The sequence below is a fragment of the Nannobrachium achirus genome (genome assembly GCF_963921795.1).
Source record: "Nannobrachium achirus genome assembly, chromosome: 10".
NCBI lineage: Eukaryota > Metazoa > Chordata > Actinopteri > Myctophiformes > Myctophidae > Nannobrachium > Nannobrachium achirus.
This window is the reverse complement of record NC_137819.1, coordinates 49,861,623-49,933,711: the sequence shown is the minus strand read 5'-3', so window position 1 is coordinate 49,933,711 and position 72,089 is coordinate 49,861,623. Positions and strand designations below refer to the sequence as shown.

Below are 72,089 nucleotides of genomic sequence, written 5' to 3'. Positions count from 1 at the left end.
CGCCAGCGGCCTTTAATGGACATTCTACATCTTCTGGCTGATATGGACCCAAAGCCAAAAACTGCTTGGCTTTATCCGGGCCATGGCAAGGGTCTCTTTCATGAACAAAGTTGGCTTCATTTGGCTCCTCTGGGTCTGGGCCTGGGGTAACAACAGTTGAGTCTGGAGTGGGGCTTGCTTGCTGTGGAGGAACCGGGGCCTCGGTCTCCGGCAACGGCGAGCCTTCCACAGTGATGTCGGTGGCTGGATCACTGCTGCTGCAAGCTCCGTCCACCTCCTCTGGTTCACGTTCATTAGCATTACTGTCAGTGTCGAGTGAACTACTACTATACTTGCCCCTCCACCTCTCTTTTTGCGCACATTTTACAAATCACGATCACTGTTTTATTTAATAATTATAAAATAAAGTTACATTACAAAAAAAAAAAAAATGAAAATGGCCGCCTGGCGGCCAGGGGGTGCAGGGGGTGCACCCTAGGACACCCCTTAAAATCGCCTATGACTATGACTAAAACTGACCTTAAAACCACTCCCACCTGGGCGCTTTTGATCAAACAGAACGTGATAACTCCTCCACACAACGTGTGTGTGTGTGTGTGTGTGTGTGTGTGTGTGTGTGTGTGTGTGTGTGTGTGTGTGTGTGTGTGTGTGTGTGTGTGTGTGTGTGTGTGTAACTGAAAGACACTTCAGTCCTGTGTGGAGGAGGGCGTGGCGTGTCCGGACACAGAAAACGAGTGCTACGTGACTGTTGTTGTGTCAGGATGTCATGGAGATTGATGTTGGTGCCACATCTTGACGACACCCACAGCCCCTTCCAGGGGGTGGGGACTCAACAAACACAACAACCCCCATGTCTTTGTTGAGATTGATATCCACAAGTTTCCGCGGGAGTTTACTGGAGACTATCAGGACCAAACTTCCGGGTTTAACAGCAGACATACAAGCTCACGTCGCGTCGCAGATGCAACCCGTTGTGAGCTTGTAAATCGGCGGCGGAACCTCGGTGCAGACGTTTGCGCAATGCACTATGGGGCGTAGGAAACTCGTGGATAGGAAGTTGTATATTCAAATGATTTCCTCTTCTAACAACTGAAAGCTGCTCAAACTTTGAACCTTTGTAATTCATAGGGCAGTATTATACAGACTGACTGCGTGAATTCTGCCCTGATGTTTCACTGGAAATGGTTATATATTTTATTAAATAATACATTTTATAATATAGTATTTTGTATGTACAGTACATGTCTGCAATATGTATGTACAGTATGTATGCGTATATGTTGTCACAACCAGGCATATTAAACTATGAGGTGTGTCAGTCTGTCTGTTATCATGGCTGTGTGTGATGTGTGCAAGGTGTTGGGAAATGCTAAACAAATCAGACAGGGCTGAAGCTAATAAGAAACCAATCAAATGACTATACATGAGGTTTACGTGAATGACGTGACGAGTTGACCACACATTTTTGGACGCCCGTTGTCGCCACTCTTTTGTCTCTTACGCCGTAATTAGCGTCCATCTGTAGTGTAAATAAACAGCATATATTTTAAAAATATATTTTTATGAATGGAAATGAGGCATAAATGACAGCTTCCTGCCTCGGATTTTGGGAGGTGTAGTTCCAGACTCAACCCTGTGTTCCAGACTCAACGCGACACAACCATGTGATTAACCTTTCTGTGTCCTGTTTGCCCCCAGCCTATCCTTTAGTGTCTTTTGAGTTCACCTGTGTCTAGTTTGTTTCCTGTCCATATAGGCTACTGTATACTTATCTGTTTCTGTCTGCTTGTCTGTCTGTAATCATAGAGTGTCAGGTGAGCGCTTGGCCCCACGTTTCATGCCACATTTTGAGCTTGTAGATCTGCTACTTTTAATACTTTGGTGTGACACTGCAGTATGATCAAGTAGAGCGTTAATTTACGAAAAACTAATCTAAAAAAGTTAAAATATGGACGTAAGAGGTTTCTGCCTGACAGCAACAACATGTCTGTAGGCCTAGCTAACCAGGATCTTGAGACACGCAACAAAAAGGTGTACAACGTTTATGGCCAACATAAACTAATCAAAACATATTAAAGCTGAGTCAGACAGTACGTGTTATCAGTGTGCCAGCGGATATTTGCATGGTTGTGTGATTAATGCAAGGTGTTGTAAAATGTGAAACTAAACAGGGCCTAAACTAAACCAACAACCAAAGTGCTGCTGGTGAAACTGAGAGAGAGGGACGACGATGACACAGGTCTTAAACACCCATGGGAGTCCACAGGTGTTTTCCAGTTGTACAACATCAACCGACAACAGACAAAGGGAAAATACCATAACACACTCAAAAGACCTTGTCAAAGCAGGAGGTCCAGACCTGTACAGTTGGCTTTGGTTGTGGTTGTGATGTGTCTTTTGGGCTCTGGACAAAAGGTTTGAAAATCACTGGTTTAATTGTAGATCCATTATTACAATACCAACCTATTAGTTCTGTTCAGCTAGTGTGCAGAGAGAGAAAGGCCTCGGCACAGGGTTGAGAGGGCTGAATGAGTGAGCCCATTGGAAGATGAGACTATGACAAAACAGACAAAGACAAATGAAAGAGCAGAGAGTGTCTTGTTGTGGCTGATCGGCTGGTCACATGCTCAGGGGTCTTGACCAACTGCCAGGCTGCTATAGGCTCTGTTTCTGTGGCCTAATCTGCTGACCAGTCAGCGCACGCAGGGGGGAGAGAGAGGGAGGAAAGGTTGCAGGGGCCCTCCCTCACAATCAGGGTTCCTAATGGACCCTTACAGGTCTGTAACTCTGAGAGTGTGCACATTGTTGTTTTTTTAAGATTTATTTTGGGCTTTTCTGCCTTTATTGATAGTGGAGATGGACAGGAAACAGGGGGAGAGAGACGGGGAGTGACATGCAGCAAAGGCCGTCGGGATCGGGATTCCAACCCACGGCACGCCTATGTGGTATGTGCCTGGACCCCTAGGCCAGCGGGCACCCCAAGTGTGCACAATATTGTTGGTTCCATTTGGACACTCTCAGAGTTATGGGGATCCTGGTAATTATGAGTTATGAGTGGGAGGGAGCTGTCAGTCAAAGCTTCTAGTCTGTGCATGCCCAGTGCCCACACACCCACACACAGCCCTGAGAATCAGCCAACTGAAAATACCTGTATGAGTGTTAGTAGTAGTAGGCTGGTAATGTAGTCAGCTATGTGTTGAGTGACTGAATAACTCACTTCACTAATGTGCGCACGTGCATGTTTGTGTGTGTATGTATGTGGTTGCAAGCGAGTATATCGACGCTGTCGGGCAGAAACCTCCTAAAAGTAACTTTTTGGACATACAAGTTTTCCACCTGTCAGAGAAGGATATGTGTTAGTCTTTCTACCGATCTCTTTGCATCTGTGGCTGTGCATTATTGTATGGTTCAGTATTGTATTAGTCCTACTATGTTTTGCTTACTAGCTTTACTATAAATGTATTGCTGACCATGCACTTTTATTTCCCTATACGCTTCTTATCCTGTGCTGCTGTACATCCTGAATTCTCAACCACTGGGAATTAATAAAAGTTATAAAGTTATAGTCTATAACTGTGTTGTCCTTTGTGTCAGTGGTTCTAAAAGTGGGGTCCGAGGGACCTCCAGGGGTCCTTCCCTGCTAGAAAAACCAGCACAAGACCAGCAGTAAGACCAGCACCAGCACAAACCAGCGCATGTTGTGTTTTACTGCTGGTCTGTGCTGGTGCTGGTCTGTGCTGGTCCCACCATCTAAACCAGCATGAACCAGCATAGACCAGCACCAGCACAAACTAGCGCATGTTGTGTTTTACTGCTGGTCTGTGCTGGTGCTGGTCTGTGCTGGTCTGTGCTGGTGTGGTCAGGGACCCCCGGGGGACCCCCCTGAGAAGTGGACCAGGTCTTTGCTGGTTTTATTTGCTCTTTGCTCTGGTGCTTGAATCCTGTTCTGATGCTCTGCTCCATGGATATTTGACCATATTAGATTGTGACATTATTTTTGACATTGTGAGTGGGATTCGAACTTACTACCTCTGGCGCTTCAGTCCTGCACTCATCCTCGGCGCCACTGGAACCTGTTAATTAAAATGGGTGTTTGTCCCTATTTGTATATGACCAGCTTAGACCAGCACAGACCAGCACCAGCACAGACCAGCACCAGCACAGACCAGCAGTAAAACACACCATGTGCTGGTTTGTGCTGGTGCTGGTCTGTGCTGGTCAATGCTGGTTTATGCTGGTTCATGCTGGTCTGTGCTGGTGCTGGTGCTGGTCTATGCTGGACCAGCACCAGCACCAGCACAGACCAGCAGTAAAACACAACATGTGCTGGTTTGTGCTGGTGCTGGTCTGTACTGGTCTGTGCTGGTCTATGCTGGTTTATGCTGGTTCATGCTGGTCTGTGCTGGTGCTGGTCTATGCTGGTCTGTGCTGGTGGACCAGCATGGGACCAGCACAGACCAGCATAGACCAGCACCAGCACCAGCACAGACCAGCATGAACCAGCATAAACCAGCATTGACCAGCACAGACCAGCATGAAAATTGTGCTGGTCTGTGCTGGTTTTTCTAGCAGGGCTATTGGTGGGGTTTCAGGGGGTCCCTGCAGCAAAATAGTTAACATAGTATCACTTAGGCTACTACTAGCAATCATTTTAACCACTTTTTTTTTTACTTGTCTGAAACAAATATCAAAAATATTTGGGATAATCTCAAATAAAGTCTTCTCTTCTGGGGGTCCCTGTTACAACATTTGTATAGACAATGGGTCACACACAGCGGCAATAGTTACCGTATTTTCCGGACTATAAGGCGCATTTAAAAGCCTTTAATTTTCTCAAAAAACTACAGTGCGCCTTATAGTCCAGTGCGCCTTATATATGGATCATTCATTGACATTGACATTCCCTTTAGCACAGCTCCATCTGTTTGATGCATAACGCAACGGTAGCGTCTATTATGTGTGCCTTATAGTCAGGTGCGCCTTATATATGAAAACAGTTTGAAAATAGACCATTCATTGACAGTGCGCCTTATAGTCAGGTGCGCCTTATAGTCCAGAAAATACTGTAATTTTTGGTCCCTGGCACAAAACATTTTCAGTTGGGGGTCCAACTGAAAATGTTGGACCCCAACATTCGGGGGTCCTTGACGTGGAAAAGCTTGAGAACCACTGAGTGGCCTCAGCCAGACATACATGCCATAAACCTACTGCCCCGGCTTCTTGGATATTTGTGAGTTAACAGCAGGATACTGTGGAAGGAAAGCAGGATGCTTAGTTATTCATTATAAATAGTGTGTGTGTGTGTGTGTGTGTGTGTGTGTGTGTGTGTGTGTGTGTGTGTGTGCGTGCGTGCGTGCGTGCGTGCGTGCGTGCGTGCGTGTGCACAACGTGGGTGCGTGCGTGTGTATTTGCCTTGGCATTATGACTAAAATCCTTTGTGCCTTCAGATACACAGTTGAAGGTACTGCGATCCTACAGGAATTTCTGAAGATTATGATCAGTTATTGTATATACTTCATTGATTGATTGATTGATTACTTCATTCAATCATGTGTCATACAGAAGAATACACTCGCAATTGCTTTGTTTCAATTCAATTCAATTCAATTCAATTTTATTAAAGTGTCAAATCATGACAAGTTATCTCAAGACACTTTACAAAGGCTAAAGAGCCGTGGGAGAGAGGGAGAGGGGGGGGGGGGAGGAGAGAGAGAACCCGAGCAGAACCTGTACCTGTGAGGTACCCCCTGTTTGAGGCTATAATACTGTAGGATGGTTTATGTAAGAAGAAAAAAGAAGCAAGACATTTAATTGTAGGTCGGCTATTTTCACAATGATCTGTGAAACAGTCAAACTAATGTTAGTCTCTCGATTATGCTACACGCAGACTTCCGCATTGCTGCAAAAGTGAAAAGGACTGATCTTTTCTTTGACTATGTGCTTTTCAGGGGCAGGGTGGGATGTCCCCAGTTCAAATATGTTTTTTTTGGGTGGGGGAGGGGGATCGTGGCCTGAAAAGGTTGAGAACCACTGCTCCACATGGAAGCACTGCCTAAGATGACTCTGTCTGCATGTGTTCGTGTACAGTAGGTCCTGTGTGTTCAGCTGATATGCGTTGCTTCAGCGGGGATCACTGGGTCAAGGTCTACTACACTGTGTACCCTGGTGTCTTAACATGGGCCGTCAATAGAAAAGCAAACACATTTCATACACATATTTGCTTACCTCAATCGCACCACAGTGGTCAGTCAACCTGGAGTTGTATCACAAGCCTCACAGCTAGAGCCACCAAGGAAATACACTGTATTGTAATATTTAATGGTGATTGGTGATAGGGGGGTGGGGAGTAGGGTTGCCACCTTTCAGAAATTGAAATAAGGAACACCTCTTCCGGGCACGCGGTGCGTGCGTTCCGTGCGCGTGGCACAGCTGCCGGACGGCGAAAAAATGCAGTCCCAAACCCATGAAATGCATAGAATAGTTATAACTATAACACACAACATGGTATAACCTATATTGTTTTGCGGTTTGAAGTGGCCAATTGTTTCTAACATATGAATAAGTTAATTTTGTATGAAATAAAGCAATGTATGAATGATTTGAACCTGGCTTTTGTATTGGGTCACTTGGTGGTCAGTAAAGAGAAGGTAGTCAAGAAACCATTAAGTCATATACTTAAAGTTTAAAGTGCTTTATTAGCAACGAAGATTAAACATGTTTTACTTTAGGCTGAATAGGCTTCACTAGCCTAAACCTGAGCAACTTTACAGAAATAAGAGCCCAAAATACTTATAATAGTCAGATTTGGCAACACTGCATGGTATTTCCATAGGGTATTTCATCCAACCTAGCCCAACATGGCTTATATTATCAGACCTGGCAACTGCATGTTATTTTTCTCCACACACTGTAGGCTAGGTTGCTTGGCAAGCAACCTTCACTGACGCTGTCAAGCCACAGGTTTGTTTCTTCCCACTCGCGTCTGTACCTTTGTAGGCTTCCGTCCTTTTTTGAGGCGGTGGAGTATTGTCTTCAGACGACATTTTTAAAGCACGCGCTGTGCACTGACTGTAACTCTAGGCAACGGTGATTGACAGCGACATGCAGTGCATAATGCAGACAGGGGCCGGGCTAGCAGAGAGGAGAGGAGAGGAGAGGAGACAGCGACTGCGAGCCGCCTCACAGGCAGTCCGTGCCTCTCCCTCCTTTTGCTGTCTTTTCCTGTGTTTTATTTCATTCATTATTGTTAAATTCTGTGTTGAGGTTTGTGTGACAGACCTTTATGGGGCATTTGGTTAAATACGGAACAAACCGCGTTCCGTATTGGTTCAATACGGAACGCATCTTTTAATTGTCCAATACGGAACGATTCCGTATTATACGGAACGGGTGGCAACCCTAGTGGGGAGCATGATGCACAGAAAATAGCAGATGTGAGTTTGTAAACAATCTATTTTTGGCTATATAAATCAGGCATGACTGTGTACAATGTATACTATATCTATATTGGATATGAACCAACGAGTTCATTTATGTAGTTAGATGTCACACAATGCATAGATACCAACTAGAGACTTTAAGCTCTGACAGCTATACGGCAACCGTTAATGGATCAGCGCTCAATCTATAAACCTGCTCGCCGTCGCAGCCGTCCCTACAACGGCAGAAGCTCCCTTTCCACATAGTGGCTACAACTTCTGCTGCATAGACGCGTCACCATGGGAACCAACAGAGTTCAGTAAAAGGAGTGCGACCCCGTCACCGACGGCTGTTTGCTTAACGATTTTAGCTGCTACGGCGATTGCGTCACAGCAGCTGTACTCCGCCTGGGGTTGCTGTCTGAAAATCATCTGAGCTTAAAGTCCCTACTATGACAGTGCCCGGCTCCTTGGCCCTGAGACTGGACATGGGAGGTCTAGTTTCGATACCTGTCCGGGTCATACCAAAGACTCAGCATCACAGGTCCATGAGCCTCAAGGCGAGCTCGATCAGCACAAATGTCAGCGAAGCCCCCCACAATAAGACAGTTTGGTCTATTGCTATGCTAGTTATTATGCCCCGGACCGGACAGACTGACTGAGACAGCAGAGATTTGGTGACTAATAGGTAGATTTATATTACTTATATCAGTGGTCTGGTTGTCAAGGCCTGAAAGGGGTTGAGAACCACTGGCATATCCATGACTGATTAAAGCTCACTTGTGAAACCAAACAGATTAACCAATGTAACAGGAGTAGTGATTTACATTACTACTAAATAATGACATTACTGTATCTGCATTCTGTAAAGGAATGATGGATTTAGCAACACCATCATTGATCAGTCCATTGTCTTTGCTGCCCCCTGCTGCGTACTTGGAGTAACTGTTAACTGCAGTTACAGTCACCTACAGCAGTAGACCCACATGACACCAGATGATAGAGAAGTGTCAATTCAAGGACTTTTAACACCTTTTTAATAACTCAAAAAGAAAGAAAAGAAAAGGACCATTATTGCATCCAAATACATCAACAAACTATACAATAAAAACTGGTCAAACATTGGCCAAATTGATAATCTAAGAAAGAGGCAAACATTTTGAAAATAGACCATACAGCTATATTTATACGTGGAACCGAAAATGTAATGAGGTGAAGAGTCCCAGTTGAACTTCATTCCAAATCCAACAGTGTCTTTCTTCAGGATGGATTCAATGGAGAGATCGAACTGCTTAACTTCACCTCATATCTACTGTTGTTAACCTTTGCAGAGTGGACAGTTGTGTAGTGGCCTGGTGGTGGTTTGGTCATCATCTCCTTTCTATCTATGGAGGTGAACTCAGGAAACATTCCAGAAGTGAAGATGCACCATCTTTTTTGTTATTTTACTATGATTGAGTTTCCAACAGTTCCTTCCTGGCACACTGGCATAACTGCAGTCTGAAAATAAAATAAACTAGAAGCAGTGCTCTTCCGAGCACAGGTCTCCACCAGGCCACACAAATCGGCCTGTTATAGCGCCACCATGAGGCTGATTTAAAAAATGTGGGGCAGAGGTTCTGAATTAGCATCCAGGGAGTGTGTGTGCTCAGTTTGGCAGCGATCGGGCCAACGGCGCCGGAGATTAGCTGGTAACAACCAGGCCACACAAATCGGCCTGTTATAGCGCCACCATGAGGCTGATTTGAAAAATGTGGGGCAGAGGTTCTAGATTGGCATCCAGGGAGTGTGTGTGCTCAGTTTGGCAGCGATCGGGCCAACGGTGACTGAGATTAGCTGCTCACAAACTGCGAGGACGCACGGACGCACGCACGCACGGACGGACGGACGGACGGAGGGGAAAACATACTCTCCCTCAGCCTTCGGCTGGTGGAGACAAAAAGCGTCTGTTAATGTAATAATTTGATTAAGCTTGATGACAGTTCAGATAAGCAAGTCATTTAAATATTCTTATTTGAAGAATTGATGTTTACCTTGACAAAACATTTGTTTGTTGACAAACATGCTCGGACCTTGTTCTCAAACAGTTGTGTCCACCCAACACCAAATGCTTCCAGTCTGCTCATCAACTGAAAAAAGTGGGAAAGTGTGAAATTACAAATGAGGACTAAAATTAGATTAGAAACAAGAAAATCTTTTAACTTTATATTGGAACAGTAACAGTTAAATGATTAGCAGGATTGTGTTTCTTACCTGAGAAACTGTGAGCATCTTTCCCAGTGAGTCAGAGAGTAAGATGAAGGCGATCTTTGCCTAGTCGGTTTTGCACTTGTTGAACCTTTCTTGTTGACTCATCAGAGGCATGCACATGATGCACATCCTCTTGGTGGATCTAGCAGTGAGTCCATGATCTGTGCTGCCCCCTGTTGTGCTGATGGAGTAACTGTCACCTGTGGTGTCAACAGGTGAAGAGTCCCAGGTGACCTTCCTCTTCAGTCCAACAGTTCTCTTTGTGGACCAGTTAGATTTCTGCTCCACTTTGATTGACAAACTGGACTTCTCTGACAGAGGAGAGGCTTTGCAGCATTTCTTGGGTAAACACAGCCTTACACAGGTGTCCTGATTAGACTATAGCATTAGTTCTATGCAATCAAACAATTGAAACAGCTGTGTTTTTACCCAAGAAATGGCCGCTAAGGACTACAATGACGTAGCCGCTGGCACACACTATAAATAAAGGAAGAGTACTGTTAGAAAGCCAAACTCTTGTTTGAAATCATAATATCATAATTGATCAGTGAAATTGTGTTCACTGGGGAATTTATATTTACCTTGACGAAACATTTGTCGTTGGACAAACATGCTCTGATAATGTTCCCAAATGATTTCCCTCTCCCAGGCATAAATGCTTCTAATCTTTCCATCAACTGAAAAAAAAAAAAAAAAAGTTTGAAAATTGACGTACTGTACAAATGTACGGTAGTATATTACTCATGTAAACGCTTTGCATGATTTGTCGGTTACTTACCTCTGTAACTGTGAGCATCTTGTCTGGAGAGTCTTGTAGAATGAAAGCTATTATTACCATGTAGGGTGTGCAATTCAACATTTCTCTGAGAGACAGCTGAGGTCCAATGTTTTCAGACATTTTGTATCTTTGTTAGATCTGTAGAATGAAGTCCAAAGCAGCAGGTAGTAGAGCCGATTTGAGTCAGTAGTTTGTGCTGAATTAGCAGATGTCTAGTTCTCAGAATATAAAACCTGTTGAACATAGGACATTAACAGATGTGAATTCCTGCTGAGGAAGAAGAGTCATGATTGACCATAGCAACAAGATAGATTTCCAACAGTTCTGGGTCTAATATTGATGTTGTGAACAGAATACATAAATATAACATTGTGATTTATTCTTACTTCAGTACAATTATTTAGCATTTTGGCTACTAATGACTACTAATACTAATAGTAACTAGAAAATATTGTTCCTTCGAAACAATTGTGGGCTCGCTTCAAGCCAGAAAACATTGGATATGAAAGTACAAAATGTCAAGATCGCAGGCAGTGCTCTCTTTGACGTTACTGACGTCAAAGATTGGTCCATTTTGTTCCAAAAATGTGTTATGCAAAAGTTGACCCGCTGGTGGCGCTATAACAGGCCAATGTGAGAAGGGTGGTATCTGTTCCTTGACCTATTGGGAATGTGCTTGCAACATTTCAGGCACATTGCAGGCTGTGTTCATGATTTGAGGTGTTTTTGGCTTTGGCCACTTTATCGCTGCTTCCAGCTATATTTATTATTATTTTATTTTTTTTGTGTGTGCGCACTTCATAGGCATATTAGATAAAGGTCCTTAGATTGTGTATAGAATGTGTCATGCAAATTGCAAAAAAAATCCTAACGGGTTTAATCGTTTCACAAACTGCTCAAAATGATATAGCGCCCCCCTTTGGCCAATTGGGGTAAGATTGGTTTTAGTGATATTTGGACTAACACTCCATCTTTGCCAAATGCCATGAACATGTTACTTTGCATGTATGATTTAGAGGCAGAAGAATAATTTGCATAAAACTGCAATATTCATTGAATTATTTAAAAAAGCATGTTTAAATCTTAAAGAAATCCGATCTGACAGATCTTTAGATATTGGTCCAAAGTTCACATAAAAAATGTTTTGTGCATGTGACGTGAAAATTCAAGAATAAAAGCGGGTTTACGCGTTTTACAAACTGCTCAAAATGGCGGAAAATCGAAGGGCGGAGCTTACTTAAAAACGACACAGATGTCTTCCGCTTGAGTCAAAGCATGCGTGTAACAAGTTGCATGTCTTAAAACGAAACGAGTCATGACTTTTGCCCGTTTGAAGTTTGAATTTTCAAACGCTTCGTATAGCGCCCCCCTTTGGCCGATTGGAATAAAATTGGTTTCAGTTTTACTTTGACTAACCCTCTACATCTTTGCCAAATGCCATGAACGTGTAACTTTGCATGTATGATTTAGAGGCCGAAGAATAATTTACATATAACCGCAATATTGATTTAATTATTAAAAAAATATATTTCACTTTAAAAAAAATCTGGTTGATCAATCCAAATTGACCAATGCTCTAGACGACGTGGCCCCCTTGCAAACCACCAGTGTTAAAGCCCGCCAAGAGCCATGGTATAACTCAGATATTTCCGAATCAGCTAAACTCAGAGACAAAAAGTACGTTGAAAAACGTAAGTGTTGCAAAAAGCTTAGGAAAAAATTCAACCCTGACCTCAACATCCAAATCAAACATCTTACTGCTCAGTGCAAGAAACTCAGAAACCAGACGATCGCCCTATGTACATCCGCCCAAAAAGACTACATCGACACCAAAATCGACGAATACAAAAATAAACCACGAGACCTATGGAAGTTGCTTAACAACCAATTAGGTTTAAAATCAAAAAACATATGCCACAGCATAAACATCAAAACGGACGCCGCTCTCATTTCTGACAAATGTGAAGTGGCTACCCATCTAAACAAAACCTTTACCACCATGGCCCATTCACTGGTTGAAAAACTGGTCGCCCCATCTGGGCGGTATGGTGTAAATTTTGTTAAGAAATACTACAATAAACTGGGTGTCAGAAAAGACAGTTTTAAACTTGTGTTTAAACAAGAATTGACAAAGTCAATATAAAATCTGGTTGAAATGGTGTGGGCAAAAGTCAGGGACTTTGAACAGTCTATCCATAACCCCAGGGCTCCACCAAAAAGACGGCGTCGACTATTGAACCTTTCTCTTAGCAAGTTACTAGCACACGATTCCCGAGTAAGCCGGTCGATTTGACATATGGCGCGAGTGTGACTAGTGGGACTAGTAGCGTGCCGAAGTGGGTTCAGGCTACACGGACGGACGGACGGACGGACGGAGACCCACACAAACGGCCACGTATAGGAGCGTTGGAGACCACCGCTCAAAAATGTGCTAGGATTTTTGGGACATCTAGTCACCATTGTGAATGACGTGAATGGATAGCCAACGGCAGAAAAGCACACACATACACACACACACACACACACACACACACACACACACACACACACACACACACACACACACACATATTAATTAGGGCTGTCAAATGATTAAAAATTTTAATCAGATTAATCACAGTTTAAAAAATTATTAATAATGATTCATCACGAATCGAACTATGTCCAAAATATGCCATTTCTGTCTGTATATTGTTGTGGAAATGGAAAGATAAAGGTGGAATAAGGCGGATACATTTATACAGTAGGCCTATGTACTGTATACATGTATGTATGTATGATAAGCGACCGCCAGGTCGCAGCGTGATTTTAGGTTGATACATTTGTTAAATCGACCTGATGGTGGCGCTATATGGGAAAGATCCATGTCGATGAGATAAGTGTAGACATACTGTGTAGCGATTTGTGTGATTTTAGGGCAAAAACTGTAGGAGCAGTATTCAAAAATGTGTTTTAAAAAATGTGGTGGGGGTCCCTGGAGCTGCGGGGGTCCCTGGAAGGGTGGAGGTTGTGGATTGGCAGACAAGGATTGTGTGTGGAAAATTTCACATGGATAGGGGCAAAAAAGTGTGATGTGACGTGACGTGACATGACATGACAGACAGACTGACAGACAGAGGTTTTCATAGTAACTGTGAACTGACGGTCGCAATTATAATCATTAGTTTTGTTTATTTTAATTATTATTATTAAGGAACTCTAGAAATCTCAGTTGGAACTGTTACCCCAGTGACCCGATGCTGGATAAGCGGTTGAAGATGGATGGATGGATTGTGCTGCTGGTGTGTGTGTGCGTGTGCGTGTGTGTGTGTGTGTGTGTGTGTGTGTGTGTGTTAGGGGTGACCCCGAATAGTCGACTAATCGATCGAAACGGCACCTAGTCGAATGGCAATATCTTAGTCGAATGGAAAAAAAAATAAAAAAAAATAAAAACTTTTTTTTTGTATTCTTTTTTTTTGTGGGGGGGGGGCTGTTGGGGTGCTTACTGTCCGATGATTTAACATATACTTTGGTTTCTCGCAATAAAACACGCATAGCCTAGGCTGGCTGCTTTCAATCAATCAATGATTATGAGGCACAGTCTGTGTGTGCGCATTGCGTAGAAGCCACAGAACCTGCCAGCTGTGCTGTGTTAACACTCAATCAGGCTCCGTCACTTTAAACAAGTAGAGGACAAAACAAAAGAAAGATGCATGATCTGGCTACCTATGACCTACCACTCCGCTCCACACCGAGCAACATCAAAGTAAGTTGGCTTAAGTCCCTTATGTAATGTCCATACTCCCAAAAGCGACGCGAACGCTCATGTTTTGAGCTTGCAGATCGGGGTCTGTTTTGTCAGGCTGACAGGGGCTTCAATTGGGTATGGCAGGGGTATGCAGCTGCCATACCTTGGCTACAGGGGGAAATAATAAAAAATTACTTTTCATCGTGCCTGTTGCTAAGGTATGGCAACATGACACCAGTCATGTTGCCATACCTTAGCTTGTTCTGAACTGACGCCACTGCAGGCTGAGCGCAGGCTGCATGTCGTGGATAGATGCATGTATGGATGTTACACAGATATTGATGTCCTATAGAAATGTGTGACCGGCGACACTGGTTGGCCCTTATATTATCCAATCATGAAACTAGCTCGGTTACCACGTGACACCGAGACAGCCAATGGACAAAAGGTCGTCAAGACGATCGCACTCAGACGCTCAAAATAAAGATCTGGTTTCCAACCAGATGAAAACTGAGCGCCCTACCTCAGCACAAGGCCACTGGCCTTGATAAAATTCCAGCTAGATTTCTCAGAGATTCAGCCGCCACCATTGCTCCAATCATTACCCACATAATTAACCTTTCCATCGAACAGGGTCATGTCCCACAAGACTTCAAACTAGCAAAAGTAACCCCCCTGCATAAAAAAGGTAGCAAACTAGACCCTGGAAACTACCGTCCCGTTTCCATTCTCAGCTCCATATCCAAAGTCATGGAGAAAATAGTCTACGAACAGATTGCAAGATATCTCGATGAGAATAATCTGATTTACGAGTTCCAATCTGGATTCAGAAAATCTCATTCCACCGACACATGCCTTCTCTATTTGACTGACCAAATCAAACGCGAAGCGGATGACGGCAAATATAGCGGCATGGTCATGATGGACCTCCAGAAGGCATTTGATACCGTAAATCATTCTATTCTGTTTGAGAAACTAAAAGCCATCGGTCTTGACAGCGCAGCAGTAAATTGGGAGGGAACAGGTGGTGGAGATTAACGGTACCCTGTCCCCCCCCCTCCCAGTAAGCTGTGGTGTTCCTCAAGGTAGCATACTGGGGCCTCTGTTGTTCCTAATATACGTGAACGACATGGCATCTGCTTGTGACTGCAACCTGTTCCTGTTCGCGGATGACTCGGCTCTCCTAGTCTCGGGCAAGGACCACTTGCAGGTTGAGAAGACACTTAACTCTGAACTAAGTAAGATCTGCACATGGCTTATACGACAACAAATTATCAATTCACCTGGGTAAAACGGAGTCCATCCTCTTTGGAACAAATCATAACCTCAAAAAAGTCGATAACTTCACAATCAAAGTGGGTGACAAGGTCATAACTCGAAAAAACGAAATCTCTTACTTAGGATGTATCCTTGAAGCTAATCTTTCCAGTGAAAAGATGACTTCTAAAGTAATAAATAAAATCAACCAACGAACTCGTTTCCTACAGAGGATCGCCCCGATGGTCAATTTCAACACACTGAAGACCATAGCTGGTGCAATAATCCAGCCCCTCTTTGACTACAGAGTCCACGTATGGTATCGTGACGCCCCACAAGCCCTGAAAACTAAACTCCAAACAGCCCAAAATAAACTAATTAGGGTTCTGCTTAGCCTTCCCTATCAGACTCACCTCACCGCTACTCACCAGTTAAGAGTGGGGTGGCTCAGAGTAGATGACAGAGTACAGCAGCTTGCAATGGGCCTGGTGTACAAGATACACTACACCACTATAGCCCATTTTCCACTGGCCCAACTCCACACCACTCCACACCACACCGCCCACTTGTGCCAGGTTTTCCACTACAAGGACCTGGGTAGAGTGGTGTGAAAGTGGTACTAAACAGGATACTAAAAAGTATCCACTCTAGAGTAGGTCTGAGCTAGGCCAAACAGGGCCAAACACTTCATAATGACTGATCACTCACTGACTTTTCATTTAGACCACCAGGATATAGTTGTAATACATGATAATAGATTCTATTGTGTTATAACCACTATTATAATCTATTATAGTGTATTTTAATTATCATAGTAATACATTAATACTTTAAAATGTATTATAATCACAGTTATAATCCATTACAGTGCATTATAATTAGGATAGTTGTAATACAAATTTATATTGTATTATAATCACAGTTAAAAGGGTCAATTTGTTTCTTACTGAGAGGGGTACTTTTTTGTAATGGAAAATGTAGATATTTTTATGTGGTGCGGTGTGGTGTGGTGTAGTGTGGTGTGGTGTGGTGCTAAAACTGCAGTCGAAAAGGGGCTTATGATACCCAAGTACCATATTTGTCCATAATTACAACACCAGAGGCAGCGCCACAGATCACTTTCAACCCAGAGTCAAAACCAACAAAGGGTCAAACTCGTTTTTCTGCTATACCACCAAAATGTGGAAAGCCTTACCGAAGGCCATAAAGGAGTGTGGATCACTTGCATCCTTTAAAATTGCCCTGAAAAACCACTTACAGGCAGCAGCCGTTCGCAACTGGTAAAAATGAACCTAGCCAACCCTACCCTCCCCTGCCCCTTCTTTGTATATACTGTTTGTTTAAGAATAACTGTCTTCTTTTTTGTTTTTCTTTACATATCTACTGCATAGTACTGTGTTCTATCTGTCTGTCATTCAATGTTATATGAGATACTTCAATGGTTTCCAGTGGAAATAAGCTTAGTCTTTTCATGGATCTCCTTTTAGTAGACCTTGTACCAGTGAACTGTACCATCATGAAACTGTACCTTTTCCTATGCAAACTTCTAATAAAGTCTTCAATCAATCAAAAATGTCCCACCGGCTTCAGATTCGGCACACGCGTTCCCTGCTGCGACGCGGAGTGCAGTGCCGGGCCTCGACCCGACCCGACGCGCGGTTTTCCCGAACCGGCGCAAAACGTTCGGAATCTCCTTATGCGGAGCTGATTGTTGACATCAGGCTGTTCCGGAGGAAATCGGCGCAAGCGCTGACTCATTGTTACATCACTTCATAAAAGGCTCTGACATCACATACGCCACATGAGTCAACAAAAAATGCCATTGTTACGTATTGAATGTCATCAGTATGACGTAACCGAACAACGGGTATGATGGGTATTGCCTAACAACCAGAGGGGGATCATTCCCCACGGGTGGCAAAGCAAACAGGCTGCGTATACTGCTCAAGATGAAGACAGACAGATACAGAGATATCCATATATAGGCAAAGAAATGGACGCAGACAAACAGATAAATGGGGTTTGCGTTAAAGGGTGGGGCATTCATTCCCTATTTACATCGTTCCCGAGTAGGCCGGTCCCCGACTAGACGATTAGCCGCCCGAAGGGAAGAGATCTCCATATATGGGCATAAAAGGGACGCAGATACCGGTATACAGATATCTCCATATATGGGCATGATATCTCCATATATGGGCATAAATGGACCCAGGCAAACATATGGTCAAAACGGGTCCTATGACAACAGTTATAATGGGGTTTGCATTAAGGTGGGGCATTCATTCAATATGTACATCGTTCCCGAGTAGGCCGGCACCCGACTAGACGCTTGGCCGCCCAAAGGGCAGAGATTCCACATGGGCATAAAAGGGACACAGACAGACAGATACAGAGATCTCCATATATGGGCATAACATGGACCCAGGCAAACAGATGGTCAAAACGGGTCCAATGACAACAGTTATAATGGGGTTTGCATTAAAGGATGGGGCATTCACTCCCATTTTACATCGTTCCCGAGTTAGCCAGGTCGCCGACTGCGAGCTTCTAGTAGCCTAATAAAAATAATAATAATAAAAGTAAAACTGGAGACTTCTCATAATTATATTGCTCTGTCATTTGTTTGTTTGTGGCTGGCTTGATCCTTCACCAGTATAATCATCTCAATTACGCAGACATTCTATTCAAAAACCATGGTAACTATCCATCAGAAAGAGAGAGAGAGAAATGGTCGAGTGAGCTTCACTTTGTATTGTGAGTAAGATGGGACCTGTTGTCAATGGTGTTGCATTGCCGATTAAAATATAATCTCTTTAGGCCTAAGCCTTTTTATTAAACCACAATCGAATGTTGTTTACTTGCATAACGGGGACACTTTTTTAATTGTATTTTATATTTAGTCACTGGAAAAAAATTCAACATCTGATCTCTCAGTACCTACTGTTGCCTCAAGTTGGAAATGAGAACATATTAATGCTTCAGTGCACTTGTTAAAGCACCAACAATGCAACTCTGTCCACCTATTACTAAATTAGAGTGACAGATACCCCAAGTTAGAGATAGGAGAGTGAAGAGTGATCTTAAAGCCACACACACTCGGCTCTCGTGGAAATCTCCAATTCTGGTCTTCTGTTGTCATTTTCTCCAGTCGCCCTGTTGCTCCGTTTTGTCTTTGGTTAATTGAATTAATTGTTTTGTATTAGATACCTGCTGTGGCCATCTGTTATTTGATTGATTGAATAAGCTATACTATTCAATCAGTCAGTACACATGTACACAAATGTACACAGCCAGAGAGCTGCAGCCTATCTTGACATTTTTAAAGGACAACTTTGGTTTTTTACAACAAGGGTTCATATTTTAGATTGTAATTAGAGAAAAGAAAAAGTGAGTGTTAAAATGTTTTCATTTGCTTCGTTCTATTGATTTAGCGTGTTTACCGTGCTAAAATGTGGGGCATGCGTACGAATCGGGGCATGCGTACAAGTGGCTAAATATGTCTTTTTAGACACAATAAGCCAGCAGTTTCTTTATTGCTATTTACACTTCTAGCCCCGTAAGTCACATCCAACCATGAAAGGTTGCGTTGTATCTTGGGAATGGGCTTATTCTGTGTAAAATGACATATTTAGCCACTTGTACGCATGCCCCCAACCACTGAAATAAGAATCTCTAAAACAATAGAAAGAAGTAAATGAAATACTTTTAACACTCATCTTTTATATTCTTTAAGTACAATCTAAAATATGAACCCTTGTTGTAAAAAACTAAAGTTGTCCTTTAACTCTTCCCACGCTTTGAACGTTCACGTTCGCCCGATTGCGCAAGACCTTACCGCCAATACGGCGCTCGTTCGGTTCGTTCGTCTGATGACTGTAAGCTGATGAGGGGTCGCGCGGCCGTCTACTGTAAACACATTTTCCGCGGTGATGGTGTAAAAAATCCATTATGCGTTAGATCAACGGAGAACAATTCACTTCCTTGTTGATTTCCTCTGGCTGTAAGGCTCTGGGGCCAGTGACTGGTCTTCTTCTTCTTCAACACATAACAGGCAAATTCACATTCATTCTCGCATGACGCCGCCCTCTGCTGCCTGGCAGACCAAAGTGCACTATTGCACAACCAAAAAAAATAAAAATAAAGAAATAAATGTCTGTCTGTCTATCTACTATAACGTCGCAAAGGTAAGCCGCTTTTTGATGGCGCCAGACCCAATAAATAAATAAATGATCTGGCAGTAGGAGAGTTAAGAACCACTTAAAGCATTTAAACAAGCATTTAAACAAGCATTTGTGGAATGTATTAAATGTTGTTGTTGTTAGTTGAATGGCTTGTGAGCCCGCTTGGGAAGCATAATGTTCAAAGTGGCCCTGAGCAAGATATTGAACCCCTAACTGCTCCTAAAAACAAAAAGTTATACAGTGTATTAGATTTTGCTTATGTTTTTAATCGATTGAATGCTTCATGCTAGGTCTTTATTTCCATTGTATGTAAAGCACTTTCTCTCTGTGAGAAGTGCCAACTAAAATGTACATATTACACTAGCTCCTTTTGGAACCACTCGCTCCACGGCTATGCCGCTCCGAGATGTGGTTCCTGCTCACAGCATGCCCAAATGAGGTTTCTCCTGGGGTAGTTCGCCAGGTTATCAAATAATAAAGTATTGTTTCAACACAACGTTTGGATTACCCTAAAAAGTAGAGATGCAAGAGACGGTAATAGGACCATTGCTTTTTGGATACACCGCTTAGTGACGGTAGCGAGGTTCGGATCACCTCCGTTACACACGCTCATAAGAGCTGTTGAACAAGCATAGCAGATTCCTCTGAAGTCTGAACTGGTTGGTCCACTGACCATTCCATGCTCCAGCTATGGGTGATGTGACGTCACATGTTGCCCCTAGAGAAAATACCTTTGGACATGTGAAGGTAGTTTTTCAGGTAGTTGAGGCCATACCATCAGATGGAGAAGGCAGTCATCTCTTGTTAAGGCTAGGGGCCCTGTTTTCATCCATGCTAAACCCTAAACCACTAAACTTCTTTGCCTTTTTATACTATTTTGAAAAACATTTTAAACTACTTCAAATAGCCGATCTACAGCGACACATTGTGAGCTTATAGATTAGCAATTTAAAAATGTAATGTAAATGTAAAAATAGTAAAAAAGGAAAAGAAGTTTAGGGGTTTAGGGTTTAGCATGGACAAAAATGAATGCCCAATATGAATGACATCTGATCCAAGGCTCTCATCAGGTTCTCTGCATTCTGAAAATGTTCATCTGTGATCGACTCTGTAGCACTAGCTAAGCCATCAACTGAAGGACACGCACATTCAATCTGAAGTAACGTCTTTCCCATTCAACATCTTGGCAAAAACGATCCACTCATGTTATGGGAAAAAAAAATTGATAACAAAAAAAAAACAACAACATCTTGGCAAAAACATCGGACAATTTTGACGGGAGATTTTAACACCAATGTTCTTCGGAAAGACACTCCCATATTCAAATCCTTCAGCAATTTCTGTGGCCTGCATAACCTTACCCAGCTGATAAAGCAATTCACAAGGGTAAGGCCAACTTCTCGAACCATCACAGACCTAATTTTGGCATTGGACAAATCCAGAATAAAAAGGAGTGGTGTCATCGAATAAATGGTATATTTATATAGCACTTTCATCTACATTAAGTCAACCCGGATTTGAACTGGGAAGCCCTTCAGGAACCCTTTGTCTTCCAATGGCGGTTTCTCTACCCCTGAGCTATACTGCCCCCGCCATTAAAAGCAACTTAAGTGATTAGAACATCATTTCTGCACTCGTAAAATTCCTCATAGAGCTGCAGTTCATTATCACACCACAATAAACTGCAGAGCTATGAAGCACTACTCCCCCGAAGCTCTAACAGCATGGATTGGTCAGATGTTACAAATTGCACCTCGGCCGAGGAGACCTGGTCTTGTTTCAAATCTAAATTTGTGTCTGTACTTGATAGCATAGCACCCTGCAGCTGATCAACATATGAGAGAAAGGGCTGCCACACCCTGATATACTTATCAAAGAACCCCTCAGTGTATATCTATTTCTTTTCTAATGTAACAAAATACATGACCTCGCAGATCCACCAACCAAAGGAAGGGGGACAACATTTTTTTTACATTTATACTTGTAACCATGAGTTTTCAACTAGCTCATATCTTGGCTCTCTTTTGATCAACTTTTTTGGCAAAGAATCTTTCAAATGTGCCTGCCCTTAATGACAATATTGTCAATTCTGACCACCACTTTGTAACCTTCTCCATCTCTTAGGCTAGTGACAATTTGAAAAAAATTGGAGATACCCCTACCAGAGTTAGGACCAAACACAACATAGTTTTTCCTCATCTCTAAGGTCTCCCATACATGAAATGGATTCTTGTATAAAAATATTTTACTGCAAAAGTGGTGAAATTGATATATAAAGTTATACACCCCAAACAAAAAAAGAAGCCTCTCCGTCTGGGGGTTGAGGCATATAAACTCATGTAGATTCACAATGGAATGTCTGGGAGCTTTAAAACTTGGCACACTTGAAGTCAGGACATCCCTCTACATTCTAGAAAAGACAGAGAGTCAATATCTGAATGGAAGTAGGAGATACAGTCATTTAAACACATACCTACAATAGGCGGAAATGTAAATCTATGTAGCATGTTCTCTTTACTTTTAAGTGACTATGACATGGATTGCCATGGTAATACATATGAGGGCTTGTTGGAAAGGTGTGGTTCTACTGAATCCAGCAATACCAATTGTGTAAAAGTAGCTTACATACTCATGAAGTTATGTGACTAAACGTATATGTTGTCCCAAACTGGAAAAAATAATGAAAAGAAACAGCCCTAATGAAATCTACAGCATATATATATATGTGTATGTGTATATATATATATATATATGTATGTGTATATATATATATATATATATATATATATATATATATATATATATATATATATATATATATATATATCCCATTGAATACACCGTTATGCCCAACTGATATACAGTAGTGCAGCCAGCTAGAAGCTGAGACACAGAGACAAGGAAACATGTTTTTGTTTGAACAAACTTTTATATTCAAATGAAATGTTCTTATCTGAAACCTAAGCTAGTGTGTTGTGCTGGATGTGTGCTGGATGTGTGCGTGTCGGTGTGTGGTTGTGGCAAGTGTTCAAAGGTGCAAAAAGTTATGCTTACTGCTAATTGTAAATGGGGAAATGCTGTACATGTGTGTGTGAGACATGGCCAAATCAACAGTCCATTGAGAGGGTCAGGGGTTGAGTGTGAGGGGAAGGTAGGTCTGTGGGAGAGGAGATCCTGGGAGGAGCTAGAGAGTTGTTGGGAATATTGGGTAGGGTGTTGGGTTTGGGCGTCAGTAGTGGAGTAGTGTAGAGAGGAGTGACTGTAGGTTGGAGCCGGGGGAAGCATGCGTATAACACATCTCTATCACTCATCCTCATTATCTTCAAAAATAACATGGCTCACATTTGGGCAGTCAGAGCAAGCGCAGAACTCTGTGCAGGTCAAGCCTACTGAAAGGCATTGGCATTTGCTGCTATCATTGCACTTTCCATCCTTACAATATAGGTGTGTGATGTCTCTGACTTCTTTAGGTGCAGGTGCTTTGACGAACATCACTGGTTCAATAGACCCATCTTCTCTGAGCCTCCACCCTCTACCAACTGGGTTCCAGAGATGAGGCTTGGCCACATGGCTGTGACACCACACTGCGGTCTGGTACATGGCTCTTGATATATGTTGCTGGAAGGCATCTTCTGTTGGAGGCAGATTTACAGCTGATGAATCTGTTGTAGATGCTAGTGTGTACCTCAGCTCATCCAAGGTGGTGCAAGGACGGCCATCCTCCCTTTTCTTTTGGCCATAAAGGAAGAGGGCATACTTTCTTGCCACAGGAATAGCCTCCTCCAGACTTCCATAGAGTCCAAAATTGGCCATCTCTTTTAGGTCACTCAGATGGGTCTTGAGTCGGGTAAACGCAGTAGGCTTCCCAATTCTGTACAAGCTGCTTGTGGTATCACAACCTGTGAGGGCGTGGCATGCAGGCAGACATGCGCAAAATGCTGGACCAAGCTTATTTGCAATTGCACAGACTGGGACAAACCTCTCCCTTGAGCCATGTCCAGAGTGCATGAACACTGTTGAGGATCCAAACATTCCTTTGCTGGAATAATACACCAGCAAAACCAGTACGTCTGTATCATCACATCTGATGACGACGCGAGAATGAGACTCTGCTGCATGTATTGCATGGAGTACCAATCTGGTGTCAGCCTCCTCCTGGTTACTATACAGATGCATCAAGTTGTTAACACCGGACTTGCTGACCACCTTGACCTCCTCACCATTTTCAAAGCCACCTGCCAAAATGACTGTGTTCTCTGAGGAGATTCTCTTGGGCCCTGTATTGGCTATGTAGTTGCTTACAAAGCTGCATAAAGCAGCCTTGTTACCGCTGACCTTGAGGTATTTCCTGTAGTTGGGAACATTGGCTTTGCCGGTGATGATATGTGTAGATCTGCTTGCTTGGATGGTGCCTCTTCTTTACCTTTCCAGGTCTTTGATTGAGTGTGGATGGTCATATCTATCAAACACTAGAGCAACACAGTTGTTGTTTTCCTTTTCCATTCGCATTGAGATCTTCTTCCAGACACACTCACCCAGGTCATTGAAAGTCTGAAAGCCTGAGTCAGGGAGACTCTGTAGAAGAGCCATGCCATCGATGATATAAGCAGATGGTTCAGCAACATCAGGCAACTGCTGTATCTCTTCAACTACGGACTCCAGTTTTTTAGCAAGTTCAGCTTTTGTGGTCTTTCGCATGCTTCCATCATCATAAAACAAAGAGGGGGGGACAGCAGCGAGTTCATGAGACATCACAGTCTCCATGGATACCTCTCTTTGCTTTTCCCCCCTTTTTTCCACTTGGTGAGGAGGTCAAGGTGGTCAGCAAGTCCGGTGTTAACAACTTGATGCATCTGTATAGTAACCAGGAGGAGGCTGACACCAGATTGGTACTCCATGCAATACATGCAGCAGAGTCTCATTCTCGCGTCGTCATCAGATGTGATGATACAGACGTACTGGTTTTGCTGGTGTATTATTCCAGCAAAGGAATGTTTGGATCCTCAACAGTGTTCATGCACTCTGGACATGGCTCAAGGGAGAGGTTTGTCCCAGTCTGTGCAATTGCAAATAAGCTTGGTCCAGCATTTTGCGCATGTCTGCCTGCATGCCACGCCCTCACAGGTTGTGATACCACAAGCAGCTTGTACAGAATTGGGAAGCCTACTGCGTTTACCCGACTCAAGACCCATCTGAGTGACCTAAAAGAGATGGCCAATTTTGGACTCTATGGAAGTCTGGAGGAGGCTATTCCTGTGGCAAGAAAGTATGCCCTCTTCCTTTATGGCCAAAAGAAAAGGGAGGATGGCCGTCCTTGCACCACCTTGGATGAGCTGAGGTACACACTAGCATCTACAACAGATTCATCAGCTGTAAATCTGCCTCCAACAGAAGATGCCTTCCAGCAACATATATCAAGAGCCATGTACCAGACCGCAGTGTGGTGTCACAGCCATGTGGCCAAGCCTCATCTCTGGAACCCAGTTGGTAGAGGGTGGAGGCTCAGAGAAGATGGGTCTATTGAACCAGTGATGTTCGTCAAAGCACCTGCACCTAAAGAAGTCAGAGACATCACACACCTATATTGTAAGGATGGAAAGTGCAATGATAGCAGCAAATGCCAATGCCTTTCAGTAGGCTTGACCTGCACAGAGTTCTGCGCTTGCTCTGACTGCCCAAATGTGAGCCATGTTATTTTTGAAGATAATGAGGATGAGTGATAGAGATGTGTTATACGCATGCTTCCCCCGGCTCCAACCTACAGTCACTCCTCTCTACACTACTCCACTACTGACGCCCAAACCCAACACCCTACCCAATATTCCCAAAAACTCTCTAGCTCCTCCCAGGATCTCCTCTCCCACAGACCTACCTTCCCCTCACACTCAACCCCTGACCCTCTCAATGGACTGTTGATTTGGCCATGTCTCACACACACATGTACAGCATTTCCCCATTTACAATTAGCAGTAAGCATAACTTTTTGCACCTTTGAACACTTGCCACAACCACACACCGACACGCACACATCCAGCACACATCCAGCACAACACACTAGCTTAGGTTTCAGATAAGAACATTTCATTTGAATATAAAAGTTTGTTCAAGCAAAAACATGTTTCCTTGTCTCTGTGTCTCAGCTTCTAGCTGGCTGCACTACTGTATATCAGTTGGGCATAACGGTGTATTCAATGGGATATATATATATATATATATATATATATATATGTTACAGTATGTTTGGGTAACTCAGGACGTTCATTGTAAGAGCGCTTGTTTCGTTCACCACACACTAATCACCACCAGATGGCGACGACAGCCCATAGACAGCCATTCACTAGTGCAGGCGCTGACGTCACTCGTTTGCGACTCCCTTTCTTTATTTACTAGCCTAGCTGGGCGGTGTTTAGCCATTAGCTTAGCCATTAGCTTAGCCATTAGCTTACTATGAGCGTTTATCTTGGGCTTGCCCAGGCCTTACGGCCTGGGCATAAATATAACGATTGCATTCACCACGGCTTCGTAACTCGCGCGGCGCTCCGCCGGCCGCGCGGCCCTGGCCCGCTCTTCGCGGCCACTCGCGCCTGCGGCGCTCGGGGGCGAAGAGCAGGACCAAGGTCCGCTGGCCTTCGCGCCGCTTGCAATGTCGTGGACAATCGATGGGCTCCGCCTGGAGGACGTTGTTGTGGGCGACCGCTTGTTCCGCCCCGTGCGGCACCGCGAGTGCTCCGTTTCTCGGCCGTCCTGTTTCTCTAACATCCGGTGACATATATATATATATATATATATATATATATATATATACACATACATATATATATATATATGCTGTAGATTTCATTAGGTCACATAACTTCATGAGTATGTAAGCTACTTTTACACAATTGGTATTGCTGGATTCAGTAGAACCACACCTTTCCAACAAGCCCTCATATGTATTACCATGGCAATCCATGTCATAGTCACTTAAAAGTAAAGAGAACATGCTACATAGATTTACATTTCCGCCTATTGTAGGTATGTGTTTAAATGACTGTATCTCCTACTTCCATTCAGATATTGACTCTCTGTCTTTTCTAGAATGTAGAGGGATGTCCTGACTTCAAGTGTGCCAAGTTTTAAAGCTCTCACACATTCCATTGTGAATCTACATGAGTTTATATGCCTCAACCCCCAGACGGAGAGGCTTCTTTTTTTGTTTGGGGTGTATAACTTTATATATCAATTTCACCACTTTTGCAGTAAAATATTTTTATACAAGAATCCATTTCATGTATGGGAGACCTTAGAGATGAGGAAAAACTATGTTGTGTTTGGTCCTAACTCCGGTAGGGGTATCTCGAAAACTAAAGCACTTTTGGGCTATTTGTCACTCGTCTATCTCTCTGCAATTAACCACTAACCAGTCCAACCTCATTCTGTCACCAGTCACATGATGGAATGTCCCCATAAGTGCTTGCTTGGTTGTCTGAAATGCTAATACAATTCAATTCAATTCAAAGGGAATAATACACTGGGAGAACACGTCTTAGCAGCTGAAAGGAATGGCGCAAAACGGGCCTATCGGACCAGTAACCACTAACCACCCATCTTGCAGTCACTCTTCTCTGCCTTCTCATCTTACCATGTTTATTATACTTAAGTCCTTCATATTTTGAACATTAATTTTGTTTGTTTATCAGCAGGATAATTTTTTTTTCCATCAATACTTATGTATTTAATGTCACTGTCATGCAATCACACAAATACCAAATTACACCACATTGACCTTCGTCCCTTTCAATACCAAGCATGTCCTCACTGTCCTTTCCAACTATTTCGTTCCATACTCGAGCAGCTTTATTGCATTGTATGACCCACATGCGAGTGCATTTTTGTGTCATTTACTCCTTTAAAGGAAATATGTAATATGTTTTGGTCAAGGTTAAAGCACTATATTATGATAGTATGCATTGCTATAGATTGTTTGTTCAGTAACAGGGGTCTCCCCGTCACTTTAATTAAGAAGACAAAATACATTTTCAGGTGGATTGCACATTTCTAACCAATCAGGAGAGAGTTCTCATTTATCAACTGTAACATTTGAGTGTCAACGTGTGTCAGCTGGACACAGACACACACCTCCCCTCTGCCTCATTAAACAACTCCACCCCTCCAATGTCAAGAACTGCTGACCCGTACTCTTTAAAACCTGCACTCTCCCTGCCTCTCTTGCACAACATCTTTGAATCCTAGGGTGTAAAGATACATATTTGACCTACTGAAACCGCACTCTGCTCAGCCAGCTGTCACAGTAAGTTTCTTAATACTGTTCGGACATATTCATGTACTGATATATACTGTACATGAATGAAAACTCTATATGGCAACATGGGTGAACTCTGAACTGAGTACTCAAAGCTGAATTGACAATTTTTCTCACTATTAATTGGATTCTACAACAGATAATTTACGTGTGGATATGACTATTCAGAAATAGATTTGAAATAGGTTGTTGTTTATTTGTTATAGAATAGCAATTTGAAATAGGTTGTTGTTTATTTGTTATAGAATAGCAATTGGTATTAGTACATCCAGTTTCAGACAGTGATGTGACAAACCTAGCCTACTTAATGGTTTATCCACAATTATTAATAGTTAAAGACTTTTAAGGGTCCATTTGGACCCTTAAAATGGTTTGTGAATAGGCTAGTTTGTCAATTGAACATTATTAATGATGAGCAATATTGATAATAGTGATGACTTGGCATTTGTTGTCATCTGCTGTAACTCCTTACAGGTGGCTTGTTGGAGTAACCTGGAACACCTGAGAACTAGAAAGGTGCAATTCTGGGAAATTGCAAGTGTGGAATCCAGCGGGAAATGAATTCCATCTTACCATTTATATTGTGTATTGTGATGTAAGTGAAGCATGACCAATCCTGTCTGATTGTACACGAGGTTGTCCAAGTGATAACTTCTTCAGTTGATTATTTTCAACCCAGATAACTTCAGTTAAAAGGTTAACAAAAACATGTTCACTTCAGCTGTCAAAAGGTTCTCTGACCTAGAAAAAGCGTGATTATAGCGACCACACTATCAGACAGTTGCATATTTTTCAGATGACTGGTTTACTGTATTGTAAAGAAATTATTTTCATTTTGTAGAGTTCCTTGAATTAGAGGAAGGAAGATTGAGGTCATAGTGAAAGAGATACATACATACATACAGTATATTGTAATTTTGGTTTAGCGATATTTAGAACATATCATCAAGGTGTGTTCTTTTAGAAACATTAGCTGTTAATGCCCTAGGCCTAGAGCATGATTTATATTTGGTGCGCTCCGAAAAAATAAACTCCCTTAGAACGGCAGACTCCCTATACCTTCTGCCGTGGCCTGAAGACTCAACTCTTCAGACTCAATGACCATACCATTTTATATAATGTTTTTTACTGATGCTTGGTGCAAATCAAATATGACCACCACCTATAAACGGGTTTGGCTCTAACCTTTGAATCATATGAGCTACAGATGCAAACTTAGTGTCTATTTCATGTTTTTTTTTACCATGATAATGTTGGAATGCTAAACATTATGATTGGGTGTGTCTAGAACGATTTCAGTATGTGTGAATGGTACTTGGACTCCAAATTCACTTGTAAAGACCACTCCATCAAACAGGGAACCAGTTGTGGGTATGGATGGGGATGGCGTGGGCCTCTGCGGCGGCGGCGACGTGATATGGAGGGACGTGATATGGAGGGAGGGCGGGTAAACCTGATTGACATGAGGGAGGGAATGGAGCGGGGTGTGGGATGCCGGTACTGAATGGAGCGGAGAGGGCGGGGCGCTTGGGGCAAGAGCCCTGGGTGGTCTGGCTCTGGGGCTCTGGTTCACATGGTGGTAGGCCCGAACGGAGTCCCCCCTTTGGAATTGGTATCTGTAGAAAGGATGCATGCGAGGAGAATGATTAGTTACTGCAAGGAGACATGGTTAATGATCCATCCAGATGCTACTACAGCCTGTGCCATTCAACTCCGTTGTATTTTTAGACTGATTAGCACAAAATTACCATTTTATCTCCCTAAGGCCCCAAACTAGCAGGCAGTAACCCCTCAGGGGTGATCCAAATCATCATAAGCCTACTTGGAGACCGAATTAATTAGAACCCTTTTTATTTATTTATTCCAGACACAGAGCGATCATGGCTGAGTACAAGTTGGAGGTCTCAACAGGTGACCAGGCATTTGCTGGGACAATAGACTGCATATATGTCACCTTAATTGGAACCGAAGGAGAGAGTGAGCGCACAAATCTGGACCATTTCGGCATTGGCTTTATTGCTGGAACGGTAAGCTATAATTCAAAGGGATGTGCCACCATTTACTTTGATAAGTAAAGAAAGGGTCATTTTGTCATTTTGCCCTTTTTTATACAGAAGGGGAGCTACACTGTGAAAACCGGTGTACATCTCGGGCGACTTCTATTGGTAAAACTGGAGAAAGATGCACTTGTTAAGCAACTAGATAATGCATGGTTCTGTTCTACGATCGTGGTGACTACTCCAGAGGATGATGTCATCCTTTTCCCATGCTACAGATGGGTGTCCGATGGGGAACAGGTAGAGCTGAGAGGAGGGAAAGGTATGTTCCAATACACATTCTAAAACGACTAGTTCCGTTCCTTAATTCTGGTTGGCTGGTTTCCCTTATTTGCTGTGGTATCCACACCTTGAATCAGTTTATATCAAACCCAGGTGCTGTTATTTCTTTCCACAGTGTTCCCACAGTGCACCAATTATCTGCACCTGTGTTCTTTCTTGCAGACCTTGTAGTGAATTATTAGCTAAATAGAACAGTTTTAATTGGTACATGTCTATGATTTTTCATGTTGCCATAATGTAACCGTTTAGAAAAGCAATAAGCCAGCAATACATGGAGACACTCGGCTTCCCCTCGTGTCTCACCACGCCTCTCAGCCGTTAGAGAGCACAGAAGTTTGACATCACTGAAGGGCGCTATCCCCCTGGGTCACAGCCTTATTTTTTACATTGAAACTTCCCATAGGGGAATCTTAGATATAGCATCATACTGTATAAGAGCTGTGTACCAAACAGTTTCTCCAAACAGAGATGTTCAAATATAACTCAATATCATAATCGACACAGAGTCATACCTGACAGAATCGCCAGGGCGGTTTGTTTATTTTCGGAAAACAGTTCATAAGACACAGTCTAAGATTACCCTATGGGAAATGCAATACAAAAATGCTAAATTGCAAGTGTGGTTGCCTTGAGGCAAGTCACACTTGCAAATATCTGTGTCAGTCCTTGACCCTATTGGTCAGCTTCATGTGGTCTATGATGTCAGACATATATGATGTATCATCTCCATATTTTGGAAAAAAAGTTTAAAGTCAATGGAGAAAATTAATTCAAGAACAAATGTATATAAATGAAACTATATATACCAGTAAGACGACTAAGGGCAAAAAGCGACCTCCCCTTAAATGGCAAGCTTGCGGAATTCGCACAAAAAGAATGCATTATTAATATATACAACTGTACATTGTGCAAGTACAGTAACGGCAGGGGAAGCAGCTAAGAACAGATATGCAATGTTAGTAGAGTCTGTAGAACCAACGGTGTGCCATGAGATCCCAGACATGCTTACTGTACTCAGTTACTCGTTATGTGAAAGTCCTATAATGTCTATGACATCTGACATCATACATACAATCCATTTTATGCCCATATATGGAAATCCCTGTCTGTAAAACCAGCCACACTGGTTAGACTGACATGTATGCTGACATATAATTATCCAAATGTCTGTCTGTCTGAATGTCTGTCTGTCTGTCTGTCTGTCTGTCTGTCTGTCTCAGTGTTTGTCTTCGGTGGCTGGACCAATTTATCTGAATCCACATCACCATTAGCATATGAACACACCTGACATAACTGCAAAGCCTGTTTGTCACTTTCACAAATCGTATGCTGTATATTAGCATTTTTATGGTGTATCTACTATCTATTCTGCATCTAGCATGAGGCTTATCTATTCTGCATCTAGCATGAGGCAACATGTTTAACCAGCTGTGTGTGTGTGTGTGTGTGTGTGTGTGTGTGTGTGTGTGTGTGTGTGTGTGTGTGTGTGTGTGTGTGTGTGTCTGTGTCTGTGTGTGTGTGTGTGTGTGTGTGTGTGTGTGTGTGTGTGTGTGTGTGTGTGCGTGTGTGTGTGTGTTATAGATGTTGTCCAAAAATCATGCAGATCGGTACACAGTATCTCTGTAGCCATTATATATACCAGTAAGACTCCCTAATCGGGAGATAAGCGACCGTAGGTCGCTTATCTCCACAAATAGGGCAAAAAATAGTTTTTCCAAAATCTTCCTGATCCATGTTGATGACATGAGTGTAGACATACTGTGTACCGATTTGCGTGATTTGAGGGCAAAAATTGTAGGAGCAGTGTCCAAAAATATGTTTTGCAAGAATCGGCCTCATGGTGGCGCTAGAAGAGGGCCATGTGAGAAATGAGGGGTGGAGTCTCCGCGTCGCCGAGGCGGACGAATAGGTACCGGCCCCGGCTCTCCCGGTCGCTCCTAGCCCGAGTTACGGCATTTTATGTGCGCTGCAGTGGCAGGGGGTCCTCCACTGGGGGGCGCCACCACTTTTGCATCCGTTCTGGAGCACTAGGAGTCGGAGGTCCCCGGGAATTCACCGTGAGCAGCCCCGTTGGGGTGGTCATTTGGTCATTTTTGCACATTTGGTCATTTTTTACATCTGGGGGTCCCCCAGGGACCTGGGGGTCCCTGGAGCTCCGGGTGTCCTTGGAGGTTGTAGTTTGGCAGGCAAGGACTGTGTGTGCAAAATCTGGCATGGATCGGGGCAACGGTTGCGGAGATATGAGCAGGGCAAAAGTGTGACGGTGTGACCGACAGACTGACACACACACTGACGGACGGACGGACTGTGGAGGTTTGGATAGGAGTGCAAGTAACTGCGACCTACGGTCGCAATAATATATATATATATATAGGGCTTAATATTGATGACATCAGGGATCTCCATAAAGGGGCATAAAAGCGATAATGTCAGAGCCTCAAACCAAGCGTTACGAAATGTACAGACGGACAGGGACAAGATGTGACGGTTCTCATACTAAACAGCGACTGTATATCATTAGGAAGGCCTTATGATAAGCCCCCGGAGCCGTAGGCTTTTTTCCCTATTAGTGGAAGAATGTGTGCCTATTTTTGTCTGAATCTTTCAGTTAATGATACAAACTTGAAAAATTGGCGTTAATAGCAGTCTCCATGGGTCACTTGACAAGTATGTGTTTCTTACTTGTATCACCAAATAAACCAATATATCACATAACTGCTCCACTAAGGTGTTGGCCACCATCTTGAAAATTCAAATTCCTCTGACAAATTTCTTGTCAAGTGACCCATGGAAAATGCTCATGCCATATATAACTATACGTCTTTCTCCTCAGCCATGAAGGCCTTTGAGGATGACCATGCCCTTCTGACCGACCACAGGAAAAAAGAGTTGATACGTCACAAGGACTTGTACCAGTGAGTTTTATTTGTGCACAATTACATACTGCAAGAAGGGTTGTTGTTATAGGGTCAAATGCTTCTCTTGTCTGATCGCTTGTTTTTAGTTTGATTTAAACACCAACATACGACAGGTTACAAATATTATGTTTTTAATTCTGTCATTTCCCTACAGGTGGGGCACAGTTGATCCAGGGCTGCCACACGACTCCGCTTTTAATGACAGTTCTGAGATCCCTGATGAAGACTGTTTCTCACTCGCTAGAGCTTTTGAATTTGCTTATGAAAAAGAAATGGCGTGAGTCCATATTGCTCAGGAACCCTATGAATAACCAGGACAAATAGGCCTATACTGTAGTATTACATTGTGAAGGAAAATGGTACAGTTCTTCTTTTTCTTTTTCCAGTGAGGCTGAACTCAAACTGAAGGGAATGCATGACTCTACTAAGCAATGGGAGGACTTTGAAGCAATTAAAAATGTTTTCTGGTTCAGAGAGACACCAATGTCAGGTATAAATGGACTCTAAAGGTTGTAGTCTTAGAATGAAATACTCCCTGACCATTAGGAAACAAAAACATTATATGCTAGGCAGTGTGTACAATATTATAAAACAAACATTTACCAATTGTCACTCCTGTAGAGTACGTCACCGAACACTGGATGGAGGATGACTTTTATGGATTCCAGTTTCTCAATGGAATCAACCCAACTATCATTCAGCGCTGCTTGGAGCTTCCTCACAACTTTCCGGTCACAGAGGAGATGGTGAAGCCCTTCTTAGACAGCGGCAGCTCTCTCCAGAGGGAGATGGAGGTATGGAGTGTCTTACAGTGTATCACTATTGATATGATCTGTTTCAATGAATGGTTGTGTTAATGTCTGTGACATCCAGGAAGTACAAATACATCGTATCTATAATCTAGTTTCTCCTCTCACGCAGAAAGGCAATATCTTCCTCTGCGACTACAAGGGATTGGTTGGATTGTCCACTAAGGTGGACAATGGCGAGGCTCTGCCTTTGGCACCTGCTCTCTGCTTGTTTTACATGAACCCAGAGAATAAACTGATGCCCATTGCAATTCAGGTATTTCACTGATGGGGTCATTCAGTTACTGTATAGTCACATTTGCACAGGAATATGAGCATTGTTTACTACTGTACCAATAGTAAGGATGGGACACTGAGAACATTAGGGCCTGTTGTTTTTAGATGAAAATGTAAAATAAATATTTTCTTTTCTTTTATCATCCCAGCTGACCCAACAGACCTCAGAGCAGAATCCCATTTTTCTGCCCAGCGACCCAGAGTATGACTGGTTGCTGGCCAAGATGTTTGTGAAACATGCAGATGGCATCTACCACCAGTTTGTGTATCATCTATTGAACACTCACTTTTTGTCAGAAGCATTCACAGTTGCAACTCTGCAAAGCTTTCCAGTGATTCATCCTCTCTACAAGGTATGGTCATCATTTAAATTATTATATATATTACAAAATTCTGAGTAAATGTCACAACTTGGTGATATGGCTGTATAAACATAAACTGTTTAGAACATTATTACAATAAAACATATTTGAATATTGTACCACCGTTTAGAACATGATTCTGGGTTTACGATGAATCTTTGACATGGTTCTTCTTCCTTCTTATCTGTCCAGTTGCTGAACCCGCACTTCCGTTACACCATCCAAATAAATGTTCTTGGTCGCCAACTACTTCTTTCACCAGGAGGGCCTTTGGATTCAGTAAGAATAATATTCAACTGTGTCAAACTTGAATTTCTACTTTCAAAGTTGATTTACATTTTTTAAAGTCAACCAGTAATATATTGTCCAAACTAAGGCGTTGTATCCAACAGGATGTTTTTCCCAGCTGAGAAAAGGTGCTCTCGTCCAAAAATTACTCTCACCTGATTCAAATGCCTGACGTGAACGTGCAGAGCAAATTAGATTCTCAGCACGTCAAAACAAAAAGGAATAAATGCCTTGCTCTACAATAAAGCCTTGTCTAATGCTAATTATTTATCTAGACTTCACTAACACCAGAGGGTACGAGTGAGCTCTTGGGAAGGTCTCATTCTGAAACGACCTACAGCTCCCTCTGTCTGCCAGAGAACATCGCAGCACGAGGCCTGGAGTCTGTCCCAAACTTCTACTACAGAGATGATGGACTGAAGCTGTGGAACATCATCAACAGGTGATTATTAACACTTGTTGTGTGACCCTCATTGAACCAACCAAGGATGCTCATTTAGATTGCAGGTTCCAGACCACTGCTACGGTCTTTTAACAACTTTAACCCTGGGCATCGCATTAAGCAAAAAATACTAAAGAATCTTAGAAAATAATGTATTATATTCTTTTGGTTAAGTGTTAAAGCCTTTGCGGGATAGTTGCAGGGCAGGAGGATGTGTAGTACATGTGTTATGACACCTAAGAGAGTGATGGGCTTTTGGTGTTGACACCAATATCTATAGGCTATCTATCATTTATTTTATAACCATGTTATATAGTTATCTATTTCATCTGCATTGAAATGTATATAACTATAGGCCAGTGATACTAAAATAATTGTCGTCATATATCTCCAGCTTTGTAAGGGCAATAGTGGACCACTATTATCCCTCGGACAGTGACGTGTGTAGAGACTCTGAACTCCAGGACTGGATCAAGGAGATATTCACCCATGCCTTCTTAGGAAACAAAAGCTCAGGTATTCAATCAATTATAATGCTATTTACAGTAAACCGCAATACCCACGGTATGCTGTTGATAAACTAGTTAACATATAACAAACTAGTTAACATATACACTAGTAAACATCATCCAGTAGTAAAGCTTTGTTTATGTTTTATTTATAGTAGGTCTATAATGGTAAGTGCTTCACAGAACCGTTTTATGAATATCTAAAAAGCTGGACTAAAGCCTCTTAAAGGCTGTGCTTCTCATCACACTGACTGAAGACTTTGAAGTCATGTAGCTAAATAAAAAAGAGTGAGTGGCATCCTCTGCATCCCTCGCCCCCCAACCCACTTTTTTCTTATTGTACCCCAGTTTAATTGGGGGTTCAAAGGCATGGCTCCTCCACCATAACCTCCATCATAGGCTGGCATGAACAGGTTTGGTGAGGGGACCTTTGGGTATCCTGGCCCGGGCTCTTATTGCGTTCCTCCATAACTCGGCAGTGAGCATGGACAGGTTATATGGTGGTTCAGAAGTGTTTCTCTGGCTGTCCAGAGACCGTCCAGAGACTGTGTCCCGTTCCCAGGCCTTGTGGCTGGAGCGCAGTCCCTACAGGGTCCTGCTGGTACAGGCCATAGGGCTGTTAGTTATGGAAGGCTGTACCAGCGGGTGCGGTGGCATGGACGTGTAGCCTCCAGACTGCGGAGTGTAACCTCCTGCCTCAGTAGCCAACTGCTTGGGGAGGTTGATACGCTCCATGCTGGGGTAGATAAGCTGCTGGTTGTGGAGGGTAATCACCAGACTGAGGAGGGTAGCCTTGCTGAGGAGGGTATCTGCTGCTTTTCTTCTGAAGAAGATATCCTGGGTAACTCATGGTTGCCATGTCTCCTGTCACAATGACCGTCTAGAACAGGAATCTCCCAAACTACTACACCAATACACAATTCGAAATGCACCAATGAAGTACCACCATGCATTACTTTTCATATAATAGATTTGATATACGAAATATTTCAAATTTGATTTAAGATTATGGATGTTGGATTGGGCTTATTATTACCTTGAACCATCCCATAGTTCAATCAATTACTGGGGCGGCTGTAGCTCAGGAGGTAGGGCAGGTCATCCAATGATCTATTCTATGGGTCGGCTGTTGGAATCCCGGCTTCTCCTTTCCATATGTGGAGGTGTCTTTAGGCAAGACATTGAACCCCACATTGCCTCCAATGAGTCGGTCGGTGTGAGCTTGCCACCAATGGTGCATTAATGTGGGAAGTGACTCTTCCCCACTTCACCTCCCAATGAATGAACCATTGTAAAGCACTTGGAAAGGCACTATAAAAAAGCAATTCACTATCTTTGAGGTGGCCTGCCAAGCATTCCCTTCATGTTTCTAGATCACTTTCAAACACACACACACACACACACACACACACACACACACACACACACACACACACACACACACACACACACACACACACACACACACACACACTGACTGACTGACTGACTGACTGACTGACTGACTGACTGACTGACTGACTGGAGTGATTAATTATTACAATAAACTGTCACGCATTGTTGCAGGTACTGTACATTACTGTAGTTGACAAGACTGAAAGATAGACTATAATCTTCCATCAAGGGTCAGCAATTTACTGATAGTGATGCCAGCTTCAAGATATTAAAATGTCTGTTGGTGTTGATCTAAACAGGGATCCCTGCAGCCTTTCAGACTGTGGAGGAAGTGATCAAGTTCATAACCATGGTGATCTTTAACGTGTCAGGTCAACATGGTGCAGTCCACCTTGGGCAGGTAAGATGAAAAAACCTTCCTTGTTGCAAAATACACACAGGTGTTAATCCAGACTAAAGGGGGTTCCACACGGTACGCGGTCACTGCCTGCTAGTAATTCATTTTCAATGAGAGGCGGGCGGCTTTTTCGGCCAAGCAGCAAAGTTTTGGGGTGGCGAGGCGAGTGGGCGTGTTCCCGTGAAATCCACCGTGAGCGTGCTCGTTTGTGCATGCGTACGCGGGCGGTGAGAGATGCATTGTGTTAATCTATGTGAAATACCGTGCAGCGTTTACTTACTGAGCGAGTGTGTTTGTGATCCTAGCGGCAGCCCCGACGGCAACCGCGTACCGTGTGGAACCCCCTTTAATTTCGCCTCGCCTCGTCGCCCCAAAACTTTGCTGCGCGGCCGAAAAAGCCGCCCGCCTCTCATTGAAAATGAATTGCTAGGAGGCGGTGACCGTGCCTAGTGTGGAGGGCACCCTATAGTTCCTCTCTATGCCTCTATGGTCCTGGCAATAACAATGCTAAAGTGCCCTCCAGACTAGGCGCAGTTGCCACTAAGGCTGCCGCTTGGGTCAGCGGTTATACCGCACCGCTCAGTGAGTAAAACCCACAAAAGATGAACACAATCCATCTCTCACCGCCCGCGTAAGCATGCACAAACAAGCACGCTCACGGGGATTTCACAGGACCGCGCCCGCTCGCCTCGCCGCCCCAAAACTTCGCTGCGCGGCTGAAATAGCCGCCCGCCTCTCATTGAAAATGAATTAGGAGAAGGCGGTGACCGTAGCTAGTCTGGAGGGCACTGAATGCAGAAGAGAATAAATAAATATTACACCCATATAGGTAGTAGGTAGGCTATCCTCTAAAATGTGGTTACTATGGGCATGTTTTGGATGACAATATAGTCTTTGCAACAAAGTAATTATTAAAAACAATTAAAACAAGAATAGATTTAATATTAGATTTTTATTCTCAAAAATTATTATTTGAATATTCGATTATTCTAACCACTAATTACACATAATTGTAGCTATTTCATGAAGCGTTTTACTTGATTATTAGAACTATATCATTTTATGCTTGATAACTGGTCATTTTAGGTTGTTTTTTAATGTCCGCGGAATCAAGAATTGTTCTCCGCAGAATTCCGCAGAATCAGGATTGTTCTCCGCGGAATCAAGACTTTTTCTCTGCGGATTCCTGGGGGGACTTACAGCTCTTGTCGAACAATCACACATTGCAGATTACACAGAAATCTGTTCAGTATGATGCACAGGATACTGCCAGGGTCAGCTTGCTGTGTGACATACACATTGTAATGTCATATTTGGACTAGTGATGATATCATGGTACGCTGTGTTCACTCCCAAAGATGTTTCATATAGCCTCTCTACATTGGCACGCACCATCATCCAGAGTCCTGCATTCAATCTCTTTACCCCATTGGCCCCATGCCTTTTCATGCAGTACATAGTCATACCATGCCCCTGACGCACGCACACACGCACGCACGCACGCACGCACGCACGCACACACACACACACACACACACACACACACACACACACAATCTTCATAGCTAGCAACACCCGTCTGTTAGTTGTCTGTTTAATTATGATTTGTTTTATTGTGACTTTTATGTGTTCTTATCTTCTTATCTCAATTTTAGTTTGACTATGAATCTTGGATCCCAAACGCCCCTCTCCTACTGCGTAAAGCTCCTCCAACCATCAAGGGACAGTCTTGCTTGAAGACCTTGTTTGAGACACTTCCGAGAGTTGGAGAGACAGTCGGATTCATGGCATCAGGTTGGGTGCTCAACCATAAATTCAAGGACGCTGTAAGTTTTACTATGCATGGTTGAATCATGTTGCAATCACTCAGATAATCAGATTCACTGATATGAAATAGCAGTGAGACCTTGTTCCTAAACCAGTTTGCAACAATGTTAGCAAATTAAAATCTGTCCAGGGTGTTCACAAAAGCCTGATTAGACGATAATATTACCAGACGTTTATTTATTTATTTATTTATTTTTTTGAAGTGGAATAGCTCTTTAAGTAACTTTCTAGATTTAGATTCGTATTACATAAGCCTTTGTTATTTGTAGTCTATTTGAAACAAGCTTGATCAACAAGCTGGATTGCCTATTTTGGAAAGACCAAGTAGTTTTGGTACTTAAAGTATAGTTTGATGCCATTACTTTGTACTTTTATTACATTTTTCTTAAACCTCTTCCACCTTTTTGCCCATCTTTTCCAGATTCCCCTGGGTTCATATCCTGATGAACACTTTGATGAGCCTGCTCCAAAGCAGATGATCAAGGAATTCCAAGCAGAGCTTTCCTTCCTCAGTGAGGTCATTGCAGAAAGAAACACGGCACTGGTAGTGCCGTACAACTACTTAAACCCTACCGAACTAGAGAATAGTGTAACCATTTAATCTGGGAGTAGGCAACAGCAGCAACGCTTTTGTCCCTGTGACCCTGATGAAGACAGATACACATTGGTCATATTTAGCCAGCTAACAAAGCATCAGAAAACTGAGAGACCACGTCCCCCTTACTGTTTCACTGTAAAAGCTGCATTCACACTACAGATATATAGTTGAACGTTTTGCTTGCTTGGTCAATGTTATCTCAATGGAAACCAGCTTTAAAGCTTAGGAGATGTTCATCACTAAGCGTTGAAAGCTTTAAAGCTGGTTTCCATTGAGATTACATTGACCAAGCAAGCAAAACGTTCAACTATATATCTGCAGTGTGAATGAGGCATCAGGCTTATTATTGCCTATTTTTAAACCTACACAGTTAAAGGACAACTTTATTTTTTTACAACAAGGGTTCATATTTTAGATTGTAATTGAAGAATATAAAAAGAGTGTTCAATTGATTTCATTTACTTCTTTCTATTGTTTTAGAGTCTTATTTCAGTGGTTGGGGGCATGCATACAAGTGGCTAAATATGTCATTTTACACAGAATAAGCCCATTCCCAAGATACAACGCAACCTTTCATGGTTAGATGTGACTTATGGGGGCTAGAAGTGTTACTGTAAATAGCAAAAAAGAAACTGCCGGCTTATTGTGTCTAGAAATACATATTTTACGCATGCCCCCATGCGTACGCATGTCGCATGCCCCACATTTTAGCATGGTAAACGCGCTAAAACAATAGAACGAAGCAAATGAAAACATTTTCACACTCACTTTTTTTTTTTCTCTAATCACGATCTAAAATATGAACCCTTGTTGTAAAAAAACAAAGTTGTCCTTTAAGAACTCATAAAGCCTCATCTGTGTCAGTAGGCCTATTGTTCAATTTCCAAAGGTTTCAAGGGGACTATGAGGATGCTAGGTGCAGAAGTCGTTGTCAAATGTTTTCAAACGCTTACTCTCCAAAGTTTAGTGAGAAACAAATGTGCAAAACAAGAATCACATACTCATTGTTCATGATTATATAATTCTATAATATGAGTGATGCCGTTTCATTCAACCTATACTATATTTATGGAATGCTTCGACAAGAGTAGTCTAAATTTTGGGTTCAAAGTATCGTTGTTTGGTTAATGAATAAAGGTAAACTAATAAAGGCTGATCTGTTTTTATTCCACTTAAAACTATCTGCTCTACTCAATTAAGAAAGCCACCAATCAGGTGCAGTTCTTTTTCAGATTTTAATGTTTTGAGTTTTGACTTAGGCCTGTCTTTTTTTTTTATTCTGACTTGTGTAAGACTTGTGTAACCAAATAGAGATACACTTTGGCTGTCTTTGCTCCTGAAGTGATTGGTACCATTTGTTCCAGAATGTCAAACCAAACCTGCAAAGGAACATTGCAAACTAGAAATACTGTTCCTTCGAAACAGTGTGGGCTCGCTTCCAACCCAACAAATAGGATACTTTAAGGTACTGTAAGGTACAGTACCTTACAGTATTGTACTGTACCTTACTATACTGTACTGCACCTTACTGTACTGTACTGTACTGTACTGTACTGTAACTCACTGTACTTTACTGTACTCTACTGTACTGTACTTTACTGTATTCTACTGTAACTTACTGTACTTTACTGTACTCTACTGTACCTTACTGTACTGTACTCTACTGTACCTTACTGTACTGTACTGTACCTTACTGTACTATACTATACTGTACTCTACTGTACCGTACTGTACCTTACTGTACTGTACTCTACTGTACCTTACTATACTGTACTTTACTGTACTCTACTGTACTTTACTGTACTCCACTGTACCTTACTGTACTTTATTCTACTTTACTGTACTTTATTGTACTTTACTGTACTCTACTGTACCTTACTGTACTGTATTGTACTTTACTGTACCTTACTGTACTGTACTCTACTGTACCTTTCTGTACTGTACCTTTCTGTACCTTACTGTACTTTACTGTACTCTACTGAACCTTACTGTACTTTTACTGTACTCTACTGAACCTTACTGTACTGTACATATTCTATGTGTTCTAGATCTACATTTTTGATTCTGTGTTTGGGAACCAGCAACTGTCAAATGGACTCCAACTGTAGTGGAGTATATTGAGTGCATATACTGTAGGCTAACAATCCCAGATCACATCTGTCCTCCACTATGTCTATAACCAAGGCGTTCTTCTATGTGGCCACTCCAGACTGAGGAGTGGAGCATGGCTTTTATTGTGTTTGTGGATCTGACTTGGAAATGCATTGGTTTTGATATCTCCCTGACAACCAACAACAACCACTAATATGGCTGACTGTCCCTGCGGGCTCTAGGATATATGGCTATGGGATTTACATCCCATCGCCCGGACTTGATTCTTGATCACAGCTGTGTAATCAGTAGAGTGGAGAGGGACATTTATTTATAGTTTTAACTATAACTATAGTTTTATACATCACACAGCTTAGACATTTGGATCAAATCAGAGAGCAGACCTGTGTGAACGCAATGATATAGATAGCATATCTGAAGTGTGAACACTGCAGCCACAGCGCCTTAACATAAACATGGGTCTATTATCCTTCTCTCCACTCTGTCCCCACTCACTAAACCCATTGGAAATGCATTGGGTGCTTAAAGTTAAACATTTTTATTTTTTTATATTTATACTACAAAACATTTCAAAACCAAAAGTACAAGCACACGTGTCCTCAGTAAGCTGAACACATAAAAATTTGAATGGTGTTGAAAGGTGTAAGCGTTTAAGAGATGAAGCGCGCCAAAGTTTTGAGGAGATACACATATAGCTATAAATAAATAAATAAATAAATAAATAATGAAGATAACATACGTGTGCTCGCCTTCCAGGCGAGCCCACAATTATTCACCTCCTCTACATTTCTATGAAGGGAAAGGTTACATTATGAACTAACCAGTAACCACTGGAATAATTGTGGAATATCTGCAATTAATTTATATTAAAAATACATTATACCGTGTAATGTGTACTTTTGAAACTCAAGTTCTTCTAAAAGCACTGCAGTAACTCAATTGTACATTTGATTTAATTTTAATTCAGTGATACTGACTTAGATGGTCATACTTTACATGACCTTCACAACTCACAATCACAATCAAACTTGACTAAGTCTGAGTTAAGTGCGCAATGGGAGTGATATATGGCTGTATTTATGGAATATTGACAAAGTCTATATGTAATATCACAGATATTCTAAGGCTAATCTGATTGTAAACAAAGTAAACTCATCGACATTGCAGCTGTGCTGAAAGCTTGAATTATTCTCTTTCCATATGCAAAGTGTTTGTTTCATAAAAAATCCACCATGTTGTGATTTTTCTAAGTGTTGGAGTTTGGAGGCACTCCTTGGAAATCTGTCAACAGTCCTCGCATTATTGAGCAAGCATTCAAGCATTCAGTAGCATACAGCTGTTGGTGAGTTTTAGGTAGGACTTTCTGTTTGGATGTCAATGGTCAATGGTTGAGGTTGAAACTCTAGATTCAACATATGCAAAACTAGAGTTGTCTAAGTTGCAGCCAGGTATGGGAGTGGTCCAGCAGCAGACACAGAAACAAACAATACAGTATGTCCAGTCGTAATTCCAGTTTTAGATGTATTTGTTGCTGTTATAATGATGATGAACATACCATTCATAATTCCAGTGTGGGTTAGTGATTCTCTGGTTTTCTATATGTCATGTCTGCTACTGGTTAGCTATTGTTTTGGGCTCCCCACTATCTGTCCTTCCTCATCACTGCACCTGTAACACATACACACCCGGTGCTGTCAATCTAAAGCCTGCCACCAAGTGTCCAATAATAATATTGCCAACATAACTAATAATATGCCACCTTCAATTGGAATCATTGTGTGAAATAATGAATGAATGAATGGATAATTGTATTTTCATGTATGGCTGCCTTTCACAGCCCATCACTTACTGGATCATTCAGACACAATTTAAAGTTATACAGTATTTCCAGTGCTGACACAAAAATAATAAACAAAATAAATAAATAAATACCACGGATGCTACAAATATACAATGTGTCAGAGCTTGTGTGCGTGCGTGTGTGTTTGTTTGTTTGTTTGTGTGTGTCCACAGCAAATATAGATTTTTTTGTATGAACATCTTTCAGGTTCACCCCCCATCCTTAGGGGGAAAACCTAAGGATCACCCTTGACACAGTGATGTGTCAAGGGAACCAACCCATAGACTGTAAAAATTTGTACACACACAGTTTACCATTTCTCATGGTAAACTGCAACTTTCAGTCGCAAAAAAACAATAGTATTGTCATTTATGTGCTCGCAAGCGTGCAGTGGGGGGCTTAGATGGCCATGGGCACGAACAACATTTTTAGCTTCTGGAGTATGGTAGTTGGGCGTAGCCTACACGCATTGATGCATGGCATGGGACGTGCGGCATAAACGCCCAAAATGCTGGGTGCGAAATGGTCATCTAATTCTAAGGTCACCATTACACGCAAGTGTGCAGTGTGCAGTGTACACTCTCTATCCATCTATATATATCTATATATTGGCACTGTCTAAATATTATCATATTATCAAATATCATATGGCCATCAAGAACGAGCACACTAATAGCCTCCATTGGAGTTCAACAGTGAAGTGGCACCATGTTATATTCGGTTCCTCAAGCTCAAGTGTGTGTGTAGCTTTATACAGGTGTATATAGTTATTTTCCCTGTACTTGTACTTGAATTTAGTTTTAATACAGCTGTTCATTCCATCTATGCATGTATTGTGATATTTCTTTACTATCGTGGTCATAGTAATAGATTTCCATACTAAATTAGGAATAAAAGATCTTATACATTTGCTTTGAACTTAGGGAAATAAATGAAAAGCAATACAAAGGAAATTTCAATGCTTTTATTACAAAAATAAAACTCAACATCATTCCATAAGTACAAAGTGAGGTAGCGACCAGCTAAAAGTTATGAAAATGATTAATATATCACTGTGAAATATTAGTCCATACTTGGTGTTGAAATAAGGAACAGTGCTAAGTCTACCGGCGAATAACTCATCATGACAATATCTTTTGGATGGACCTAGGCATCATCATCTTCACCACCAGAATGGTCTGTGCTGTCCGCCCGTCTTAGTTACCAAGGCTTCTGCTCCACTTTGACTGACACACTGGACTCCTCTGAAAGAGGAGAGGCTTTGCAGGTCTTGCAGGTCTTTCTTCAGGATGGAGTCAATAGAGAAAGAACCGCTGAACTTCACCTCACATCTACTGTTAACAGCTTTGCAGACTGCATCTTCAGAGGGGTGAGGAGTTGTGTAGTGATCTGATGGTGGTGGTGTGGTCATCATCTCCTTTCTATCAATGGAGGTCAACTCAGGGAACCACTCCTGAATTCCTTTGAAGTGACGACGCACCATCTTCTCTGTTATTTTACTATAATCAAGTTTCCAGAAGTTCCATTGGGCCTCTGACTTAACTGGAATCTGAAAATGAATGAAACAGTGAAACAACGTTAGCATTTTATTAAGCACGATGAGAGTTGATACAAAGTTCATGCATCTGAATCAGTGAAACATTCTTATTTGAGGAATTTATATTTACCTTGTAAAAACATGTGTTCGTTGACAAACAGACTCTGATGTTGCTCTCAGAGGATTTTGTCCTCCCATACCCAAATGCTTCCAGTCTGTCCATCACCTGGAGAATGAGAAAAAATAAGTGAAATTACAAATGAGGGCTGAAATAAGACAACTTCACATTATATATCAAATGTATGAAACAGCCCACTGAGCACACGTCTGAAATTGGTCTAACGCTGGTCTAGAAATGATAGACCAGTGTGTAGATGGTCTTCATGTTGACGTCTTTTAGACGTCTAATCAACGTCTAAGTTTAGATGCCTAAAAACATTCTAGACCAGTGTTAGACCAAAGACAGTGTGCTCGGGGGAGGTAAATGATGTATGGCCGTGTATTTCTTACCTGACTAAAGGTGAGCATCTTTTCTGGAGAGTCTTGTAGGACGAAGGCGATCATTGCCAAGTAGGTTTTGCACTTGCTGAACCTTTCTTGCTGAGTTGCACTGGATGGATCGGGACTCATTAACATCCTCTTGGTGGGTCTAGCAGCAGGTGAAGAGTCCCAGGTGAACTTCATCTTCAGTCCAACGGTTCTCTCTGTGGACCAATTGGGCTTCTGCTCGACTGACACACTGGACTCCTCTGACAGAGGAGAGGCTTTGCAGCACAGAGCAGAGGCAGGGGGACTGTTTTTCTTCAGGATGGAGTCAATGGAGAAAGAGCTGCTAAACTTCTCATATCTACTGTTAACAGTTTTGCAGACTGCAGCTTCAGTAGAGTGGGGGGTTGTGTAGTGATCTGGTGGTGGTGTGGTCAACATCTCCTTTCTCACTGAGGTCAACTCAGGAAACCACTCCAGAATTCCTGAGAAGTTATCACGAACCATCTTTGGTGTTATTTTACTATGATCGAGTTTCCAGTGGTTCCAATGAGCATCTTGGCTCATAGGGATCTGAATAAAAATAAATTAAATGTACTGTTAGAATTTGATTAACCTTGATGAGTGTTCAGATAAACAAATGTTAACCTGAAATCTTAACAGTGAAATGTTCTTATTTGAGGAAATTATATTTACCTTGACGAAACATGTGTTGATTGACAAGCAGTTTCTGATGACGCTCTTAAAAGATTTTGGCCTCTCAGACACAAATTCCTCCAGTCTGTCAATCAACTGGAAAAGAAAAACATCAACAAATTAGATAACATAACTTTACATTCAACATGACATTAATTATACAGTTAAATATCACACAATATCATGTATGATTGTCTGTTTCTTACCTGACTAAAGGTGAGCTTCTTGTCTGGAGAGTCTTGTAGGATGAAAGTGATTAATACCATGTATGTTCTGTTCTTGAACATTTCTCTGTAAGACAGGTGAGGTCCAGGGTTTTCAGACATGTTGTATATCTTGTATCTTGTTTGCAGTAGAATCCAAGTCCAAGAGCAGAGGTTTGAGAACTTCTCTCAGCCAGTAGTTTGTGCTGAATGAGCAGATGTCCAGGTCTCTGGATATAAACCCTGTTGGAACAATAGGACATTAGAAAGGTGTGAATTCCTGCTTACTGAGGACCTTTTCCATAGATGAGCTATGATGGTCCAGGGTGGAGTCAATGACCACAATAACAATAGACCATGGTCCATTTCCAATGTTCATGTTTATTCAATGAGGGGAAGTTTAGCTTACATTCCAGTGATTATCACCTTATGCACTTCATTGTTTGTACCTGAAACAGGTTCCTTCAAGAGTCTTCTCTATATGCAGTATGTCATTGTAATTACCTGTAATATGTTTAGACATAACATAATGTATTTATTTATAATTTGACATGTGAACATCATGATCAGTGACAGTAACAACAATAGGCTAAATAGTAATTTCTAAGGAACAATAAAGCTTAAACTTGGTTTGGCCCAGGGTGGAGTCAATGAACACAATAACAATAGACCATTTCCAGCAGTTCCCCTGGAGATACATCTGGCTATCTGTTGATATTTTATTTTGTGATGTAATTGTATGTAAACCAGAATAATCTGCTATAGGGTTAGGGTTAGGGTTAGGGTTCTCTGACGATTAAATGAACAGCATATTTTTTACTTTTGATTGTTTCCCGGGGGATGTTTTGCTTAACTTGTGAAGAGGTTTTTCCTTGGCCTCTAGGGAGTGCGTGTACAAAGTTTGACGCTGAACGGTGGAGTTATAGGTAAAAACAAAACTTGGCCTGTTATAGCGCCACCATGGGGCTGATTTGAACATTTTTACGTGGCATTGCTTCCTCTGCCTAGTGGGAATGTGTGTGTGCGCGATTTCATGATAATTGCACTTTGCGTTTGTGATTTGAGGCATTTCTTTGGCTCAATCCTACAAACTTTGGAAGCCAATCTTAGCCAATCAGGATGGAATATGCAAAATCGGACAGATCCATGTCGATCACATGACTGTCGAGATACTGCCTACCAATTTGTAGGATTTTTGGACAAAATCTGTAAGAGTAGTGTACAGAAATGTGTTTTGTGAACATCAGCCTCATGGTGGCGCTAGAACAGGCCCATTTGAAAAATGTCAAAGGTTCTGAATTGGCATCCAGGGAGTGTGTGTGCTCATTTTGGCAGTGACCGGGCCAACGGCGACTGAAATTAGGTGGTAACAAACTGCGAGGACGCACAGACGCACGGACAGAGGGGAAAACATACAATAACTTGGTCCCCACTCCTTAGGGTATTTTTGTCACTGTATATTTGCACATAATATGACCTCTGCATTTACCCATCTTATAACTATAGGAGCAGTGTGTGTGTGTGTGTGTGTGTGTGTGTGTGTGTGTGTGTGTGTGTGTGTGTGTGTGTGTGTGTGTGTGTGTGCACACACACACGTGCGTGCAGATGTGCACGTGCTTGTGTGTGTGTTTGTCATGCATCCGTGAACAGGTTAAGAATAGCCTTTGTTCACAGTGCATGTGTTCACATGTTAAAAAGATCAGTGTGTGAAACAGAAGCATTAGGCTACATGAGGTGATAATCACTGGAATGTCAGGTATGCACTGAAATGAATAAATGAATACCGTAGGGTTTCACTGGGAAACATTTCACTGCAATATGGAATATTCACTTTGGTTTGATTAGATTGAACACAATTCAAAAGATCAATTTTGTATGGTTGTTTCAGAATTTTAATAATACACCGGAATGGAACATGAATGAAAGAGAATGTAGTAAATGTTGGTAAACACTAAACAGTCACCTTTAAAAAAAAAGGTCATTCAGTCATTAAATGTATAGACGCAATAAAATGTGTGGCCACTGAGTTTTACATTGATTTGAAGTTGAATATTAGGCTTAACATAAATTGAACATTGTACAATTTAGGCATTTAGCAGACACTCTTAATCCAGAGGGACTTACAATAACAATACATCAATGCATCAACATGAATACATCAAATGCATAGACATAGTAATCTAAGAAAATATAGATAGACCAAACACCTATTCAGTAAAAACGTTATTAAAAAAATACATTTATGGTAGGTAAGTTATTAGCTTGTAGATTGTCAATCTAGAAGGAGGGGGCCAGGAATAAGTGGATTCTTGTTCATAAATAAGACTATCTTGAATTAACTCAGATCTGTGTTATACATCTGTAATTTGTTTCATTAAATATCACTGTACACTGAGTACATGTTATAACAGCAATGTCTTCATCAAAGGCTGTAGTCACAGTATAGGCCTATACTAATAAGCTATTACATACAGTGTTGTACATAGAACCATAATGGAAACAAGTCCTGGGGGGCTTTTTGTGTTATTCTTTTAGTACTGTATAACATTTGGCTGTACCTGTACGGTTAACAATCATGTTAATTCAGTCAAAACATAAGTGTGAGTCCTGGAAGAGGTGGCAAAAACACAGGAATGTTGAGGCTCTTTTCATGAACATTAATTCACATTAGTGAGTTTCACCTCTTATTCATGTCAGCCTAAAGTAAGTAATTTTAAACTGGTTTCTACATAAAGTTACTAAAGCACGTTTCAACAACATGACAATTCAATGTGCTTTACACCAAACATCAAGCAAAGGAAACAGAATTAACATTGATGGAAAAAGTAATAATTGTTTTTACTCAAGTAAAAGTAGAACAGGCCCATTTGAAAAATGTCAAAGGTTCTGAATTGGCATCCAGGGAGTGTGTGTGCTCATTTTGGCAGTGACCGGGCCAACGGCAAACTGCCGTTGGCCCAAACTGCGAGGACGCACAGACGCACAGACAGAGGGGAAAACATACAATAACTTGGTCCCCACTCCTTAGGGTATTTTTGTCACTGTATATTTGCACATAATATGACCTCTGCATTTACCCATCTTATAACTATAGGAGCAGTGAATAGCAATTACTACTGTGCTCAGGGTGCTTTAAGGGGTTAAGTATGTCTTGTTCAGGGACTGTGTGTGTGTGTGTGTGTGTGTGTGTGTGTGTGTGTGTGTGTGTGTGTGTGTGTGTGTGTGTGTGTGCGCACACACGTGCGTGCAGATGTGCACATGCTTGTGTCTGTGTTTGTCATGCATCCGTGAACAGGTTAAGAATAGCCTTTGTTCACAGTGCATGTGTGAGTGGATAAGTCTGTACTTCACAACATTCACATGTTAAAAAGATCAGTGTGTGAAACAGAAGCATTAGGCTACATGAGGTGATAATCACTGGAATGTCAGGTATGCACTGAAATGAATAAATGAATACCGTAGGGTTTCACTGGGAAACATTTCACTGCAGTGTATGGAATATTCACTTTGGTTTGATTAGATTGAACACAGTTCAAAAGATCAATTTTGTATGGTTGTTTCAGAATTTTAATAATACACCGGAATGGAACATGAATGAAAGAGAATGTAATAAATGTTGGTAAACACTAAACAGTCACCTTTAAAAAAAAAAGGTCATTCAGTCATTAAATGTATAGACGCAATAAAATGTGTGGCCACTGAGTTTTACATTGATTTGAAGTTGAATATTAGGCTTAACATAAATTGAACATTGTACAATTTAGGCATTTAGCAGACACTCTTAATCCAGAGGGACTTACAATAACAATACATCAATGCATCAACATGAATACATCAAATGCATAGACATAGTAATCTAAGAAAATATAGATAGACCAAACACCTATTCAGTAAAAACGTTATTAAAAAAATACATTTATGGTAGGTAAGTTATTAGCTTGTAGATTGTCAATCTAGAAGGAGGGGGCCAGGAATAAGTGGATTCTTGTTCATAAATAAGACTATCTTGAATTAACTCAGATCTGTGTTATACATCTGTAATTTGTTTCATTAAATATCACTGTACACTGAGTACATGTTATAACAGCAATGTCTTCATCAAAGGCTGTAGTCACAGTATAGGCCTATACTAATAAGCTATTACATACAGTGTTGTACATAGAACCATAATGGAAACAAGTCCTGGGGGGCTTTTTGTGTTATTCTTTTAGTACTGTATAACATTTGGCTGTACCTGTACGGTTAACAATCATGTTAATTCAGTCAAAACATAAGTGTGAGTCCTGGAAGAGGTGGCAAAAACACAGGAATGTTGAGGCTCTTTTCATGAACATTAATTCACATTAGTGAGTTTCACCTCTTATTCATGTCAGCCTAAAGTAAGTAATTTTAAACTGGTTTCTACATAAAGTTACTAAAGCACGTTTCAACAACATGACAATTCAATGTGCTTTACACCAAACATCAAGCAAAGGAAACAGAATTAACATTGATGGAAAAAGTAATAATTGTTTTTACTCAAGTAAAAGTAGAACAGGCCCATTTGAAAAATGTCAAAGGTTCTGAATTGGCATCCAGGGAGTGTGTGTGCTCATTTTGGCAGTGACCGGGCCAACGGCAAACTGCCGTTGGCCCAAACTGCGAGGACGCACAGACGCACAGACAGAGGGGAAAACATACAATAACTTGGTCCCCACTCCTTAGGGTATTTTTGTCACTGTATATTTGCACATAATATGACCTCTGCATTTACCCATCTTATAACTATAGGAGCAGTGAATAGCAATTACTACTGTGCTCAGGGTGCTTTAAGGGGTTAAGTATGTCTTGTTCAGGGACTGTGTGTGTGTGTGTGTGTGTGTGTGTGTGTGTGTGTGTGTGTGTGTGTGTGTGTGTGTGTGTGTGTGTGTGTGTGTGTGTGTGTGTGTGTGTGTGTGCGCGCACACACGTGCGTGCAGATGTGCACATGCTTGTGTCTGTGTTTGTCATGCATCCGTGAACAGGTTAAGAATAGCCTTTGTTCACAGTGCATGTGTGAGTGGATAAGTCTGTACTTCACAACATTCACATGTTAAAAAGATCAGTGTGTGAAACAGAAGCATTAGGCTACATGAGGTGATAATCACTGGAATGTCAGGTATGCACTGAAATGAATAATTGAATACCGTAGGGTTTCACTGGGAAACATTTCACTGCAGTGTATGGAATATTCACTTTGGTTTGATTAGATTGAACACAGTTCAAAAGATCAATTTTGTATGGTTGTTTCAGAATTTTAATAATACACCGGAATGGAACATGAATGAAAGAGAATGTAATAAATGTTGGTAAACACTAAACAGTCACCTTTAAAAAAAAAAGGTCATTCAGTCATTAAATGTATAGACGCAATAAAATGTGTGGCCACTGAGTTTTACATTGATTTGAAGTTGAATATTAGGCTTAACATAAATTGAACATTGTACAATTTAGGCATTTAGCAGACACTCTTAATCCAGAGGGACTTACAATAACAATACATCAATGCATCAACATGAATACATCAAATGCATAGACATAGTAATCTAAGAAAATATAGATAGACCAAACACCTATTCAGTAAAAACGTTATTAAAAAAATACATTTATGGTAGGTAAGTTATTAGCTTGTAGATTGTCAATCTAGAAGGAGGGGGCCAGGAATAAGTGGATTCTTGTTCATAAATAAGACTATCTTGAATTAACTCAGATCTGTGTTATACATCTGTAATTTGTTTCATTAAATATCACTGTACACTGAGTACATGTTATAACAGCAATGTCTTCATCAAAGGCTGTAGTCACAGTATAGGCCTATACTAATAAGCTATTACATACAGTGTTGTACATAGAACCATAATGGAAACAAGTCCTGGGGGGCTTTTTGTGTTATTCTTTTAGTACTGTATAACATTTGGCTGTACCTGTACGGTTAACAATCATGTTAATTCAGTCAAAACATAAGTGTGAGTCCTGGAAGAGGTGGCAAAAACACAGGAATGTTGAGGCTCTTTTCATGAACATTAATTCACATTAGTGAGTTTCACCTCTTATTCATGTCAGCCTAAAGTAAGTAATTTTAAACTGGTTTCTACATAAAGTTACTAAAGCACGTTTCAACAACATGACAATTCAATGTGCTTTACACCAAACATCAAGCAAAGGAAACAGAATTAACATTGATGGAAAAAGTAATAATTGTTTTTACTCAAGTAAAAGTAGAACAGGCCCATTTGAAAAATGTCAAAGGTTCTGAATTGGCATCCAGGGAGTGTGTGTGCTCATTTTGGCAGTGACCGGGCCAACGGCAAACTGCCGTTGGCCCAAACTGCGAGGACGCACAGACGCACAGACAGAGGGGAAAACATACAATAACTTGGTCCCCACTCCTTAGGGTATTTTTGTCACTGTATATTTGCACATAATATGACCTCTGCATTTACCCATCTTATAACTATAGGAGCAGTGAATAGCAATTACTACTGTGCTCAGGGTGCTTTAAGGGGTTAAGTATGTCTTGTTCAGGGACTGTGTGTGTGTGTGTGTGTGTGTGTGTGTGTGTGTGTGTGTGTGTGTGTGTGTGTGTGTGTGTGTGTGTGTGTGTGTGTGTGTGCGCACACACGTGCGTGCAGATGTGCACATGCTTGTGTCTGTGTTTGTCATGCATCCGTGAACAGGTTAAGAATAGCCTTTGTTCACAGTGCATGTGTGAGTGGATAAGTCTGTACTTCACAACATTCACATGTTAAAAAGATCAGTGTGTGAAACAGAAGCATTAGGCTACATGAGGTGATAATCACTGGAATGTCAGGTATGCACTGAAATGAATAAATGAATACCGTAGGGTTTCACTGGGAAACATTTCACTGCAGTGTATGGAATATTCACTTTGGTTTGATTAGATTGAACACAGTTCAAAAGATCAATTTTGTATGGTTGTTTCAGAATTTTAATAATACACCGGAATGGAACATGAATGAAAGAGAATGTAATAAATGTTGGTAAACACTAAACAGTCACCTTTAAAAAAAAAAGGTCATTCAGTCATTAAATGTATAGACGCAATAAAATGTGTGGCCACTGAGTTTTACATTGATTTGAAGTTGAATATTAGGCTTAACATAAATTGAACATTGTACAATTTAGGCATTTAGCAGACACTCTTAATCCAGAGGGACTTACAATAACAATACATCAATGCATCAACATGAATACATCAAATGCATAGACATAGTAATCTAAGAAAATATAGATAGACCAAACACCTATTCAGTAAAAACGTTATTAAAAAAATACATTTATGGTAGGTAAGTTATTAGCTTGTAGATTGTCAATCTAGAAGGAGGGGGCCAGGAATAAGTGGATTCTTGTTCATAAATAAGACTATCTTGAATTAACTCAGATCTGTGTTATACATCTGTAATTTGTTTCATTAAATATCACTGTACACTGAGTACATGTTATAACAGCAATGTCTTCATCAAAGGCTGTAGTCACAGTATAGGCCTATACTAATAAGCTATTACATACAGTGTTGTACATAGAACCATAATGGAAACAAGTCCTGGGGGGCTTTTTGTGTTATTCTTTTAGTACTGTATAACATTTGGCTGTACCTGTACGGTTAACAATCATGTTAATTCAGTCAAAACATAAGTGTGAGTCCTGGAAGAGGTGGCAAAAACACAGGAATGTTGAGGCTCTTTTCATGAACATTAATTCACATTAGTGAGTTTCACCTCTTATTCATGTCAGCCTAAAGTAAGTAATTTTAAACTGGTTTCTACATAAAGTTACTAAAGCACGTTTCAACAACATGACAATTCAATGTGCTTTACACCAAACATCAAGCAAAGGAAACAGAATTAACATTGATGGAAAAAGTAATAATTGTTTTTACTCAAGTAAAAGTAGAACAGGCCCATTTGAAAAATGTCAAAGGTTCTGAATTGGCATCCAGGGAGTGTGTGTGCTCATTTTGGCAGTGACCGGGCCAACGGCAAACTGCCGTTGGCCCAAACTGCGAGGACGCACAGACGCACAGACAGAGGGGAAAACATACAATAACTTGGTCCCCACTCCTTAGGGTATTTTTGTCACTGTATATTTGCACATAATATGACCTCTGCATTTACCCATCTTATAACTATAGGAGCAGTGAATAGCAATTACTACTGTGCTCAGGGTGCTTTAAGGGGTTAAGTATGTCTTGTTCAGGGACTGTGTGTGTGTGTGTGTGTGTGTGTGTGTGTGTGTGTGTGTGTGTGTGTGTGTGTGTGTGTGTGTGTGTGTGTGTGTGTGTGTGTGTGTGTGTGTGTGTGTGTGTGTGTGCGCACACACGTGCGTGCAGATGTGCACATGCTTGTGTCTGTGTTTGTCATGCATCCGTGAACAGGTTAAGAATAGCCTTTGTTCACAGTGCATGTGTGAGTGGATAAGTCTGTACTTCACAACATTCACATGTTAAAAAGATCAGTGTGTGAAACAGAAGCATTAGGCTACATGAGGTGATAATCACTGGAATGTCAGGTATGCACTGAAATGAATAATTGAATACCGTAGGGTTTCACTGGGAAACATTTCACTGCAGTGTATGGAATATTCACTTTGGTTTGATTAGATTGAACACAGTTCAAAAGATCAATTTTGTATGGTTGTTTCAGAATTTTAATAATACACCGGAATGGAACATGAATGAAAGAGAATGTAATAAATGTTGGTAAACACTAAACAGTCACCTTTAAAAAAAAAAGGTCATTCAGTCATTAAATGTATAGACGCAATAAAATGTGTGGCCACTGAGTTTTACATTGATTTGAAGTTGAATATTAGGCTTAACATAAATTGAACATTGTACAATTTAGGCATTTAGCAGACACTCTTAATCCAGAGGGACTTACAATAACAATACATCAATGCATCAACATGAATACATCAAATGCATAGACATAGTAATCTAAGAAAATATAGATAGACCAAACACCTATTCAGTAAAAACGTTATTAAAAAAATACATTTATGGTAGGTAAGTTATTAGCTTGTAGATTGTCAATCTAGAAGGAGGGGGCCAGGAATAAGTGGATTCTTGTTCATAAATAAGACTATCTTGAATTAACTCAGATCTGTGTTATACATCTGTAATTTGTTTCATTAAATATCACTGTACACTGAGTACATGTTATAACAGCAATGTCTTCATCAAAGGCTGTAGTCACAGTATAGGCCTATACTAATAAGCTATTACATACAGTGTTGTACATAGAACCATAATGGAAACAAGTCCTGGGGGGCTTTTTGTGTTATTCTTTTAGTACTGTATAACATTTGGCTGTACCTGTACGGTTAACAATCATGTTAATTCAGTCAAAACATAAGTGTGAGTCCTGGAAGAGGTGGCAAAAACACAGGAATGTTGAGGCTCTTTTCATGAACATTAATTCACATTAGTGAGTTTCACCTCTTATTCATGTCAGCCTAAAGTAAGTAATTTTAAACTGGTTTCTACATAAAGTTACTAAAGCACGTTTCAACAACATGACAATTCAATGTGCTTTACACCAAACATCAAGCAAAGGAAACAGAATTAACATTGATGGAAAAAGTAATAATTGTTTTTACTCAAGTAAAAGTAGAACAGGCCCATTTGAAAAATGTCAAAGGTTCTGAATTGGCATCCAGGGAGTGTGTGTGCTCATTTTGGCAGTGACCGGGCCAACGGCAAACTGCCGTTGGCCCAAACTGCGAGGACGCACAGACGCACAGACAGAGGGGAAAACATACAATAACTTGGTCCCCACTCCTTAGGGTATTTTTGTCACTGTATATTTGCACATAATATGACCTCTGCATTTACCCATCTTATAACTATAGGAGCAGTGAATAGCAATTACTACTGTGCTCAGGGTGCTTTAAGGGGTTAAGTATGTCTTGTTCAGGGACTGTGTGTGTGTGTGTGTGTGTGTGTGTGTGTGTGTGTGTGTGTGTGTGTGTGTGTGTGTGTGTGTGTGTGTGTGTGTGTGTGTGTGTGTGTGTGTGTGCGCACACACGTGCGTGCAGATGTGCACATGCTTGTGTCTGTGTTTGTCATGCATCCGTGAACAGGTTAAGAATAGCCTTTGTTCACAGTGCATGTGTGAGTGGATAAGTCTGTACTTCACAACATTCACATGTTAAAAAGATCAGTGTGTGAAACAGAAGCATTAGGCTACATGAGGTGATAATCACTGGAATGTCAGGTATGCACTGAAATGAATAAATGAATACCGTAGGGTTTCACTGGGAAACATTTCACTGCAGTGTATGGAATATTCACTTTGGTTTGATTAGATTGAACACAGTTCAAAAGATCAATTTTGTATGGTTGTTTCAGAATTTTAATAATACACCGGAATGGAACATGAATGAAAGAGAATGTAATAAATGTTGGTAAACACTAAACAGTCACCTTTAAAAAAAAAAGGTCATTCAGTCATTAAATGTATAGACGCAATAAAATGTGTGGCCACTGAGTTTTACATTGATTTGAAGTTGAATATTAGGCTTAACATAAATTGAACATTGTACAATTTAGGCATTTAGCAGACACTCTTAATCCAGAGGGACTTACAATAACAATACATCAATGCATCAACATGAATACATCAAATGCATAGACATAGTAATCTAAGAAAATATAGATAGACCAAACACCTATTCAGTAAAAACGTTATTAAAAAAATACATTTATGGTAGGTAAGTTATTAGCTTGTAGATTGTCAATCTAGAAGGAGGGGGCCAGGAATAAGTGGATTCTTGTTCATAAATAAGACTATCTTGAATTAACTCAGATCTGTGTTATACATCTGTAATTTGTTTCATTAAATATCACTGTACACTGAGTACATGTTATAACAGCAATGTCTTCATCAAAGGCTGTAGTCACAGTATAGGCCTATACTAATAAGCTATTACATACAGTGTTGTACATAGAACCATAATGGAAACAAGTCCTGGGGGGCTTTTTGTGTTATTCTTTTAGTACTGTATAACATTTGGCTGTACCTGTACGGTTAACAATCATGTTAATTCAGTCAAAACATAAGTGTGAGTCCTGGAAGAGGTGGCAAAAACACAGGAATGTTGAGGCTCTTTTCATGAACATTAATTCACATTAGTGAGTTTCACCTCTTATTCATGTCAGCCTAAAGTAAGTAATTTTAAACTGGTTTCTACATAAAGTTACTAAAGCACGTTTCAACAACATGACAATTCAATGTGCTTTACACCAAACATCAAGCAAAGGAAACAGAATTAACATTGATGGAAAAAGTAATAATTGTTTTTACTCAAGTAAAAGTAGAACAGGCCCATTTGAAAAATGTCAAAGGTTCTGAATTGGCATCCAAACACCTATTCAGATAGACCAAACACCTATTCAGTAAAAACGTTATTAAAAAAATACATTTATGGTAGGTAAGTTATTAGCTTGTAGATTGTCAATCTAGAAGGAGGGGGCCAGGAATAAGTGGATTCTTGTTCATAAATAAGACTATCTTGAATTAACTCAGATCTGTGTTATACATCTGTAATTTGTTTCATTAAATATCACTGTACACTGAGTACATGTTATAACAGCAATGTCTTCATCAAAGGCTGTAGTCACAGTATAGGCCTATACTAATAAGCTATTACATACAGTGTTGTACATAGAACCATAATGGAAACAAGTCCTGGGGGGCTTTTTGTGTTATTCTTTTAGTACTGTATAACATTTGGCTGTACCTGTACGGTTAACAATCATGTTAATTCAGTCAAAACATAAGTGTGAGTCCTGGAAGAGGTGGCAAAAACACAGGAATGTTGAGGCTCTTTTCATGAACATTAATTCACATTAGTGAGTTTCACCTCTTATTCATGTCAGCCTAAAGTAAGTAATTTTAAACTGGTTTCTACATAAAGTTACTAAAGCACGTTTCAACAACATGACAATTCAATGTGCTTTACACCAAACATCAAGCAAAGGAAACAGAATTAACATTGATGGAAAAAGTAATAATTGTTTTTACTCAAGTAAAAGTAGAACAGGCCCATTTGAAAAATGTCAAAGGTTCTGAATTGGCATCCAGGGAGTGTGTGTGCTCATTTTGGCAGTGACCGGGCCAACGGCAAACTGCCGTTGGCCCAAACTGCGAGGACGCACAGACGCACAGACAGAGGGGAAAACATACAATAACTTGGTCCCCACTCCTTAGGGTATTTTTGTCACTGTATATTTGCACATAATATGACCTCTGCATTTACCCATCTTATAACTATAGGAGCAGTGAATAGCAATTACTACTGTGCTCAGGGTGCTTTAAGGGGTTAAGTATGTCTTGTTCAGGGACTGTGTGTGTGTGTGTGTGTGTGTGTGTGTGTGTGTGTGTGTGTGTGTGTGTGTGTGTGTGTGTGTGTGTGTGTGTGTGTGCGCACACACGTGCGTGCAGATGTGCACATGCTTGTGTCTGTGTTTGTCATGCATCCGTGAACAGGTTAAGAATAGCCTTTGTTCACAGTGCATGTGTGAGTGGATAAGTCTGTACTTCACAACATTCACATGTTAAAAAGATCAGTGTGTGAAACAGAAGCATTAGGCTACATGAGGTGATAATCACTGGAATGTCAGGTATGCACTGAAATGAATAAATGAATACCGTAGGGTTTCACTGGGAAACATTTCACTGCAGTGTATGGAATATTCACTTTGGTTTGATTAGATTGAACACAGTTCAAAAGATCAATTTTGTATGGTTGTTTCAGAATTTTAATAATACACCGGAATGGAACATGAATGAAAGAGAATGTAATAAATGTTGGTAAACACTAAACAGTCACCTTTAAAAAAAAAAGGTCATTCAGTCATTAAATGTATAGACGCAATAAAATGTGTGGCCACTGAGTTTTACATTGATTTGAAGTTGAATATTAGGCTTAACATAAATTGAACATTGTACAATTTAGGCATTTAGCAGACACTCTTAATCCAGAGGGACTTACAATAACAATACATCAATGCATCAACATGAATACATCAAATGCATAGACATAGTAATCTAAGAAAATATAGATAGACCAAACACCTATTCAGTAAAAACGTTATTAAAAAAATACATTTATGGTAGGTAAGTTATTAGCTTGTAGATTGTCAATCTAGAAGGAGGGGGCCAGGAATAAGTGGATTCTTGTTCATAAATAAGACTATCTTGAATTAACTCAGATCTGTGTTATACATCTGTAATTTGTTTCATTAAATATCACTGTACACTGAGTACATGTTATAACAGCAATGTCTTCATCAAAGGCTGTAGTCACAGTATAGGCCTATACTAATAAGCTATTACATACAGTGTTGTACATAGAACCATAATGGAAACAAGTCCTGGGGGGCTTTTTGTGTTATTCTTTTAGTACTGTATAACATTTGGCTGTACCTGTACGGTTAACAATCATGTTAATTCAGTCAAAACATAAGTGTGAGTCCTGGAAGAGGTGGCAAAAACACAGGAATGTTGAGGCTCTTTTCATGAACATTAATTCACATTAGTGAGTTTCACCTCTTATTCATGTCAGCCTAAAGTAAGTAATTTTAAACTGGTTTCTACATAAAGTTACTAAAGCACGTTTCAACAACATGACAATTCAATGTGCTTTACACCAAACATCAAGCAAAGGAAACAGAATTAACATTGATGGAAAAAGTAATAATTGTTTTTACTCAAGTAAAAGTAGAACAGGCCCATTTGAAAAATGTCAAAGGTTCTGAATTGGCATCCAGGGAGTGTGTGTGCTCATTTTGGCAGTGACCGGGCCAACGGCAAACTGCCGTTGGCCCAAACTGCGAGGACGCACAGACGCACAGACAGAGGGGAAAACATACAATAACTTGGTCCCCACTCCTTAGGGTATTTTTGTCACTGTATATTTGCACATAATATGACCTCTGCATTTACCCATCTTATAACTATAGGAGCAGTGAATAGCAATTACTACTGTGCTCAGGGTGCTTTAAGGGGTTAAGTATGTCTTGTTCAGGGACTGTGTGTGTGTGTGTGTGTGTGTGTGTGTGTGTGTGTGTGTGTGTGTGTGTGTGTGTGTGTGTGTGTGTGTGTGTGTGCGCACACACGTGCGTGCAGATGTGCACATGCTTGTGTCTGTGTTTGTCATGCATCCGTGAACAGGTTAAGAATAGCCTTTGTTCACAGTGCATGTGTGAGTGGATAAGTCTGTACTTCACAACATTCACATGTTAAAAAGATCAGTGTGTGAAACAGAAGCATTAGGCTACATGAGGTGATAATCACTGGAATGTCAGGTATGCACTGAAATGAATAAATGAATACCGTAGGGTTTCACTGGGAAACATTTCACTGCAGTGTATGGAATATTCACTTTGGTTTGATTAGATTGAACACAGTTCAAAAGATCAATTTTGTATGGTTGTTTCAGAATTTTAATAATACACCGGAATGGAACATGAATGAAAGAGAATGTAATAAATGTTGGTAAACACTAAACAGTCACCTTTAAAAAAAAAAGGTCATTCAGTCATTAAATGTATAGACGCAATAAAATGTGTGGCCACTGAGTTTTACATTGATTTGAAGTTGAATATTAGGCTTAACATAAATTGAACATTGTACAATTTAGGCATTTAGCAGACACTCTTAATCCAGAGGGACTTACAATAACAATACATCAATGCATCAACATGAATACATCAAATGCATAGACATAGTAATCTAAGAAAATATAGATAGACCAAACACCTATTCAGTAAAAACGTTATTAAAAAAATACATTTATGGTAGGTAAGTTATTAGCTTGTAGATTGTCAATCTAGAAGGAGGGGGCCAGGAATAAGTGGATTCTTGTTCATAAATAAGACTATCTTGAATTAACTCAGATCTGTGTTATACATCTGTAATTTGTTTCATTAAATATCACTGTACACTGAGTACATGTTATAACAGCAATGTCTTCATCAAAGGCTGTAGTCACAGTATAGGCCTATACTAATAAGCTATTACATACAGTGTTGTACATAGAACCATAATGGAAACAAGTCCTGGGGGGCTTTTTGTGTTATTCTTTTAGTACTGTATAACATTTGGCTGTACCTGTACGGTTAACAATCATGTTAATTCAGTCAAAACATAAGTGTGAGTCCTGGAAGAGGTGGCAAAAACACAGGAATGTTGAGGCTCTTTTCATGAACATTAATTCACATTAGTGAGTTTCACCTCTTATTCATGTCAGCCTAAAGTAAGTAATTTTAAACTGGTTTCTACATAAAGTTACTAAAGCACGTTTCAACAACATGACAATTCAATGTGCTTTACACCAAACATCAAGCAAAGGAAACAGAATTAACATTGATGGAAAAAGTAATAATTGTTTTTACTCAAGTAAAAGTATCAATACGGCAATGTAGAATTACTCTGTTACAAGTAGAAGTAAAAATGTATTGCAGAATAATATCCCATTTAAAATCTCACAATGTATATACTGTAGGGATGCAATTGTTAATGTATGTGTTGTAATAATAAACACAATCTACAAAGTAACTAGTAACCAAAGTGTTCCAAGTAGTGGAGTAGATTCAGAATAATTTCAGAATAGCCTCTTATGACATGTCCAGAATTTGGACGCTAATGTGATCAATCCATTACTATTTTGCATATTGTTGTTACTGTCACAATCATGATGTTCATTTCAAATGTCAAATTATAATTAATACATGACATACCTGATGTTAAATGTTAAAGATTTAAATCCAACATTATATTACAACCATATCCACACTCCAGTAGTAAATTATTTACAAACAATAATTACAATGACATACTGTATTTAGAGTAGACTCTTGAGGGAGCCTGTTTCGGGTACAAACAATGAAGTGCATAAGGTGATAATCACTGGAATGTAAGCTAAACATCCCCTCATTGAATAAACATGAACGTTGGAAATGGACCATGGTCTTTTGTTATTGTGGTCATTGACTCCACCCTGGACCATCATAGCTCATCTATGGAAAAGGTCCTCATTAAGCAGGAATGCACACCTTTCTAATGTCCTATTGTTCCAACAGGGTTTATATCCAGAGACCTGGACATCTGCTCATTCAGCTACTGACTGAGAGAAGTTCTCAAACCTCTGCTCTGTGTCTGGGACTTATTCTGCAACAAAGATACAAGATGTCTGAAAACCTTGGACCTCAAATTTCTCTCAGAGAAATGTTAAACTGTAAACCCTACATGGTAGTTATCGCTTTCATCCTGCAAGACTCTCCAGACAAGATGCTCCCCTTTTGTCAGGTAAGAAACAAACAATTCTGCTAAGCATTTGTAACGTATAATACATGTCCTATCAAATGTATCAAATGTTATCATGTCTCACGTCTATTTATTTTTCCCTTCCAGTTGATGGACAGAATGGAACAATTTGTGCCTGGGAGGCCAGCATCCTTTAGGAACATCATCAGAGCCACTTTGTCAAACAACAAATGTTTTATCAAGGTAAATATAAATACGAATATTTCACTCATTACATTTGAAATCATTCAGAATTGAGATGATTCAGAGTTCTGTGGGCTCAGATTTCCTATTTACACAAACTTTCATCAAGCTTAACAATTCTAACAGTACCATTCTTTTATTTTCAGATTCCAAGTGTATTTACCAAAAGGCACAGGGGCCTGGGGATCAACAACTGGAAGCTTGATCATAGTAGAATAACCGAAGAGGTGGTCTGTCGTAACTTCAAAGGACTTCTCGAGTGGTTCCCTGAGTTGACCTCTGTGAAAAAGGAGACAACACCATCACCAGACCACTACACAACCCCCCACTCTCCTGAAGATGCAGCCTGCAAAGCTGTTAACAGCAGATGTGAGGTGAAGTTCAGCAGCTCTTTCTCCATTGACTCCATCCTGAAGAAAGACAGTCCCTCTGGTCTGTTCTGCAAAGCCTCTCCTCTGTCAGAGGAGTCCAGCGTGTCAGTCAAAGTGGAGCAGAAGCCTGATTGGTCCACAGAGAGAACCATTGGACTGAAGAGGAAGTTCACCTGGGACTCTTCACCTGTGGACACACACCGTGTTCAATGTACAGGTGACAGTTACTCCAGCTACACAACAGGGGACAGCAGTACAGACCATGGACTCACTGGTGATGATGCTGCTAGACCCACCAAGAGGATGTGTGTGGGTCTGCAGATTCAGCAAGAAAGTTTCAACAGGTGCAAATCCTACATGGCAATGATCGCCTTCGTCCTACAACACTCTCCAGAAAAGATGCTCACCTCCAGCCAGGTAAGAAAAACACTATCTTGGTAATCATTTACTTAGTAATACATTTGATATTAAACGTTGTCTAATTTCAGTCCTCATTTGTAACATGACTTTCCCCCCACAGTTGTTGGACAGACTCGAGACATTCGGGGTTGGGAGGACAACGTACTTTGAGAACAACATCAGAGTCTGTTTGTCATCCAAAAAATGCTTTGTGAAGGTAATTATAAATTACCTTCATAGATAAAATCGTAATGACTTGTTCACATGATTAATACAATTCTAACACGTTCTTCTTTTATTTTCAGATTCCAATTAGCCAAGGGGGTCTATGGAACAACTGGAAACTTGATCATAGTAAAATAACAGAGAAGATGGTGCGTCGTCACATGGAAGGAATTCTGGATTTGTTCCCTGAGTTGACATCCACACTGAGAATGGACTCTCCTGAAGATCCAGCCTGCAAAGCTGTTTTCAGTAGATGTGAGGAGAAGTTCATCAGTTCTTTCTCCATTGAATCCATCCTGAAGAAATACAGTCCCTCTGGTCTGTGCCGCAAATCCTCTCCTCTGTCAGAATGAAGATGAATTCCTTCTGCACAACGGGTTGGAAGCACAGTCAGACCATGGACTCATGTCCATTAGTACGGATGAGTTCCTCGACAGAAGCCTTCATAGCACTGTTCATTATTAACATAGTGTGGACTATTATGAGTCATGACCATGATATTCATCATGTTTATTTGCATTTATTTGTACAAAGCTCTTTTTCACTTCATACTTGTCATACAGGTGTTTTATTTTTTTTAAATAAAAGGTATCTAAAGCATTTTCTTGTATTTAGTTTGATGTTTGCTGAGAGCATGTATTCAAAGAAAAGTCCTTTCATTCCTAGTTTAGCAGTGAGCATGATTGAAATCTATAGCCTTGTAATGTATTGTAAAGAGAAATGTCATATAATGAATACATCTGATTCAGAGAAAATGCCATATATTGAATATATCTGATTAAAATATCCAGATATCTACACAATTTAGTTTATCAATGAATTGGAGAAATGAAATAAAAAAAACAGATGAAATCATGAATGCAGCGTCAGATTGCAGTGTTAGGCGGAAGAAGTCATGGCGCCCTTTTCACATTGTCACACAAAAGTCGTACTATAACAGGCCAATGTGAAAAGGGAATGTGCATGCAAATCGCATGCTACATGATTTGAGGAATTTTGTTACAAACAGACCAATCCTGCAAACTTTGGAAGCCAATGTTAGCCAATTAGGATGGAATCCTTCTTGATCACATGGATCACGAGATACTGTGTGCTGGAGGCGATTATGGAATCCATAGGATATGGGGGTGAATAAATTAGAATCAAATCAAATCAACCTTTATTGTGAACCAAGAATACAGAAGGAACAATACATAAAATGCAATGACACAATACGAAATATGCAGAAAAAAAGACAGGTGGGTTTTTAGCAAAGATTTAAAAACACCAATTGACTGGGTGGATGCAGATCTAATGGGGAGGGGCAACATATTCCAGAGCCTTGGGCCCACTGCGGCAAAAGCTCGGTCACCTCTACTCCTCTTATTAGTTGTAAGGGTGTATTAGTAAGGGTGTATTAGAATAATATTATTTAAACTATTATTTAGAGTGTGGAGGGCAAGAAAGAAAGAGAAACAAGAACAAGAAGAGGAAGACAGACTTGGATGCTACAAATATACATGTGTCAGAGCTTGTGTGCGTAAGTGTGTGTTTTTTTGTGTGTGTCCACAGCAAATATAGATTTTTTGTATGAACATCTTTCAGGTTCACCCCCCATCCTTAGGGGGGTGAAGGTAGGTCCTCTGGCATTGTGCACATAAATCCATAACCTTCTCCTTGGTTTTAACTTTCAAGCAGAGGTAACTCAGGGACAGCTCTGTCACCTCCTGCAGGTAGGCCTTCTGGTCGATGTTGGTAGGTTGCAGACCAAGGTTGTTTATTATACTAGTAAGACGCCTCAGGGCGACATGCCATCTGGCCAGTGATGTATATCGGACCAGTTACCCATATATGGAGATCCTTGTACTGTATAGCACATCCCTTTTATGCCCATACATGGAGATCCTTGTACTGTATATAGCACATCCCTTTTATATACATGGAGATTCCTGTCTGAACCAGCTGCACAGATATGGGCTGTCTTCCTCCATATATGGGCATTCCCATATGAAGTCCTGTTAGATGGGCTTAATATTGATGACATCAGCGATCTCCATATATGGGCATAAAAGGGATTCTGTTAGAGACATCACAACATACAATATATTTTATGCCCATACATGGAGATCCCTATCTGAACCAGCCACACAGATATGGGCCATGTCTTGGCCATCTGACCAGTGATATCGATGACATCAGGGGCATAAAAGGAATTCTGGGAATACCATTATATGGATTCTGGGGAATACCCATATATGGACGTTTACATTAGTGGTGTCATAGACTGTAAAAATGTTGTACACACGGCTTCACGAAGACATGGTGTGACATTTCTCATGGTAAACTGCAACCTTCGGTCGCAATAAACCCAAGAGTATTGTCATTTATGTGCTTGCAAGCGTGCAGCGTGGGGCTTAGATGGCCATGTGCACGAACAACATTTTTAGCTTCTGGAGTATGGTAGTTGGGTGTACGCGTATCGCATGCATGGCATCATGGGACCTGCGGCATAAACGGCCAAAATGCTGGGTGCGAGATGGTCATCTAAGGTCACCACTACACGCAAGTGTGCAGTGTACACAGCTCGATCCATCTATAGCCTATATTGGCTGTCTAAATATTATCATATTAACAAATATCATTATGGCTATCAAGAACGAGCACACTAATAGCTGCATCCATTGGAGTTCAACAGAGAAGTGGCACCATGTTATATTCGGCTCCTCAAGCTCAAGTGTGTGTGTAGCTTTATACAGGTGTACCGGTATATAGTTATTTTCCCTGTACTTGTACTTTAATTTAATTTTAATACTCATGCCATCTATGAATATATTGTGATATGTCTCTGCTATCGTGGTCATAGTAATAGATATCCATACTAAATTAGGAATAAAATATTTTACACATTTGCTTTGAACTCAGGGAAATAAATGAAAAGCAATACAAAGGAAATTTCAATGCTTTTATTAAATAAAAAAAACTCAACATCATTCCATAAGTACAAAGTGAAGTAGCATTCAGCTAAAGGTTATTACAGATGAAAATGATTAATATATCACTGTCAAATATTAGTCCATATTTGGTGTTGAAATAAGGAACAGTGCTAAGTCTACTGGCGAAGAACTCATCATGACAATATCTTTTGGATGGACCTGGCATCATCATCTTCACCACCAGAATGGTCTGTGCTGTCCCCCCGTCCTCTGAAAGAGGAGAGGCTTTGCAGGACAGACCAGAGGACTGTCTTTCTTCAGGATGGAGTCAATAGAGAAAGAACCGCTGAACTTCACCTCACATCTACTGTTAACAGCTTTGCAGACTGCATCTTCAGAGGGGTGCGTCTGAGTTGTGTAGTGATCTGATGGTGGTGGTGTGGTCATCATCTCCTTTCTATCAATGGAGGTCAACTCAGGGAACCACTCCTGAATTCCTTTGAAGTGACGACGCACCATCTTCTCTGTTATTTTACGATAATCAAGTTTCCAGAAGTTCCATTGGGCCTCTGACTTAACTGGAATCTGAAAATGAATGAAACAGTGAAACAATGTTAGCATTTATTAAGCATGATGAGAGTTGATATGAAGTTCATGCGTCTGAACTTGATCAGTGAAACATTCTTATTTGAGGAATTTATATTTACCTTGTAAAAACATGTGTTCGTTGACAAACAGACTCTGATGTTGCTCTCAGAGGATTTTGTCCTCCCATACCCAAATGCTTCCAGTCTGTCCATCACCTGGAGAATGAGAAAAAATAAGTGAAACTGCAAATGAGGGCTGAAATAAGACAACTTCACATTAGATATCAAATGTATGAAACAGCCCACTGAGCACACGTCTGAATTTGGTCTAACACTGATCTAGAAATGATAGACCAGTGTGTAGATGGTCTTCATGTTGACGTCTTTTAGACGTCTAATCAACATCTATCAACGTTTAGACTCCTAAAAAACGTTCTAGACCAGTGTTAGACCAATTTTAGACAGTGTGCTCTGGGGAGGTAAATGATGTATGGCCGTGTATTTCTTACCTGACTAAAGGTGAGCATCTTTTCTGGAGAGTTTTGTAGGACGAAGGCGATCATTGCCAAGTAGGTTTTGCACTTGCTGAACCTTTCTTGCTGAGTTGCACTGGATGGGTCGGGACTCATTAACATCCTCTTGGTGGGTCTAGCAGCAGGTGAAGAGTCCCAGGTGAACTTCATCTTCAGTCCAACGGTTCTCTCTGTGGACCAATTGAGCTTCTGCTCGACTGACACACTGGACTCCTCTGACAGAGGAGAGGCTTTGCAGCACAGACCAGAGGCAGAGGGACTATTTTTCTTCAGGATGGAGTCAATGGAGAAAGAGCTGCTAAACTTCTCCTCACATCTACTGTTAACAGCTTTGCAGGCTGCATCTTCAGGAGAGTGGGGGGTTGTGTTGTGATCTGGTGACGGTGGTGGTGTGGTCAACATCTCCTTTCTCACTGAGGTCAACTCAGGAAACCACTCCAGAATTCCTTTGAAGTTATCACAAACCATCTTTGGTGTTATTTTACTATGATCGAGTTTCCAGTGGTTCCAATGCAGTCTGCAGCTCATAGGGATCTGGAAAATAAATTAAAATGTACCGTTAGAATTTGATTAACCTTGATGAGTGTTCAGATAAACAAATGTTTTACCTGAAATCTTAACAGTGAAATGTTCTTATTTGAGGAAATTATATTTACCTTGACAAAACATGTGTTGATTGACAAGCAGTTTCTGATGACACTCTTAAAAGATTTTGGCCTCTCAGACACATATTCCTCCAGTCTGTCAATCAACTGAAAAAGTAAAACATGAACAAATTAGATAACATAACTTTACATTTAATATGACATTAATTATACAGTTAAATATGACACACTATCATGTATGATTGTCAGTTTCTTACCTGACTAAAGGTGAGCTTCTTGTCCGGAGAGTCTTGTAGGATGAAAGTGATTAATACCATGTATGTTCTGTTCTTGAACATTTCTCTGAAAGACAGGTGAGGTCCAGGGTTTTCAGACATTTTGTATCTTTGTTTGCTGCAGAATCCAAGTCCAAGGCACAGAGTAGAGGTTTGAGAACTTCTCACAGTCAGTAGCTTGTGCTGAATGAGCAGATGTCCAGGTCTCTGGATATAAACCCTGTTGGAACAATAGGACATTAGAAAGGTGTGAATTCCTGCTTAATGAGGACCTTTTCCATGGATGAACTATGATGGTCCCGGGTGGAGTCAATGACCACAATAACAAAAGACCATTCCCAGCTGTCCTCTGGAGGTACATCTGGATGCTTTCTGATGATATATATATTTTTTAATTTTGTTATGTAATTGTATGCAAACCAGCATAATCTATATCTGTAAAATGCATTCACCATCTTCAAGCATTTTCTCTGACAATTAAATGAACAGTATATATTTTATTTGTTGTGGTTCACAAGGGGAGGTTTTGCTTACATTCCAGTGATTATCACCTCATCTGCACTTCATTGTTTGTACCTGAAACTGTGTCCTTCAAGAGGCTACAGTATGTAATTGCAACGTAACCTTGTTTGTAAAGAATTTACTACTGGATTCTAGACAACATGATTATCAGTAAATTGTTATGTAACATTGGATTTAAATCTGCACATGACAATGACTATAATTTGACATCATAAACGCACATCTTCAACAGTAACAGAACATAATTCGCTGTCCCTCAAAACATTTTAAAAGAAAGTATTGGATTCACAACAATTCAAGTTGTGAAACGTATTGGGATGATAAACTTTATATAGGGCTTTTATTTCTTTAAGCAGTGTGTCTGCATGAGGCAATCACTAATGTTGTGCATGCAATATAATAAACATCACCATTTGACTAGTCTGAAACCTGTTAAAATAACAGACTATGCCATATACTTCATAAAGTACAGGAGAGGCACATGTTAAACTTTATATAGGGCTTTTATTTTTTAAAGCAATTTGTCTGCATGACTTTTAACCTAGTTATGCAGGTACAGTACGGTATATCCACTGGCCAAGTTGGTTACAATTGAAAATGAAATTGCTATTTGGCAATACTCAATGTTGTGCATGCAATATAATAAACATCACCATTTTACTAGTATATCTGAAACCTGTTAAAACAACAGACTATGCCATATACTTATAGTACAGGAGGGGCACAACACCATTTTTAATCTGATTTTCATATAACGTCCCTAAAATGATTTATATATACTCATTTCATTGATGGGCTATGGTCAGTTCAGAAACATGTCTACCAGTTGACCTTCAGGATTTCAAGCTATAATAAAAAAAGACAAACTTTCTTCTTCTGGAAAGTTTGCATGGTGAAATAGAAGCCTGTTATTAAGCCTTAAATTAACGATAATAATAATTGTATATTTTAATGAGCATTAGTGAGGGCCAAATAATATATAAAAATGGGGAAAGTGGTCCTTTACTGATGACTGATATCTGTAGTAATAATAATTTGGTCCCCACTCCTTGGGTATTTTTGTCACTGTATATTTGCAATTAACGTAAAATGTATGCATTTACCCTGCATTTAGGCGTTAAGTGTGTGTGTGTGTGTGTGTGTGTGTGTGTGTGTGTGTGTGTGTGTGTGTGTGTGTGTGTGTGTGTGAGTGTGTGTGTGTGTGTGTGTGTGTGTGTGTGTGTGTGTGTGTGTTTGTCAGATATCAGTGAACAGGTTAAGAATAGTCTTTGTTCACAGTGCATGTATGAGTGGATAAGTCTGTACTTCACAACATTCAAATGTTAAAGAGATCAGTGTGTGAAACAGAAGCATTGGGCTACATGAGGTGATAATCACTGGAATGTCTCATATGCACTGGAATGAATACCGTAGGGTTTTGCTGGAAAACATTTCACTGCAGTGTATGGAATATTGACTTTGGTTGGATTACATTGAACACAATTCAAAATATTATGTATGGTTTCAGAATGTTAATAATACACAAGAATGGAACATGGGCACAGATCAATGAATGAGAGATAATGTAGTGAATTGGTAAACACTGAACAGACACTTTTTTGTCTTAGAATTGGTTAAATGTATAGACTCAATAACATGTTTGGCCCCTGAGTTTTAAATTGAATTGAAGTTGAATAGTAGGCTACACATAAATGGAATATTGTACAATTTACAATGTAGGCATTTAGCAGACGCTCTTACTCCATAGTGACTTCAATAACAAGGTCAAATGCAAAGACATAGTAATCTAAGAAAACATAGACCAAGCATCTATTCAGTAAAAACGTGTAAAAAAAATACATTTATGGTAGGCAAGTGCTATGGCCCTATGGGCTAAAGTGGAGTCTTAAGAGCCGAGTCTTCAGACCACGCAGGTTTTAGTGAGGGTCCTGTCAGCATGAACAAAAGTAGTATGTAGGCCTAATACATACGTAATATGTAATACTAAATAGTATTATGTGTAAGTATGACATATGGTGTGAATGTTTTTCTCTCACTCACTCACACACAAGCATGTATGCACACACACACACACACACACACACACACACACACACACACACACACACACACACACACAGCAACAAATCAACAACTGCCATACTTTTATTTAATTAAAGT

General features: G+C 40.6%; 1 protein-coding gene across 1 annotated transcript; it reads left to right on the top strand.

The window, feature by feature from the left end:
• Positions 1-29,796: 29,796 nt before the first annotated feature.
• Positions 29,797-40,079, top strand: LOC308293130 (hydroperoxide isomerase ALOXE3-like; the record flags this gene model as incomplete). Its single annotated transcript, XM_080735564.1, has 12 exons — positions 29,797-29,943; positions 30,031-30,235; positions 33,089-33,151; positions 33,795-33,967; positions 34,095-34,238; positions 34,408-34,611; positions 34,813-34,899; positions 35,184-35,350; positions 35,745-35,866; positions 37,554-37,654; positions 39,307-39,477; positions 39,900-40,079. 12 exons carry the CDS (start codon positions 29,797-29,799, stop codon positions 40,077-40,079), a joined length of 1,764 nt encoding a protein of 587 aa, XP_080591690.1.
• Between the last annotated feature and the right edge of the window lie 32,010 nt (positions 40,080-72,089).